This window comes from Silene latifolia, chromosome 3 (genome assembly GCF_048544455.1).
Source record: "Silene latifolia isolate original U9 population chromosome 3, ASM4854445v1, whole genome shotgun sequence".
Classification (NCBI taxonomy): Eukaryota; Viridiplantae; Streptophyta; class Magnoliopsida; order Caryophyllales; family Caryophyllaceae; genus Silene; species Silene latifolia.
Genome location: NC_133528.1, coordinates 136152878 through 136224681, shown reverse-complemented (window position 1 = coordinate 136224681; position 71804 = coordinate 136152878). Strand labels below are relative to the sequence as shown.

At 38.3% G+C, this 71804-nt stretch overlaps 6 protein-coding genes across 9 annotated transcripts; 4 read left to right on the top strand and 2 right to left on the bottom strand.

Moving 5' to 3' along the window:
• The first annotated feature begins 28864 nt into the window (after window positions 1-28864).
• LOC141646318 (uncharacterized) lies at window positions 28865-40731 on the top strand. Of its 4 annotated transcripts, XR_012545502.1 has the most exons (8): window positions 28865-29038; window positions 38504-38762; window positions 38848-38932; window positions 39014-39229; window positions 39324-39429; window positions 39512-39688; window positions 39980-40162; window positions 40249-40731. XR_012545502.1 is itself a non-coding variant. In XM_074454249.1 (5 exons), exons 2-5 carry the CDS (start codon window positions 39825-39827, stop codon window positions 40540-40542), a joined length of 471 nt encoding a protein of 156 aa, XP_074310350.1. In that variant the 5' UTR covers window positions 39618-39688; window positions 39770-39824; the 3' UTR covers window positions 40543-40731. The 4 variants fall into 4 exon arrangements, 1 of the variants encoding a protein (XP_074310350.1); XR_012545504.1 differs by having other exon boundaries at window positions 28876-29038; window positions 39980-40731; XR_012545503.1 differs by having other exon boundaries at window positions 28876-29046; window positions 39980-40731.
• LOC141649758 (uncharacterized) lies at window positions 32785-35146 on the bottom strand. The gene is made up of 2 exons (XM_074458438.1): window positions 34708-35146; window positions 32785-34145 (listed from the first exon to the last, which is right to left on the bottom strand). Exons 1-2 carry the CDS (start codon window positions 35144-35146, stop codon window positions 32785-32787), a joined length of 1800 nt encoding a protein of 599 aa, XP_074314539.1.
• Window positions 35309-36772, bottom strand: LOC141649757 (uncharacterized). The gene has a single exon (XM_074458437.1). It carries the CDS (start codon window positions 36770-36772, stop codon window positions 35309-35311), a length of 1464 nt encoding a protein of 487 aa, XP_074314538.1.
• A 1515-nt stretch (window positions 40732-42246) lies between the features above and the next one.
• LOC141649755 (uncharacterized) lies at window positions 42247-43108 on the top strand. The gene is made up of 4 exons (XM_074458436.1): window positions 42247-42267; window positions 42415-42682; window positions 42780-42864; window positions 42955-43108. Exons 1-4 carry the CDS (start codon window positions 42247-42249, stop codon window positions 43106-43108), a joined length of 528 nt encoding a protein of 175 aa, XP_074314537.1.
• A 2835-nt stretch (window positions 43109-45943) lies between these two features.
• Window positions 45944-53113, top strand: LOC141648112 (uncharacterized). The gene is made up of 10 exons (XM_074456578.1): window positions 45944-46396; window positions 47938-48003; window positions 49070-49250; window positions 49686-49882; window positions 50674-50724; window positions 50821-50912; window positions 51199-51317; window positions 51490-51584; window positions 51779-51883; window positions 52809-53113. Exons 1-10 carry the CDS (start codon window positions 46076-46078, stop codon window positions 52944-52946), a joined length of 1365 nt encoding a protein of 454 aa, XP_074312679.1. The 5' UTR covers window positions 45944-46075; the 3' UTR covers window positions 52947-53113.
• A 10781-nt stretch (window positions 53114-63894) lies between these two features.
• LOC141648111 (F-box/kelch-repeat protein At3g23880-like) lies at window positions 63895-65769 on the top strand. Its single transcript, XM_074456577.1, has one exon. It carries the CDS (start codon window positions 64155-64157, stop codon window positions 65340-65342), a length of 1188 nt encoding a protein of 395 aa, XP_074312678.1. The 5' UTR covers window positions 63895-64154; the 3' UTR covers window positions 65343-65769.
• The last annotated feature ends 6035 nt before the right edge of the window (window positions 65770-71804 follow it).

The window sequence follows — 71804 nt, the reverse complement described above, 5'->3', positions numbered from 1 at the left end:
CCTTGAATATGGAAAGGGAATATAATTTTCATAAGGACTCTTTCCAAATCCGGACTCCCTTGCCAATTCTCCTTGATCTCCCTGACTTCTCCCTAACTTCTCCCTGACACTTCTTTCTTTAACGCGGGCGCCTTCTGTGATGGGCTCCTAATCTTCCTTAAGCCCGTTCCCCTTTTCTCAAACCGCGGGCCTCCCTCCTCCTTATTACTTCTTTCATAATCTTCATTTTATTAAGTGGGCCTTCTCCATTATGCTATTTTTAGCCCAAACAATGATATTTATATTCATTTTGGCTTTATATCCTTCTAATAATGGCCAATGATCATTTGTTGAGGGCATATTGTGACCATGGGGTCACTTAGTGCATGCATTAAGCCACCACAAGTCATTGTGAAGAGGCTATGCATGTGATACGAATTATATTCGAAGGAATAAAACTCGTGTGGGTGCAGCGGAATTAACGAAACAGAACAAATTCTGGAAGTGTTCGATTTACGAATCTGTATGATTTGAACGGTCTCTGAAACTGTCTGATTGTGAATTTGAAAAAGGTAATTTTTATGTGTTTTTTTTATATTGTAACAAAACAAGAAAACAAAAGGGATATTTGACCGATCTAGACCTATAGATCGTTCAATGGTGATCAGTTTCGCAAGACCTATTGCTAGTTGATCGAGTTAATGTTTGAAAACGCGTCAAACAAGAACTAAGGTTGGATCGAGCGCATCAATCCGGATCAGCAATTTGCACACGGCAAAAATATTAACAACTTGGGTTTTTTTCTCAAAATCATTCACTAACATAAAAAGAAACAACCATACTTTATATAGCCTAATCACACGCCTATTGTAACCGAAAAGGCATCTAAAAGGTCTAAAATAAGTGCCACACTTATTAGACATTAAACTCTCTACTAATTAGACCTAAAGCCTCTTAATTACTAAGATTAATAGGCTATTAACTACTCTAGTTATTGCTGAAAAAGAAAACTAATCATTTGGAAATAATATTACTTCTATATAATAAAACTAATTTACTAGGATAGGACTTCTTTTAGGAAAGAAGTCTCGACATCACTTCCTTGGGCGCCAAGTAACTGCGTGATCTACTGCTTCTTCTGGGCATTCAACTGAACAGACACGGAGACTATTCATTACAACAACTTCTTGTATCATTTTCGTATCATCCTCTCGCTCTTTGAAAGGAATTGTCCTCAACTCATGATGCTTCAATCCTCCGGGATCAAATATGAACCTCATAAATTTAAATACAAAATCAATGACAAACATTAGCAATGAATTTGAAAATTTTGTTGAATCATCCTTTAGTTCATCATCCTCGATGTAGACTTGAAGCTCATCTATCTTGTTTGATTTCAAGGTGCTCTCGTGCCAATGACCCTTCAACCCTCCATGCATGAAATTATTAAAAACAAATTTCAATCCACAAATATTACCTTTATCTTCAAATTTCCCCATTAACACCAAAGTAAAGATATTAGCACTATTACGAATATCATCGTATAAGAACTTGTCTATATAGGATTCTAATAGAGATTTGTAATTACTTGTAAATTCATTGTTGGCAAACTTATGTTCAAGGAAAGAATCATAATTTTGGTTTTCTTCTTCTCTTGATGGAATCGCCCTATCCTCAACTACATCTTCATTCTCTTCATCAAAAATTGGCGGTAGGTTAGGATCAACTAACGATGTATCGTCAATATGAGATTCCTCCTCCAATGAAAATAATTCATCGTTGTAGAATTCCATCTCTCTTAACCCCATAGGACCGTCTTGTTTTAAGGAAATCAAGAGTCGAAGCTCTGATACCACTTATGATACAATTTGAGAGCGGAATAAGACCTGATTTGAACAGCTTTATGGACTGTCTGAAAGTAATTACGAATCTACTGTTTTTATGTGTTTTTTTATATGTAAATGAAACAAGAAACAAAGGATATTTGATATCGTTAGACCTATAACAATAATAATGAGATATTTACTTGAGTTAGACCAATAACTCAAACAATGGTGATCGAACTCAAGACCTATTGAGTTACGATCGAGTTAGACTCGAAACGCGTCGAAAACTAACGGATTTTTGGTATGTAAACTACATACTCAAAAACAACAAAAATACAAGTGTTTTATTTTCTTAATCTTTCATATATTTCTGAATTACCTTATTGTTGAAAGCTCATGGCCCTATATAGGCAGCCAAGGCTTGAAAAACTTAGCTAAGTGAGGAGTTGCCATTACTCCCTCACTAATTACAATCATAAAGCTAGTAAAATGAAAGGTCTAAAGTAATTACAAACTTATTAAATACATTATTAGCAATAAGTAAATAAAAGATGATCATTTTATTAGCTTCAAATGTGGCTGCCTTGGATCGTATGCCATCAGCTCCTTTTGGCCGTATTCGTACTCGTATCAGCATCCATTAGGTACCTCGGCATCTTGTACTCATTAATGTTATTGTGTTTTTAAAGTTGTACGCCAAGTTCATTGCAGTCATTTGCTGATGTTCATAAAGTTTGCAACCCAAATTACATTTAATTAATGTGCAAAGTTCATAAATAAAGTATAAAATCAGATACATTGCACAAAGTATGATTGTATTCTGATGTTTGTCTTCTTGCATTCAAAATATGCTTCATTGATCTTAAAAATATGCTTGTCTTTTGATACTTGTCTTCTGATATTCAAAACATGCTTGTCTTTTGATGATCGTCTTCTGATATTCAAAATATGTTTCATTGATCTTCAAAATATGCTGAAATGTCTTGTTTTCCTTCTAATGTTCAAGATGTCTTGCTTTTCTTCCTGATTCACTTACTGCACATGTTCTTCTGTGAGGTCAATAAAGAATGTACCTGTTGGTTCATTACTGCACCCAACTGGGTAATGCTGCCAACAGGCTCATTTATATCATTAACAACTGCATTAACAATACCATTAACATGTGCATTTACTGCATCAAATAAATCACTTATGCTAGAAGAATCTTCTACATTGTTCATGTATGTTATACACTCATTTACCAAATGAATGTCAGCAGTTAAATACTGAGGCAACATGTCTGCAGCTGCTAGTTTGGTCTTGTGCATGTGTGGCAATGGGTAATCATTTCCTCTTTTCCTTTTCACGACCTCTAACAGGCATGCCTGTAGTGTTATGAATACATAATTCAGTTTAATGACCTCTAGCTTTTCAAATTCCTTATTAACTTCAATAACAAATTTATTTAGCTTGTAAAAATTTGTTCTTTGCTGAAGTGATTGAATTGTTCTGAAAAACCCGAAATCCAAGACATTCAAGTTTGGTGAATTTGGTAGTTGACAACTTAACTCAATATTCCACCCATCCTGGTTTGCTGCAACAATGAACTCTGTATCTGAGTTTTTCATGTGTGGACGTGCATTATCTTGCTGTATGATAATGTGCTTGCTTTATTTTCAGGCCATCATTTTGCCTTAATTGCTGGAACTACAACTTTTATTTTCATGTCCTTGATCACTTGTTTATTAACAGATTCTATACATTTAGTTTCCAATGTGCCTGCAATTCATTTTCTTGAATTTCTCTTTGTTGGTACTTCAACAATGAATGGCCATGTGCCTATCTTACCATAAAAAAGAACTTCACCATTTGGACTATACTTTGGTCTAGCAACAGCACATATAAACATTACTTTTCCTGTAAAATTTTTTGACTGAGTACTTCTATAAGGTTTTTTTTTCTCCTTTAGATAAGTAAAACCTTCTACTAGGTTTTGTTAAATAAAACCATTTCTCATCCATGTGAATAACATTACTTTGATCATTGAATATCACTTGTTTACATACCTCATCATAGTGTAGTTGTGTGATAGGCTATCGCACACCTATACAAAAATAAATACCCTAGATACAAATGAATGTAATACGTAGGAGTCGAATCCACAGAGAGACGGGAGTTGTTAATTAGTTGTTATGGGGTGAATTCTATCAAGGTCGGTTATCGTATGATTGGTTGGTTGGATAATGGAGGAAACAGTAATGATAAAGAAATAGACTAGGGAGGTCGGGTCACACATGCAAATTATGTAAATGCTTAAATTAAACATAGGAGTTGATGAAACGTTAATTGTTTAGGCTTAGAGACACCCGGCCACCTCAGGATATTAGTGTCAACCATATACCGGGTCCTAGAAAAACTCTCGTTTATGACTAGGTCGTCCTACTACACATGCTTAGTCTAATCCGATTCCGTGCCTCTCGACTTATAGAATGAATTAACAAACTTAATCAATGAATAAGGCCTTTAAACAAAGATTAAATGTAGTGGTGCAAACATGTGATAGAAACAATTAGACAATATTATAACATCCTAATTTATCATGTTACAAATAATTTTTATGCATGACTTCCTTCATTCCCTAGACAAGATAGACTACTCTAGCATAATATAAATGTAAACTAAACTAATGACAATTAAAATGATAAACATAATGAAAATAGGAATATAATTACCTTGAAATGTAAATGGAAATGGAATTGAAAAACAATGCAAATATAAATAACTTGATATGTAAATTGTATATAACTTGAATTAAATTGTTTATAACAAAATGGAAATGCTAAGAGGAAACCTAATCTAACCTAAATTAAGAACTAAAATGAGTGTATAATGGTGGTGTAAGAAGTATGTAAGAAGTGTCCTTTGGTCCCGGATCAACACCCTTTATATAGGGGTAAAGGGAGAAACGTAAGCAATTAAGAGAGGGATAACCCCGATGGGGGTCGTGGTGATTTGGCTCCGTCTCCCTAATTCTTCTAGTTAATGCTTATGGAATCCAATGTTGATATTTAATGCCTTGTTTAATCATCCGATAATGATCATTTTGCATGGCATCCAATGTATCTTAGCATCCTATGCTTCCACCTAGTTGGGCTTGATTTCTTGGGCTTGACTTTGTATAAGACTTTATTTTGCATTTTCATTTTATTCCATATCTTTATGCATGTAAATCCATGTACTTCCTCAATGTTGGTCCAACTCATGCTCCACACTTAGCCTTGTATACTAGCTCTTGCAAATTTGTTAGAAATAAGCTCGTAAAAGCTCAAATTCCTACAAAATGTGACAAACCATGCAAAGACAACTAGAACACAATATTAGCTCATAAAACCACTAGATTAGTGCAAATAACAAATATATTAGAGCTAAAGTAGGGGGTCAAAATGTATATAAAATGAACTCATCATTGTGCAAGAGAGAAAAGCAACCTATCCAGTTTGTTTTTGTCATTCAACTGTGGCTTGATTTCATTTGTGTGAGACATTATTGTCTTATCTTCTACCCACCTTTTAATAGCCGATTGGATTACCCCTAAAGCTTTTGCAGTACTATGTTGAGTGGTCCTTTCTGTCAACGAAATACTGTTGAACTTATCAACGTCAAATACATTCCTTAGATGACATTTCTTGCCTTTGAGTTTGCTGTTTACATTCTCTGCTTGACCTGCTTCTATCTGCTTCTTTGCTATATTCCAAATACATGTAATGGTCTTCCTGCATACACTGAATTGCTTTGCCGCCTCTAACATTACACCCCTCTTGAGTTCTCCATTTATGGTTCTTAGTGATAAAATGGTACAAATTTGGCTCATTTCTAAGTTGGACATATTTTTATTTTTCATTTATTGATGTTGTGAAGATTTATTGTGATATAAATGAAGGTTTTTGACTGTTTAACAAGATTTAATGTGGTGGGAAAGTTATTTTTGGCTGTTTCTTCATGAATGATGTGTTTGGCTGCCACTATTCTATTTATAGCTGACATGAACTTTGCACAAAGTTTAAATTTCATAAACTTTCAATTTGGCGCAAATCTTGAAACATTTTCATTTTGGCTCCTTATTTGAATTTTGGTGCCAAATTTTAAGCAATGTAACTTGAGTATCCTTTAATTTGACACTTGCTTAATGATGTGCTCATTGATGTTGGATGTCTAACATGAAGGTTGCAGGCTGCCTTAAATGAATCTTCTGAAGTCCAAATCTAAACCTTTTTTTTTTCCAGCAGTATAATTTTAATAGCTGAAGGAAAAACAGAAATTTTAATTTTGTTAGATTTGACAGACATTTCTGGTTTGTAACTTTAAGTAATGTTGTTTATGTAATACTCGCCCTATTTAAGGACTGTTTGACCGACCATTTAACCACAAGAGACCGTAGGAGGGGATAGGCGAGAGGATAAAGGATCTATGTAATTAATTGTTTACTCGACCTAGTAGGGGCTACTCGGCCGAGTGGTGGTAGTACTCGGCCAAGTAGGGATTACTCGGCCGAGTATGAGAGTACTCTACCGAGTATAGCCGTTGTTGACGCGTTACTATAAAACGCAAGTTCGTAAGTCTTAATTCATTTTCGACAGTTCCCTTTCTCTCTAACCCCAATATATCTCTCTCTCACCTATCACCCACCTCTCTATACACTCTCATCTAGCCTAGACACTAATCAGGGATGGGGATTGGTTTATGGGTGGCTTATTCAAGTAAGGATGTCATTGTTGTCGACTTCGGTCTGCGTCTCAAGGTAAGTCGCCATTTTGTTGTTGTCTTTCAGTAGGTCTTTGGGGTAGTCTTATAATAGGATGTGGTGACCGTTTGTAGGTTTCGACTCGGAGTCTTGCTTGGCTAGTTGTTGGATACATTTGGATGAATTAGCGATAAGGTAGGGTTTCCCTACTCGGTTTACTGTTTAATTGTTATAAGATTGTATGGTAATTGTTGTACGATTTGATATTGTGATTATCTGCTGATTGTTGATTTGGAGTTGGGTGTTGGATTTGTGATGGTTGATGGTGATGTTCGCGAGGTGCGTCCTCGGCTGAGTGGAGTCACTTGCGGGAGTAGCTTCACGCCCTAGTTTCGCCTTCTGTGGAACCCGCCACAGGAGGGGATGTGCACATTAATGAACAGGGTTATCGCTCGTTGATGAGTGGGGGCATAGGTGAGAACTGCTCTGGTCCCCCACTGGCAGGGCTACACACTTTAGTGTGTAGTCAGTTACATGTTGTGATTGGGAGTTGGAGGTAGATGATGATCAGCTGTTTGTCTTTTCGTACTTGTCTTATTTTGGTTATGCAGTGAACTGACCCCGTGTTGTGTTTTCAAAACTGTGGTGATCCATTTGGGGATGGTGAGCAGTTGGTTTAGCAGGTGCAGTTGGTCTTGATGCTCGTGGGGCTTAGAAGGGAATCGAGTCACCACGCTACCGAAGTAAATGTCACATTCACTCACGCCCAGTAGTTTGATAGTGTGGACAGCGGGCCGCCCACGGGGGCGCTTGGTGAGAAACGGGGAACAAGCGTTTGCATTTTGTATGGAGTCGCCACCAATTTTTATGGGAAATTGGAACCGTTCGAATACCTCGTGTCATGCCAAGACACAAAGTAGTGACATGAACACTAAGCAATCGTTACCCTTAGCATTCTATGTCTAGAATGACTCTCGTGGATGCCAATGAACACGGGTGCTCACGGAGATCTGGAGTAAGGGGTGAGGGTACGTATTAGGAAGCTCTTTTGATCGAACACCTAATCCCGCCCGCCTCGATAGCGGCCTCTACTAATTATTAGGGAAGTTATTTATACTCGATATATCGTCGGCTATATGCATGCAATGCAACATCCAAGTTTTGATCCTAGCATGTGAAGATATAACTAAGTCGGTTGACACATAATTAGCATACAATTGGGTCGAAGTAGGATTTAATGCTCATTTACATGTGAAAACATACAAATGATAAAAGAAATACAATAATTATGAATTACAATAATAAAAATTACAATAATTACATTGAGATAGGCGATTTATGTCGAAAATACCTTTAAAACGGATAATTTGAGAAAAAGAAATAAAAGAATAAAATTAAAAAATTAACGAACGAAACAGAAAGTGATAATACGGATAATAGTTAGTTAATACGTAACTAATTAGACTATGTCAAGGCAGAAACGGAGTTCAGGGACGAACTCGGCCCGAGAACAGCGCAAGAGAGATCGCGCCCTGGGAAGAGGCGCGACGACGCGCGTCTGTTCCAAGGGTGAATTCTGGGCCGTGTGAAGCGGAATCTATAATCGTTAAGGTTAATTGTTAATTTTAAGGATCGATTGATATAATTACTCGGATGAAAGTGATTAATAGATTATTTAACACGTGAATTAGTCATAAAAACAGTAAACATGAATGAGACGGATGCAAACGGATTAATTACATGAAGGAGCGATGTTAATGAATGAGTCCTCTATTGAAATCAATTAACTAGGTTAGATATGACGATATAACAATGAATATACAATAAACAGATGAAAACTATATCAAAGACGAATTCCAGAAACCCAATATGAACAAATTGAATCTCTACAACCCGGGTTTGAATTTAATGACGAAAACCCGCAAATATCGGATTATTTAGGATTTCAGTCGGATTTAAAGACGGATTAAACATGTTAATGATGATAAATAATATACATGAATTAATTATGCTATCATGTGAAAGAATTAAAGAACAAACAAACGAAATCAAATAAGAACAACGAATTACAGAGGACGAAGAAGAAGAAAAGAAGCAGGAACTGTGGCAGCCTCACGAAGAGGCACGGCGAGAATGCGCTCCTTCAAGAGGCGCAGGCGATTCTTTGCGTCTTTTTCGACGACGTCTGTCTACTGGAAATCCGTAAAAAGAGATTTTGAAAGACGGTTTTAGAAATCGGTTTTAATCGGTGTTTTCGACATAAATCTTACATGAGTGATACGATAAAGTACAAAAATACAATAAATAAAAGAGGATTATACACCCTCAGACTTACATGTTGACGAAACGAGATGAACTAAGATATCGACTAGTGAATGCTCGACGCGAATGCAAAGAGAGTGCCCTCGTAAGAGGAAAACGATTGATTAATTAAGTTGATTATTGGTGTAGTTGGTCAAATTGGTCGGTCATGCAACGGAGAGGCTGGTACCCGGAAAGATCCGAGCTTACGTGGTTGGAAGTCCAAGCACGTAGGCGCCAATTAGTAAGAACGAAGTCTAGAATGCAAAGGGAGAAGAGAAGGGCGGACACTCGCGTGAGAAATATGAGGAACGAAAGCTCCTATTTATACTAATCACGTGAAGGAATAGGGTTTCGGAGACTCTTTGGAAGTGAAAAAGATACGTAAATCATGCAAAGAAGGGCCTGGGAAGAGGCGCAGCAGCCACTGCGTCCCTTGGAAGAGGCGCAGCGCCTGCTGCGTCTGTTCCCAGGAGGTTTCCTCCTGCTGAAGAAAGATTTCCGCGTTTGAGTTATGGTAGGACGGAAATAATTCGATTATCTTATGAATATTACGGGATATTGTTTGCCAAAAGATAAAATTTGTAAAATATGGAATAGAAATATCCGGAACATTCCAGAACATTCTGACTCGGGATTTAACAGTTATCAGAAAATGGAGACGGTTTTTGACCCGGACTCCGAATGTACTCTAATTACTGCCAAAACGACCGTATCTGGACGTAGATGACAACTAAGAGGTTGACATTAATATTTGAGCAAACACTTGACGATAATCTTACGAACTGTCACAAATCGTTCCGTGAATCAAACATGCGGCCCAATCATCACCGGGTGGTTTGCGGGAGGTGCAGAAACGAGGTATCTCTGAGCCCCACTTTGACTGAGGCTTGGACAAGGCGAAAGTCAAAGTATAGCCATCAGGTCAATCGAAGATTACAACCTGACGACTATGGCGACGCGAGGCGGCTCAAGGGGTCTGAACCAAGGACCTATCGTCGGGAACATTTTAGAGTCTGTCGACTATCGGGGAGGGTCGTTTAAAGTCCATTAGACTACGTAAGGAAGCTCGCCAGCCATAAGGAGAGATCATACCTGAGACTTAATCGAACTTCGCGGGAAACAAGAAATATTGAAAGCGGCGGACGTCGGTAGAAATCTGCTGGGGAATCCGCTTGCGTCGGTCTCAAGCGAACTCTGGCGAAACTTGAAGTTGAATCTGCTTGCGTCAGTCTCAAACAAATTCTTGCTGGTGAAATATTGTGACGACTAGGAACATCTTGATCGTCGTGGAAGAAATCTCGAATGAGCAGTACTGCGAAATACTACTGCGCTGGGGACAGACGACTAGGAACATCTTGATCGTCATGAAAGAATCTTGAGTGAGCGATCTTTACGCAAAATACTATCTGCGGATAAAATGATTTGAGCGATACTGCAAAATAATGCTGCGCTGGATAAAATGATCTTGGACAATACTGCAAAATACTGTTGCGCGGGATAAAATGCGGGTCGGAACGAAAGAAAATCGTCGAAACGGACCAAAAGAATATAATAGTATTGAAGAAGAGGCGCACCAAAGATGGGCCCACTAATAACGAACTCATAACGAATTTTTGAAAATTCGTATGGAGGGAACACAAGGAAGAGGCGCAGCAAGAACTGCGTCTCTTGGAAGAAGAGCGCGCGCGCCTGCTTGTCTTTTCCCCAATTTGGCTATTTCCGCGTAAAAACGCGAAATCAGACGGGTTATGTTTCATTATTTCGAAACACATTTCCTTCAATTTCTCTCTCAAATCTTCACCATTTCCGTCGAGGTTTGATTCAAAAGCTTGCATTAAACATGACTAATCGAGGTATGTGTCTTAATCTTGCATTAATCATTTACATTTGTCGAATTTTGAGCCGCGAGAATTAGGGTTTTCGACCCTTTTGATCGAAAATTTGGGGCTTTTCCCCCAAATGGATTTGCTTTGCCAAATTGATGCTAGAAATGGATAGTAGGCAATGTTAGGAACATAACCATGTGTTTGCTTCGAATTTTCATCGAGTTTCGAGCCCTTGAGCGAATTTTGAGACGGTTTTACAGCTGAACCGTAAATTGCTTCGAAAATAGCCTTAGGATTGCCCATTGGCGATGAAATTTGATATTTGGGATCCTTGGATGATGGGTAAACTTCCTGCCATCTCAAAATTTTGGTTTGTGACAACTTTTTCGGGGCGCCTTTCTAGGGCATAATCGCCGTTATAACGAAATGCTGCCGAATTTTCGGCTTGAACCCGGAACTAGGCTTTGACTTGGACTTGACTTGACCCAATTTGTCACATGAGTGATTGGGTTGGCGGGGATATGGCCAAAGATGGCATGGAAAGGGCGTTTTCAGGGCTTCGGAGGCTCGAAAACTCCTTAACAAAGGCTTGTCGTCATGTGACGCGGCCTAAATTTACTTTAATGTTGCAGGTGATGAGGCTTCTACTTCTGGGAGGACTCCCATGGAGGTAGACGTTGTTACGGTTGAGGAGGCTTTGGAGCAGGTCTTCACCGATGCGGTGATGGCTACTGGAGACAAGGCTCACGAGGAGGAGGCCGTCGAGGAGGAGGAGGCCCCGAGACGGGCCAATGTCAGGCGAGGAGGTCGTCAGCTGAGGGGAGCTCCTGCGTGGGCCGAGACCTGGGAGAGTAGGCACCTCGTGTGGGCTGCAGAGGGTCACCTGTCCTACAGGACGGTGAAGAGCTTGGTAAATAAGAATTCACTACTCATTACCTATTCTCTTTCATTCTTTTTGTCCAAACTTCTTGCAAATTTCATTCAAAACTAAAGATAGCTTTGTTTCAAATCATAATAGGAGGCCGGGAACATCAGGTCGTTCTCGGGTTACACGACAGCGATGGAGCACTACGAGCGGCTGTCGGCGGAGGAGAGGGCCATGATCGAGCGTGGAGCGTTTGGTCCTCTGGTTCAGGTCTGGAGGGATATCGTGAAGAGGAAGTTGCGGGCTAACCTTAGCCTGGTCCGCGCTTTCTTGGACCGATTCTGGGATACGACTTCCACGTTTCACCTGCCTTTTGGTGAGGTGGGAGTTACTCGGAGGATTACGGCATGATTTACAGTCCGCCGTGTGGGACCGAGGAGATGGTGTGGCCGGAGACCGCTATGAGGGCGGATTCGGCCGAGGCGAGGAGATTGATCGGTGGAACTTATCGCCGAAGGTCGCATTGCGATCTTGGGTTTGGCACCCGTACCTACGTACGAGACTACTTTGCGGGGAAGACCCGGAGTCGGTGACGATCGATGGGAGGGAGACCGCTCCTCCTCCTGTCTGGTGAGCAGAGAGCTCGTCTGTGGCTTTGGTGGTTCTTGTCTTCGATTTACCTCGGAGACAAGGGCGAGAGGCTATCGACGAAGCTTCTTCCCTTTCTTTCTGACCTGAGTTCCCTAGGACGCTGGGACTGGGTCGCTGCTGGTTTTGCGGTCCTCATCCGCTTTATGAGGGCCATGGTTCGTCCGGAGTTGATGGAGAATGGGACTTCTCCTGGCGCTGTCGGACCTGGACTACTGTTGGAGGTATGAACCTTCCTTTAGACCAAAGTAAATTCTTTTCTTTATCGAATTACGAAAGATCGTTATTGATTATTCTGTTTTATAGGCATGGGTGTATTCTTACTTCCCGAGTCTCGCGCCCAAGAGGACGGAGCCGTTGGAGAAGGCCTATCCCGTGGTGAGGGATTGGGTGATGTGCCGGACGAAGAGCAAGCGCTCTTCTCACAATGTCTACCGGCGGGATGTGAACGCCCTTCAGCTGAGCAGCGTGAGTATCCCACTCGTATTTATATTTCTTGTACTTTTGCTCTTAATTGATCATAGGAATGATCTTTGCCTTATCTTGTCGCAGTGGGTGCCCAGACCTTGGGCGGAGTACGCTGGAGCGCCTCCTTTTGTTGCTGAGGTCCTTCGACCTAGGAGCCCGAGTCGATTCTTTGTTGAGGACGTCGATGGGTCTGTGTGGTATCCGGGCGAGCGTTTGGCTCGTCGGTGCTCTCGGGGCGCGTTGACGGTTCCTATTGACCCTCCGAGGACTATGTTCGGGGAGCCTGCGAGGCCGAGAGGGAGGCGGACTTGGCGGTGCCGGTGGCGACGACCTTCTTCTCGCTCGGCGAGGACTACTCGGCGTTCCTTTACGGGAGGTTGGCGTACTGGCCAGTAGTGGTGAGTATCTTTTATTTTCTTGATTTGATTTCGGGAATTACGATGAAAGATCATCGATTAATGAGAGCTTTTTGTCTTTGCAGGAGGTCGAGGTGGCGGGCGTCGAGCCCCCAGTGTACCCCGAGACCCTTGAGTACACTGACGCGACTGGGAGGACGACGATCTCCGAGTTGCGTGACTTCGACGTAGCTGTGACGGATCTTTGGCCTAGACGATCGGCGCATCGATCTCGATTCGGAGGGTGAGCCTCCAGCTTATATACCTTTCGTGTAAGAACACATTTGATTAAACTTGTTCAATTTACTGAGAATTCTTTTTGAAATGCAGGTTGCGCCATCTCGGTTCGTGGCACTATGGAGGGTGGCCAACCGGCTACGAGCTACCGCCATCGAGGCACTCGTCGGTGGTCGAGGTCATCAGGTATGAACCTCATTTGATTTCTTTTGATTTTTTTGGTTTTCAGTTTTGTTTGAGTTGATTGACATGAGCCAATTTATTTCTGTCTACAGGTTGGTCGTGAGCTGGAGCGAGAGTTGACCCAGTCTCGGGAGGAGACGGCTCGCTTGTCGAGGGAGCTCGAGTTTCGGGATGCCGAGATTGCTGCTCTTACGGTGAGGGTTGCTGAGTTGGAAGGTGCCCAGCAGTAGTTCTGCGTAGCTTTGTAGGCTTGTACATCTGATTTTGAACATTTTTGGACTTGTTTGGGGCGCAAGCCCCCAGTTTGCCTGGACTTTGGACTTGATTCGGGCGCAAGCCCCGATTGCTTGTACATTTGTATATATGATGGCCTGAGTGCCTTTCTTTCTTGGGTTGTGTTGCTTGTACTGCGCAGTTAGTTCTTGAACAGGTTTGGTAGACAACGGTTTACGCCGTCATGCTGCCGAAATTCACATAGAAATCACGCCAAAGCATACATTTTATACACATATGGCCTTAATTAGCGCAGAAATGAGACTCAAAAGGACAAAAATGCAAAAAATGCAAAAATTTTGTCGGAAATGACCGGACGGTAGGGAGGGTTACCCCCTAAAAAAAGAAAAAAAGAGAAATCTACAAGTGTAGAAATGAAAATGTTGAAATGAAGACAAAAGAAAATTATTTCCTAAAAAGAAATTTACTTCCTAAAAAAAATGAAATAAATAAATGAATTAAAATAATAACAAAAGGAAGAATTAAGTGCGATGAAAATGGCGAATGTGTCGACGTCGCCTCGAAATGCGTGCCCGCGAATTTAGGAAACAGGAAACATGGTAAATTGCTCGTATTTACCAAAATAAAATCCCGTAGGAATAGGAAATTATTCGTTATAGAATTAGGAAAGATCCAAACGCGGAAATCGCAGAAAGTTAGTCTGGGGAAGAGGCGCAGCATGAGTTGCGTTGCTTTGAATAGGCGCAGCAGGAGCTGCGCCTGTTCCCAAGCTTGTCTCTTCTGGCGGATTTTTGGAAACAACAATTAGTATAAATAGAAGCGTCGATGGAGTTTTAAATCATATAACTCTTCCGTCTCTTCTCCGTTAATCCACATAAAAACTCCCAAAATAAATTTTCAAGAGAAAATTGTAATCATGAATACTTTGGAGATCCGCTTGAAGGAATGGACTAATGAATTCTCGAATATTGAGAAGCACGACATGGGTGCTCATAACCTTGGGTCTTTGTTGAGTTTGAAACTCATTAAGGTTGTAAAACCGTTCTTGGATGCTTGCCTTGACTATTGGGACCCAAATTATCATGTTTTTGCGTTCCCGGAGGTGATATTTGTTCCTTTTCCGGAAAATTGTTTTGCTATTGGTGGGTGGGACCCCGAGCATCTACCTGTCATTCCTTCCACTTCACAAGGGTATAAGACAAAATTCGAGAGACACGCTCGGATTAACTAGACTCGAGGTGGATCGCTTAGTTACCCCGAAAGGCGTGAGAATCTTTGGACTTTGTAGACCGATTCATCAACGCAGGTGACCCCACTTGTCTCTTATGTTGCTAGGAGGAGAGCATTTGGCTTTTGTTTGTTGCATGTGTATGTCTTCCATGGACACGTTGATGAAGATTTGCGAGGTGATCCCCGTCTTTTGGGTCTTATCGAGCAAATGGAGTCTGCGCAGAGCCCACTTGCTTGTGCTTAGGGAGATTATCTTGGGTTTGGATAATAGGAAATCCAACCGCGATCTTCCATTTTTGGGGAGTCCCGTTATCTTACAGGTAAAAGACACCTTTTCTTTTTTTTCTTTTTTTTTTTTTCTTTTTTTTTTTTTTTTTTTTTTTTTTTTCGTTTTTTTTCTTTTTTTTTTTCGTTTTTTTCTTCTTTTTTTTTTTGTTTGGTGTCTAATACCTTTTGGGTAGGTTTGGCTTATGGAACGCTCCGATTGCCGAGCCCCCCCGTTCATGCACTTTCCTATCATTCCCGTATGATTGCGATGAGGACGCGGTTGTTGTACATGGTGGACTTCACTCGGTCCGTGACTATTGGAAGAACAAGTCAAGAATGATGATGGCCCGTTGATTAGGTGGGTCGTCTGGTGGTGGCACCTCAAGTCTGTCACTGGAGTGTCTTCTTTGGATCCTACTAGGTCCGTGCGCATTCCGGGATTGGAGTTCATGGTATGCATCTTTCCGGAAAGATTGATGAGGCAAGTTGGGTTGAAGCAGACTATCCCGAGGCTTGGTACCGTTCCGCAGACTGCTGTAGCGCTTACCACCGAGAGCCGAAGAGAGTGGGCTATCAAGTGGGCCCAAAGGAACATGTGGTTCTTGAGCTTCTCCGCCAATGCTTTGTGGGTGTCGGATTCCTATCTGAGGTGGAGAAAGGCTGCAACTTCGGAAGAACGCGAGAGATCGAGGAAACGCGAGCTGTTGACTACAAGGTGCGCGAGGGAGAGAAAGAGAAGGAGAAGCATCGACGAAGGAGAAGAAGAAGAAGCTGGATTTCAGGTCATTCATCCTTCGAAGAAATCAAAGACTACTCCTGTTGCAGAGATGGTGGTTGACAAGAGTGGAAGGGTCAGGCCTCGAGAAAGACCGTTGGTGATTAGGTCTGAAGTGGTGCAGGAGCGCCCGGCTCGAGGTCGTGACAAGAAATATGACAAGAATGACAAGGGCAAGGGGAAGATGGAGGAATAGCCCGAGTCCTTATTTATTATTTGATTATTATTATTATTGTTGTAATAAAAAGGAGGGATTTTTAGAATCCTAGCCTATTCTATTTTTATTATATAACGTACTATTATTAGAAAGCGAATGGAATAAAAAAGGTTAAATGGTTATGAAACCGCTGTGATTTTCTTTTATTATTCTTGTCGAATTTCAAATGCAATGCAAATGTCCTTCTATTTACATTTTAGGTATATTGGGTTGAATCCGGTGAAGGATTACCTACGTATTCACTTAAAAAGCGAAATCAAACCCTTGCGCGTAGTTCGAGTAAATGTAAAAGAATAATTGTTCGAAGCAAGAGCTTGTAATGAACATAGAAAATAAGCATGAGCTTTTGCTTGTTCTCAAGGTGCGAATTTAGTTTATTTGATGATATGAGGATGACAATCTTGTCAAAATGCAAGAGCATAGTGACACTTAGCTTGTTTCAGCTTGGCCAGGGGCCGTTTATTTAGTGCCACAAGAGCGACACATGGGTTTACGCGAGGCGCGTTTTTGTCCTATTCTAGGCATAGTATCGTTTCAGTTGGTCAAGGTTTGTGGGGTTTGAAAACTCATTCCCATCTAGGTCTGTGATTCTAACCGCACCCCCTGGAAGTATGGATTTGACTAGGTATGGTCCGGCCCAATTAGGTTTGAATTTTCCCCTTGGGTCGACAGGTAAAAGAGCTCTAACCGATTTGAGTACTAAGTCTCCTTCTTTGATGTTTCTTGGCCTAACTCTTTTGTTGAAAGCTCGTTTGATACGGGCTTGATATGTTCGGACATTATGTAAGGCGCGTAGCCGACGTTCATCCAGGAGGATGAGTTCTTCATATCTATCCTTCTTCCAATCGGCTTCAGGGATTTGGCTTTCGAGTAGAATACGCAAGGATGGTATTTCTAGCTCGACTGGTTGTACGGCTTCCATGCCGTAGGTCAAATAGAAAGGAGTAGCCTCAGTGGGCGTCCTAACTGATGTACGATATCCCCATAAAGCAAAGGGTATCTTGCTTGGCCAATCTCTATAGTTGTCAGTCATTTTCTTGAGAATTGTGACAACGTTCTTGTTTGCCGCCTCTACCGCGCCGTTAGTCGTGTGGTCCGTAGGGCGAAGAGTGGTGATGCTTAATCTTGTATTTGGCTAGCAATTGCTCGGTTTCAGCTTGGAAGTGTGACCCATTATCGCTGATGATCTCATGTGGGCAACCATATCGACAGATGATGTTGTTTTGTATGAATTTTGCCACATTTTTAGCCGTAAGAGCAATGTAGGAAGCCGCTTCTACCCACTTGGTGAAATAGTCAATTGCTACTAGAATGAAACAGTGACCTCCTGTTCCGGCTGGGGTTATCTTCCCGATTATGTCAATTCCCCATGCGGAGAATGGCCAAGGAGATGTCATCGTGTATAGCAACGAAGGAGGGACATGTTGTACATTCCCGAAGATTTGGCAATTGTGGCAATGTCTCACGTATTTGATGCAATCGGATTCCATTGTGGTCCAATAATACCCTAAGCGTGTGATTTTCTTTGCCATCATGGGCCCACTCATGTGAGGACCGCATTCTCCGTCGTGGACTTCTTCCATCACCTTTCGTGCCTGTGAATGATCAAGGCAACGTAGGACTACACCAAGAGGTGTTCTTTTGTATAATTCTCCTTGCATCAGAATGTATTGGGAAGCTAATAGGCGTATAGCACGTTGTCCCTTTTTGTCCATATCCGGTGGATAGGTACCATTAAGCTTGAAATTCAGGATCGCTTGGAACCAGGGTTCCTGTGCGATTTCTTCTTCATCGGTGATTTGGTGGACATAAGCCGGTTCTGATCGTCGTTCGATACACAAAGGCATTTCCATCATATGATCTGGCATATTTATCAAAGATGCGAGTTTCGCAAGAGCGTCTGCAAATTGATTTTCCTCTCGAGGTAGGTGTAAGTAGGTTACGTGATCAAAGAATTGAGCCACTTGGTCTATCCTAGCTTGATAGGGTGCGAGGCTTTCGCTTCGGATTTTCCAGGATCCTGTAACTTGGTTGATGATCAGTGATGAATCTCCATGTACTCGGAGGTTTTTGATGCCTAAGCTTACTGCCGCTTGCAGTCCGATGAGACAAGCTTCATACTCTGCAGCGTTGTTTGTCACCTCGAAGTCGAGTTTGACAGCAATCGGTGTATGCTCACCTTCAGGAGAAATGAGCAACACTCCTATTCCGAATCCTCTTAAATTTGATGCTCCATCAAAGTATAGATCCCAAGAGTCTACGTCTGTTTGAAGTATGTCCTCGTCAGGAAATGACCAAGTGTCTATGGTTTGTGCGTCGTTGATAGGATTTTCCGCGAAGAATTCGGCGACGGCGCGACCTTTTATGACTTTTAGTGGCACATATTTGAGGTCGAATTCTGAGAGCATCAGGGTCCACCTTGCAAGACGTCCGTTGAGGACGGGTTTCTCGAAGAGGTATTTGACTGGATCCATTTTGGAATATATCTTGACGGAGTAGCTAAGCATGTAGTGACGTAGCTTCTTCGTTGCCCACACAAGAGCGAGGCATGTCTTTTCGAGTTGCGAGTATTTGCACTCATATTCCAAGAACTTCTTACTTAGATAGTAAATAGCTCTTTCTTCACTTCCTACGATTTGAGCCAAAGATAGCACCCATGGCGCTTTCGATTCTTGTGAGATACAAACCAAGAGGTTGATCTCGTTGTGGCGGCATGAGCACTGGTGGTTTAGCCAATATCTCCTTGATTCGGTCAAACGCCTTTTGACAATCATCATCCCACATGGTGTGGTCTGTTTTCTTGAGTTTCTTGAAGATAGGCTCGCAAATCATGGTAAGTTTCGATATGAATCGACTTATATATTGTACCTTTCCCAGGAATCCTCGACTTCTTTTTCTCTGTTTGAGGTTGTGGCATTTCGATCAGAGCTTTGATTTTTGAGGGATCTATTTCTATACCGCGTTGGTGACGACATATCCCGGGAGTTTTCCTGGATGTTACCCCAAATGTGCATTTCTGAGGATTGAGTCTCATGTTGTACTTTCGTAGCCTTGCGAAGAACTTGCGAAGGTTTGCAATATGTCCCTCTCTTTCCTTGGATTTGACGATCATGTCATCTACATATACCTCCACTTCTTTGTGCATCATGTCATGTAGGAGTGTAGTTGCGGTGCGTTGGTATGTAGCTCCGGCGTTGATCAATCCGAATGGCATTACTGTATAGCAATATGTTCCCCATTGGGTGACGAATGCGGTCTTGTGCATATCTTCCATGGCCATCTTGATTTGGTTATAACCCGCATATCCATCCATGAAGGATAGTAATGCGTGGTCTGCAGATGTGTCCACCAATATGTCAATGTGAGGTAGAGGGAAGTCATCTTTTGGACTCGCTTTGTTTAAGTCCCTAAAGTCAACACAAACACGGATTCTCCCATCCTTTTTGGGCACAGGTGCTATGTTGGCTACCCAGTCAGAGTACTCGGAAACTTTGATGAACCCGGCTTTGAATTGCTTATCAACTTCTTCCTTAATCTTTAGAGCCCATTCTGTTCTCATTCGTCAAGCTTCATTTCACGAGTTTGAAACCCGGCTTAATCGGAATCCTATGTTCGGCAATATCCCTGTCGATCCCTGGCATGTCTTTGTAGGACCAAGCGAAAACGTCTTTGAATTCATTTAGGAGGTCTATGAAATCGGCCCTTTCGGTAGAGCTCAAGGTAGTCCCTATCCTAAGTTCTTTGGGTTCTAATTCGGTTCCTACGTTGATGGGTTCGGTATCTTCTATTACTGGTCCCCCTTCCCCTTCCTGTAATATTTCTTTGGCTACGTAGGGAGGTATTTCGGTCAAGTCTGGGTCTTGGTCATCCTCGGTATCATCATAAACAATTGCACTCGAAAGAACACGAGAGTAAGCGAACCCGATTTATTCATATTAAAATTTGAGTAAAGTTGAAACAAAGAAGCCAACTGATCCATGGTCAGTGGCGGCAAAGGAACAGTAATTGGGGCATTCCCCGAACTACCGTGACTACTCGAGGCTAAGCTAGGAGAAACGAAGGGAGTGGGGATGACAACAGGAGTAGACTCTCTAATGACTTCTCTAGACTCCGACTCTGACTCCGACTCCGACTCCGACTCGAACTCGTCGTCTTCTGGTTCTCCTTTGAACATCTCTCCTTCTCCAGTAGTGAGCTTGAAGAGCCTTCCTTGGTTGTTGGTCCATTTGATAGATTTTCTCCATCCTTTCTGCTGCTTTGTGTCGATTTCTGTGATCAATGCGGTGGGGTTGAAGCGATCGTCTTGAAGTATCATAGTAATGATCTCATCCTGCGCGGCCCTAATGAATCGGTCTTCTCCAAACAATAGGCTAACAGCTTGTTCGTCGAAGCAAGGTGCTTGACGGGTTTTGACGGTAGGAACCGTTTCGGGAGGAATGAAGTAGCAATCATGAAAGATCTCGATTCCGGCTAACTTCCTCTCAAGATAATGCCAAGGTTCGGGAAATCCGTGAAAGAGTTCCGAACTTCCTTCTTGAACGAAGTACCCATTTAGAGTGGGGAGATATGGCCTCATTTGGACTCCCACGTGCTTGCGATTTTGGACTTGAGCGAGCATCTCGAGAACTTCTTCTTTTGTGAGTTTGTATCCTAGTCCAAGTGGTATCCTTGTCGAGTTGCCTTTCTTATATGGTGCGAAGGTGTTCTTCCGAATTGGGTTCAAAGGCATTCCAGGGAAGTATCCCTGAGATTTGAGTATGTGGTTGACCACCAAGTTGGAGTAGGGATTATAGTATAAGGGTGCCAACTCACTTTCTATGACATTCACACTTTGGAAGCCCCCAAGTTCGTATATGGGATCCGCAAGGACTTGATTGTTTGATTGCTTCTCGATTATTGCCTTGATGGGTGACGAAGTGATCGTCACAACTTTGCCATTTAGTGGGATTTTGATCTTTTGATGAAGGGTGGATGTTACCGCTTTGGAAGCGTGAATCCAAGGCCTTCCCAGAAGTATGTTGAATGAAGCTTCGATGTCCACTATTTGGAAGTTAACTTTTCGTTCGATTGGTCCCGTAGCTATGGTTAGGCTAGCAAGTCCAACCACTTTTCGTCGTGTACCGTCATATGCACGTACACCTTGATTTGTAGGAGTCCAATCCGACTCCTTCATGCCTAGTTTGTATGTCGTTTTGAGGGGTATGACGTTGATCATGAGCCATCATCTACCAAAGTCATTGGCACATTCTTCTTTAGACAAATGACAGTGATGTATAGAGCAAGGTTGTGACTAGCGCCAAAAGGTGGCAAGTCTTCATCTGACAAAGTAATAGGATTACTTAGCCTTGGTGATTCTTGGAAGACCAAGTTGACTACATCTTCAGAAGTGGAGTTATGTGCTACATTCAATTTGGCCAAAGCTTGCAGTAAAGCTTGGCGATGCGGAAATGAGTTTGCCACTAGTTGCCAGACTGAAAGATCAGCCTTGGTTTTTTGTAATTTCTTGAGCAAATGGTCAGTGGGGTCGTCTTCGTTGTCATTTGGTGTGATGACGTTGGTTGGACCGTTTTGAGTAGTACTTTGATATGGGCGACCCGAACGAGTTAGGTGATCCACATCTTGGTCTTCACCATTTTGGACTATTTCCTTGACCAAGGAGTTTTCAATGAGGTATTCGTCTTCATCATCATAGGCCCAAACCCCATTGATTGCAGCTAGTTCCTTCATTCTCATGATATCACTTTCTAGTCGTATGATTTGATCGACTAGTTTATCGACCACGGTGATTACTTCTTGCATAGTGGCATTTTGAGAGAAGATCAATGGTACACGTTCCTTAGGCATTGCATTGGGATGGCTCAAGGCTGTTACCATGTTTTCTAGTTCCCACACTTGTCTATCTACACTTCTTGCCCATGCGATGAAGTCGGAAATGGTAGGGGAGATAGTAGAGTAGAGCCTTTCTTTCTCAATTGCATGAATTTCATTTTCGGTGGGAGAAATGAGGTGTGAGCAATCTAAGGTAGATTCGTCACTTGTAATCACTAGAACTCCAAGAGGATTCTGAGTGTTGTTGGGCTTACCTCCTGGTGGAATTGGAAGTCGACCATCTTCGATCATATCTTGAAGCACGTGTTTCAACTTGTAGCATTTTTCTGTGTCGTGCCCTTTGCCCCTATGGTATTCACAGTAGGAGTTTTCATCCCAGAATTTGGACTTCTTTTCGGGTTCGGGAGTAGGTCCAATGGGTTGGAGTTTACCTTGTTTCATTAGCCTTTTTAGAGCGTTGGAGTACGTATCCCCGAGGTTTGTGAACTTCCTTGGTGGGCTAGTTTTCTTGGATGGCTCGAGAAGGTTAACTTCGTCGGTCTTGCTAGTAGAGCCGTAAGAACGACTTGTGGACCCTTTATATCCTCGACCTACCGTTTTGGACAAGAGTCCTTTACGGATGTCATCTTCAATTCGTGTCCCTAGTACGGTTAAGTCCTTGAAAGTCTTGATGTTTTGATATCTCAAGTGACTGGCATATATGGGTTTGAGATTATCCACGAACTTTTCCACGAGAGTAGCCTCATCCGGGCGTTCAACTAGTTGAGTACTAGTCTTCCTCCACCTACTTAGGAAGTCGGTGAATCCTTCTTTGTCATTTTGGGTAAGAACCTCTAGAGTACGCATGTTGACTTGGATCTCGGCATTATCCGCGTATTGTTTCGAGAACTCGATTGCGGCGTCTTCCCAAGTAGCGACCTTTTTGTGATCTAAAGTGTAGAACCATTGCTTTGGGATGGTGTCAAGAGATGAAGGAAAGATCCTTAAGAACATCTCGGGTTTGATGCCTTTGATAGACATGTAGTCCTTGAAGGCGCGGATGTGGTTCAAAGGGTTCTCATGTCCTTTAAACTTAGGGATATCCGTCATGCTAAAGTTAGTGGGCAATTTGGAATTGACGGCTTCATACTTGCGATTATTTTCCCTATAAATGTCATCCCCCTTAAGGTATATCAATTGCTCCTCTAGGTATTGGAGTCTCTTCTCAGCTGCGGTTGTCCCTAGGACAGGATTCTCATCTTTAGACTCGTCATCGGAAAATTGTATTACTTCACCTTTAAGGGGAGGCAACCTTCCCTCTACATCAAAGATACGGCCTTCGATAAGTTCAAGGCGGTCATAGGTTTGTTCTTGAGTGATTTGCATTTGGGTTATCGCGGCCAGGATTCGATCATTACTTTCTTGAATTTGCTGGAGGTTTGTTTCATTACTTGACCCAGGCATCTTGGAAACTGGATAAGAGATCGGCGACGAATCAAAACACGATCGACCATTCTATCACACTTGCTAAAAGAGGAAAAGCTTTGACTCGTGAAGTGGGTGTGTGCCACTTGTGTTGAGTGAGTTTTGAAGAAAGACAAGGTCTTTGAAAATGTGTGTCCTAGCCAACTGTAGTGTAGTTGTAGGAGTGGACTCGAAGTGAGGTTTTGAAATGGGCTTGTGGCCCGAATTTTGACTTGACAAACGGACAGAGTTTTGACCGGATTTTGCGCTAATTAAAGGCCTATTTTTTCGAAATTCTTGTTTGAAAATGAGGATTTTGATTTTTTGAAAATTCGTCATGGTTTTGTTTAGAAGTGGTGATCACGTAAGGTTTACACATTTATACAAGCATTATAACGGGATGCTGAGTGCATTTAAAAGGGTTTTGGTTTAAAGGGTGGGTTGCCATACCGAACCATCAAACCCGAAGTCTGTGGAGAGGCTCGTGCCAAACAAGAGTAAGGCCGATTCCTAGTCCATTTCCTCAAGTAGTGAAGGCCCTTGATACAAACAAGAGTAAGCATCATGGTATGGATGACGTCAATCGCTATCCATCCTTAGGCCCAAATAAGAATTAGGACCGTTTAGACGGGACGATTGGTCGAATGGGTTGGGTTGGGCCTAGGAAGGCCGAATAAAACGGTCTAGGAAGACCGAGTTATGAAAACCGACAATTGTCTTGTACAAATTTATTCCCTAACCTTGTTCAAGTTTCACCCTTGCTACACGTAAGTGTATTGTCCCCAGCGGAGTCGCCAAACTGTGGACAGCGGGCCACCCACGGGGGCGCTTGGTGAGAAACGGGGAACAAGCGTTTGCATTTTGTATGGAGTCGCCACCAATTTTTATGGGAAATTGGAACCGTTCGAATACCTCGTGTCATGCCAAGACACAAAGTAGTGACATGAACACTAAACAATCGTTACCCTTAGCATTCTATGTCTAGAATGACTCTCGTGGATGCCAATGAACACGGGTGCTCACGGAGATCTGGAGTAAGGGGTGAGGGTACGTATTAGGAAGCTCTTTTGATCGAACACCTAATCCCGCCCGCCTCGATAGCGGCCTCTACTAATGATTAGGGAAGTTATTTATACTCGATATATCGTCGGCTATATGCATGTAATGCAACATCCAAGTTTTGATCCTAGCATGTGAAGATATAACTAAGTCGGTTGACACATAATTAGCATACAATTGGGTCGAAGTAGGATTTAATGCTCATTTACATGTGAAAACATACAAATGATAAAAGAAATACAATAATTATGAATTACAATAATAAAAATTACAATAATTACATTGAGATAGGCGATTTATGTCGAAAATACCTTTAAAACGGATAATTTGAGAAAAATAAATAAAAGAATAAAATTAAAAAATTAACGAACGAAACAGAAAGTGATAATACGGATAATAGTTAGTTAATACGTAACTAATTAGACTATGTCAAGGCAGAAACGGAGTTCGGGACGAACTCGGCCCGAACAAAGCGCGCGGATCGCGCCCTGGAAGAGGTGCGGCAGAGCCGCGTCTTTCCAAGGGTGAATTCTCGGTCGTGAAGCGGAATCTAATCGAATCGTTAAGGTTAATTGTTAATTTTAAGGATCGATTGATATAATTACTCGGATGAAAATGATTAATAGATTATTTAACACGTGAATTAGTCATAAAAACAGTAAACATGAATGAGACGGATGCAAACGGATTAATTACATGAAGGAGCGATGTTAATGAATGAGTCCTCTATTGAAATCAATTAACTAGGTTAGATATGACGATATAACAATGAATATACAATAAACAGATGAAAACTATATCAAAGACGAATTCCAGAAACCCAATATGAACAAATTGAATCTCTACAACCCGGGTTTGAATTTAATGACGAAAACCCGCAAATATCGGATTATTTAGGATTTAAGTCGGATTTAAAGACGGATTAAAAATGTTAATGATGATAAATAATATACATGAATTAATTATGCTATCATGTGAAAGAATTAAAGAACAAACAAACGAAATCAAATAAGAACAACGAATTACGAGAGGATTTAAGAAGAAGAAAAGAAGCGAGAATCTGCGCGGCCTCACGAAGAGGCGCAGCGGAATGCGCTCCTTCAAGAGGCGCAGCGATTCTTTGCGTCTTTTCTCGACGTCTATCTACTGGAAATCCGTAAAAAGAGATTTTGAAAGACGGTTTTAGAAATCGGTTTTAATCGGTGTTTTCGACATAAATCTTACATGAGTGATACGATAAAGTACAAAAATACAATAAATAAAAGAGGATTATACACCCTCAGACTTACATGTTGACGAAACGACATGAACTAAGATATCGACTAGTGAATGCTCGACGTGAATGCAAAGAGAGTGCCCTCGTAAGAGGAAAACGATTGATTAATTAAGTTGATTATTGGTGTAGTTGGTCAAATTGGTCGGTCATGCAACGGAGAGGCTGGTACCCGGAAAGATCCGAGCTTACGTGGTCGGAAGTCCAAGCACGTAGGCGCCAATTAGTAAGAACGAAGTCTAGAATGCAAAGGGAGAAGAGAAGGGCGGACACTCGCGTGAGAAATATGAGGAACGAAAGCTCCTATTTATACCAATCACGTGAAGGAATAGGGTTTCGGAGACTCTTTGGAAGTGAAAAAGATACGTAAATCATGCAAAGAAGGGCCTGGGAAGAGGCGCAGCAGCCACTGCGTCCCTTGGAAGAGGCGCAGCGCCTGCTGCGTCTGTTCCCAGGAGGTTTCCTCCTGCTGAAGAAAGATTTCCGCGTTTGAGTTATGGTAGGACGGAAATAATTCGATTATCTTATGAATATTACGGGATATTGTTTGCCAAAAGATAAAATTTTTAAAATATGGAATAGAAATATCCGGAACATTCCAGAACATTCTGACTCGGGATTTAACAGTTATCAGAAAATGGAGACGGTTTTTGACCCGGACTCCGAATGTACTCTAATTACTGCCAAAACGACCGTATCTGGACGTAGATGACAACTAAGAGGTTGACATTAATATTTGAGCAAACACTTGACGATAATCTTACGAACTGTCACAAATCGTTCCGCGAATCAAACATGCGGCCCAATCATCACCGGGGGGTTTGCGGGAGGTGCAGAAACGAGGTATCTACAGATAGTTGCTCATGTTGTATCTTACTCCGCGGTGTAACCATGTAAAGTATAAATCTATTTTAATGTATATGTTCTACTATTGTTGATTTGGTCTACTTACCTTGGGAAACCGATATGGTAACACTTCCGTACATTGGGGTGGTTCTTGGTAAGGCGCCTTGATGTACGGGGGTGTTACAGTTTAGGTTTAGCAGAATTTGTAATTTAATTAGTACTAATGCTGTTTTATAATTTCACACATAAGTGTAGGGAACTTCAAACTCTTTTATGCTTAATATTTTGGAGGGAAATGTTAAGTTCATAGACATAATTAACCATCTATAATCATTCCCTCTCTCAAATCCCTTTGGTCCACCATGTACTATATTAATTCTTTACCCATTTCCCTTTCTTTTCGACAGACGAGATTGTATTTTGTTATCGAATGATTTACGATTTATGCATAGAAATAAAAGGTTAACAGAATGTAGAAGGAATAATATTATTTAAGGGTTTTTCTAAAGTGTGCCCTTAGGGCACATGATAATAAGTTAAGTAGGGAAAATTTTTCAAGATTATATGACTAATTATGGTAAATATGAGTTTCAACTTTAATTTACGATGATATATTCTCAACAGTATTTCCCTAATTAGATTACTATCATGTGCGCTAAGGACACATTTTAGCTCAAAAAAATTACAATAAAACTCAAAAACATTACATACAAACTTACTTAAATTTGAGTTTTGACGGAAAAAGAATTAAAATCTAACTTATAACTCTAATAAGCTCAGAAAAAATACACATATGTTCAAAAACAAATAAAATTTGAGGTAATAAATTCAGGAAAAAAACAAAAATGCTCAAAAACAAGTAAAATCCCCTATCTATAAAAGCTGAAGCCTTTCTAAGCTTCCTATTGGCTGCAGCATTTTTGGAAAAATTATACCCACGTTCAAGCCTAAATGTTTAATTTCCCTCTCTCCTCATTTGGTAATTTATTCTTCTATCTCTCCTCTATTATCACGTTTGTAGATTTATTTTAGGGAAACTATATAGTATATAAATGATATGATATGGATATATGATTACGTCGCCAAAAAATAAAATTAAATACAGTCTACATACAAAAATTACATATGCAGAAAACCGAGTTAATATTGAAATTAATTACAGTCAATATTGAAATTAATTACAGTCCATCAATAAATTACACATCCAAAATTATAAATTACAGTCCACTATTACATACCCAAAATTGAAATTTTAGCAACCAAATAACCAAACTAAATATAAAATTACAGTCCAAAAACAAAAATTACATATCCAAAAACCGAATATGAAAATTATTTACAGTCCAAATAAAATAAATTACATACCCAAATAATTCAAAAAAATATAAATAAGCAATCAATATTTATATATCCAAAAAATATGTAAATTACAAATACAATCTCTCAGGTTGGTGTATAAAACCATTGACCATTCATCATCGAGATTTGATGAACTAGGTAACGTTAACTAAAGCCCGCCTTAACCACCGACAATAGGGTGGCACAATAGTTAAGCTGCCAATAGCCATCATTAACCAAAAAAAAATGTACCTTTATAGTTGAAATAACTCAACGGACTATTCTTCCGTTTCCGGAACTCCGATAACGTTAGATGTACAAGAAACAAAAAATTACGTTATCCCAATTAAATTTAATATTTGTTTTTAATTTTTAATTCATATCAAAGTATGGACGAATTAAACAAAATAAAATCTAATTAAACATTGTAAGTCATAGTTTAATTTTCATAGTCCAAGTTAATAATAAAATTGATACTATTATTCTTGGAATTTAAAGGTTATTTTTAAATTTAATTCATATCATAGTATAGACGAATTAAACGAAATACAATTTAATTAAACATTGTAAGCCACGGTTCAATTTTCATAGTCAAGTTAATAAAATTGTTACTAATTAAACATTGTAACCCACTAACAATTAAATATAACAATAATCAACCCCACTAAAATGTATGCTGAAAAAAAGGGACATTTCAGTCAAACAAGACATCGGTTATGAAATAAATAAATGTAAATAAAACAATAATTACCCCACTAACAACAATACATGCTGAAAAAAAAGGCACATTTCAGTAAAACAAAACTTGAGTTATGCACAAAATCAGCCTCTAACTACATAAACAACGAGAAACAACACTAAATAACTTACAGTTACAAAAATAACCAGCCATTTTACAACTCACAACAATACCAACAATGCAAGAGCCACAACAAATAAGTGTATCAAAATTGATAAGAGGAACAACAGGAGTGTATGTGAAAGTAAGGGTAGTGCGAAAATGGAAAAAATAAGACTTTAGGAAAGCCTTTGTTGGAGAAGATTTTTCATTAGAACTAATATTGGTGGATGAAGAGGTAAGAAAGTTTACTTTATTTTACTAAATGTCCCATATATTTTTTTCCATAGAAATTTTAGTAATAAAGTATGCAACAAAATTATTCATTGTAAGGACATGTTATTCAAGCCACAGTAGGTGTTTTGGTAAATTTCTACCAATTTAGGGTTAAAGCGGTCTTAGAGTTAGGTCTATGTCGCGATTTGAATGATTGTCGTGTGTTATCCTGTATGAGCAATGTAAACAAAGAACACAAGCAATTTTGGCGACGCGGAAAACCCGATGTGGGAAACAACCGCGGGGGGAGACGGAATCCCACCAATATTTTCACTATAATTCGAGAGGAAATACAGTTCGTATGCTTGCTATCAATGCTAGGGTGTAGTTCTTGTATTTTTTGATGATCTTTCTTCTTTGCATTGAGGCTCTTTATATAGGGGAGCTCGTTAGCCTAGGGTTTCTTGCTTTCCCTCCAAGTTATCCCTAATTTGACATTGGGTAGGACTTTCCTTCTTCGGATCTCGTAAGATGTTGGACTCTCATAAGCTTCTCCCGCGTGGACCAAAGCCCATATCCTACGCTGCTTGCTGACGCTGGCACCCTGGCTCCCTGATATCCTGCATCCCGTGGCGCTCGCAGGCCTGCTGCCCCAAGTCAGCCCATAACCAGATTTTGGGCCTAACAGTTTGCCCCCAATTTTCTGCGAAAAGTGCAACCCTAATTATTTGAGCGGGAAATTGCAGTGTATCGTTGAGTGACTTCTCGCATACTCCATTTCAATTCACATTTCTGAAAACCCCAACTACCCCTTCCTATTTAATCTTATCCGCCCACCATTTTCTCTTTCATCATCATTTTGCCTCCTCAAAACCTTCAACTTTCCGTCTCCCCAAATCTCATCTTCGTCAACGTCCTTTTACTGCCAGCGCCGCCTTCCACCGTCCTCTCAGGTACTTTTACTTCTCTCTCCTCGTTTATCATGGCTAAGACCCGTTTAACATCATCTTCCTCCACCACCATCGACCTCGAAAACGATGACTTCCCTTCACAGGGAGTCCTCAAGAGACCGCATTCCGGCGACTCCCACCTAACCCAAGAGGATATACCTAGGATCAAAGCTTTGCTGGGGTTGGGCGACGATGTGGTGATCCTCATCCCCAAACCTGGCCAGAAAGCAGACGCCCTCCGAGCGGGGTGGATCTGCTTGTATACCTATCCCTTCGCCCTTGGCCTTAGATTTCCTTTTCTCCTGATGATTCAAGAGTTCATTCGTTTGAACTCCCTACCCATGGCCCAAATCACCCCTTATGCATGGAGAATCCTTTTGTCCACCGTTGTTATGAACAACAGCCTGGGCGCGGAGATTGGGTTATCAGATCTGGCCCATAGGTTTGAGTGTCGGTCACTGGGGGAAGAACAAGGAGCTCACAGCTACCTGTGCTAAGTTGAGGGAGCAGCTCCACGCGGCCCTAAAAGAGAAGGAGGCGGCTAAAGATCAGCTGGCTAGGACCCAGGAGGCCAACTGTGTTCTGACTGCCGGGTTGACTAAGGCAGAGGCCCGTGCTGAAGAGATGGCTAAGCTAGCCAAAAATGTGGGTGCCTACACTGCTTTTGAGGGACGGATCGACTGCATCCGTGCTTATACTGAGGGGAGGCACACGTCCTGAAACCTGGAGGAGGAGCTGGCAGAGTTTGCTCGTGCATTTCCCAATGGCATGGACCTGAGTGCCCTGTTCCCTCCTAAAGCTGAAGCTGCCAATCCGGAGCCTGAGTACACAGCCATGGATATTTCTAGAACCATATCTGGGACTGTCGAGGAAATCTTGGCTAGGGAGGCTGGTGATGGCGCCTCTACAACTCCTAAGGCTGTTCAGGCACCTGCAACGGAGAAGCAAACAGAGCACGGGGAGCAGAGCAATGGTCAGGAAGCGGTTATCGAGAGGATTGACCTCTCTTAAATTTTATTTCAAATTTTCTGGGGACTTGGCCCTGTGTGGCGCAAGTTTTGTAAAAAACTATTTTCTTCCTTGTTTTGGTACGTTTTGTGCCTGCCGGTGTGCAGGTTTTAAACTTTTAATGGCGCCTACTAAAGGTAGCAGGTGCCTGAACTTAAAGTGGCTCCGGGCCCAGGTTTTTAGGCCCTACTTTTGTTATACTTGCGTTTTTGCCACTGATTTCTGGAGTTTTGATTCCACATAGACATACCCAGGAAGCTGACCTGGCTCCAGGTGCACAGCTCCTGTTTCTGGCGACAGATTTTTTGATAACATATTTTACCCATGACGTAAAATATCTTATCACTAGGGTTGGCTGACTTAGAGCTTACCTCCATTGAATGTTTCTGACTAACAAGGAATGTTGCGTTCCTTGTGGTTCCAGACGTTTGAAATCCGTGCGTGCACCCATTGATCTACGTCATAGCTAGCTAAGGAATTACTGAGTTAACGTTAAGGTATGGGTGGTCTTAGTATGTCGAACCCTGCGCGCTACCTCGGCGTATGCTCTCCATGTGGCTTGACTTAAGATAAACGTCTTCGTAGCCTCACATGGCAGGGGCTGGATCCTCAAAGTGTGCCTCATCTGATAAGTAACCAACATTAGTACCAAAGCCTTTCTTCGTAGAAGCATTATAAAGTCCAAAGTAGTGCAAATTTCCTGGTGCTGTCTCATGGTGTTCCAGGGCAACACCTGGATCCAGGAAGCCACAGCCTGTACTACTTGGTTTAAAAATGACTCTTTCTGACTAAAAAAAAAAAAGAAAAACTAAAAGGAAACAAAGTTTGTGTAAAATACTAACACCTAAAGCATACACTAACCCCCACCCCCCCCCCCCCACCCCTTTTTTTTTAAAAAAACTTTTTTGGAAACTTTTTTTTTTTTTTTTTTTTTTTGCTTCACGGACTTTCGAAAGGTCCTTTGTACACTAAAGCTTTGGCACTTTGTCAGACAAAGTACCGTTTCAAGTGACGGATGTTCCAGGATTTATCCAGGATTTGACCGTGCATGGTCATCAACCTGTATGCCCCATTCTTGACAATGCTTTCGACCTGATATGGCCCTTCCCATTTGTAGGCAAATTTGCCTGCTTTGTGGTACTTGGTATTTTCGAATACCCTTCTGAGTACAAGGTCCCCCACTTCAAGGGTCCTTATCTTGACATTTTTGTTGTACGTCCTTGCGACAGATTGCTTATACGATGCCATACGTATGTAGGCACTTTCTCGTAGCTCATCAACTGTATCCAGTCTTCTGGTCATTTCGACTTTGTTCTGCTCTGTTGTCTGACAGCCGTATCTGTGCGTGGGTACCAGAACTTCCGAAGGTATCACTACCTCCGCTCCGTATACAAGGCTAAACGGAGTTTGACCTGTTGCCATTTTAGGTGTTGTTCTATCCGACCAGAGTACCAGTGGTAGTTCATCTGCCCATTTTCCCCCCAACTCTTCCAGCCGTTTCCTGAGGTTCTCCACAATGATTTTATTGCTGGACTCGGCTTGGCCGTTGGTTTGTGGATATCTGGGGGCTGATTTTCTTAGTGTTATGTTCCATCTTGCACAGAAGCCCTCGGTGTTGTCTGATATGAACTGGGACCCATTATCGCATATGATCTCGGATGGTATCCCAAATCTGCTTATGATGTTGCGCTTGATGAAAGAGATCACCTGTTGCTCCTTTACCTCCGTCATTGGTTCTGCTTCGATCCATTTTGAGAAGTAATCGGTCATAGCTAGCATATACACTTTGTTTCCTGGAGCCCTGGGCAGCTTACCTACTATGTCCATGCCCCACATCATAAATGGCCATGGAGAGATAATCGGATGCATTGGTTCTCATTGGCGGTGGATTGCTTTGAGCCGCCTTTTGACATGACTCGCAGTGTTTAGCATGATTCACTGCGTCACGCGCATGGTGGGCCGAAAATACCCTTGTCTTAAAATTTTGTTTGACAGACTTCGTCCTCCAAATAATATTCCCGCATTCTCCGCTGTGCACATCTTTCAGTACCGTTTCAGCTTCCTCTTTGCCTAAGCACCTGAGGCATGGTCCTGCCAATGATTTCCTGAAGAGAATATTATCAATCATGATGTATCTGGAAGCTTTTATCCTGAAACTTTGCGCTTCATTTCTGTCTTCGGGGAGTGTCCCATCCCTTAGCCAATTTAGGTATGGAACCCTCCAATCTGCATCCTGCGGTCCTACTGTGGAAACCAGTGTCCTGGCTCCTTGTGCACACTGCATGTGTACATCCTCTTTCATTGGTTTCTGATCTGGCTCTCCCTGGATGGCTGGGGTCAACACGTGAGTAATCGGTATGTTTGATAGTTCTGCGGGCTGGAAGGTGGATCCCAACGTGGCCAGAGCGTCTGCCTCCACGTTCTGCTCCCGCGGCACCTGAGTTATTTTGAATGTTCTGAATTTTGACTTTCGCTCTGTGGCTATTTTCAAGTAAGCTATCATCTTTGGATCACGCGCTACATACTCGTTGTTTACATGAGTTACCACAAGTAAGGAGTCACTGTATACCCTCAAGTTCCTCACCTTGAGCCCTGTCGCCATCTGCATCCCAAGTATAAGAGCTTCATACTCGGCTTCGTTGTTGGTTGCCTTGAACTCACACCTAATGGCTTGCACTATTATGTCTCCTTTAGGAGATCGAAGGACCAGACCTACGCCGGCCCCTCTTGCATTTGAGGCTCCATCAATGTACAAGGTCCAGATTTCACCATCCTGATTCCCTGTTATTGCCAGCATTCCTTCTTCTGCCTCCCTACGGGTGGCGGGGCAGAAGTCAGAGACGAAATCTGCTAGGGCTTGGGATTTTATCGCCGTTCTGGGTTCAAATCGCAAGTCATAGCCACTAAGATGTACTGACCACTTAGTCATTCTACCTGAAAGTTCAGGTTTCCTCATAATAGTCTTTAGCGGGTAATTGGTTATGACGTGGATGGTGTGAGATTCAAAGTACGGCCGCAGTTTATAAGAGGCAGTAACCAAAGCCAATGCTAATTTTTCAAAGGAAGTGTACCTGGTCTCTGCAGGGAGCAGAGACTTGCTAATGTAATACACAGGATGCTGCACTCCTTCCTGTTCTTTGACCAGGACTGCGCTTACGGCTGCTTTCGTGACTGACAGATACAAAAATAGTGGTTCCCCTTGCTCAGGTTTCGCGAGCAATGGTGGCGTGCTTAGGTAGCTTTTGAGTTCTGCGAATGCTTTTTCATGCTCTTTAGTCCATTCGAATTTTTGACTCTTCCTCAATATATCATAGAACAGTTTGCACCTATCCGAGGCCCTTGATATGAACCTATTTAGGGCCGCCACCTTCCCTGCTAGCCTCCTCGCACATCTTTTTGGCTTCGGGGTGATTCCAAATGAGTATTGCTCTTATCTGCTCTTTGCTTGCCTCAATTCCCCTCTGGGTCACCATATACCCTAGGAATTTTCCTGAAGATACCCCAAACGAGCACTTGGATGGATTAAGTTTCATTTTAAATTCCCTTAACGTCTGGAAGGTATCTGTCAAGTGCTCAATGTGCATTTCTGCTTTTTTAGACTTCACCACCATGTCGTCAATATATACTTCCATGGTCTTTCCTATTTGTTGCTTGAACATTTTATTTACCAACCGTTGATAGGTGGACCCGGCGTTCTTTAAGCCAAAGGGCATGACCTTGTAACAATATATGCCTCTCTCCGACATGAATGTTGTTTTCTCTTGATCTTGTAGATGCATCTTGATTTGGTTGTAACCACTCCAGGCATCGAGGAAAGTGAGTACCTCGTGTCCTGCAGTAGCGTCCACCATTGCATCGATATGTGGCAGTGGGAAGGGATCCTTGGGACAAGCTTCGTTTAGATCTGTGAAGTCTACGCACACCCTCCATTTGCCGTTCTTCTTGGGCACCACTACTACGTTAGAGAGCCACTCAGGGTAACTGACTTCTCTAATTTTATCTGCTGCCAGGAGACTGTCTACTTCTTTGTTAATGACCTCATTTCTTTCTGCCGCGAATTTTCTTCTCTTCTGCTGTACCGGGGTGCAGCTTGGGTTCACGCTTAATTTATGCGAAATAACGGATGGGTCTATGCCCACCATATCATTGTGGGACCAGGCGAAGCAGTCCATGTTGTTCTTGAGAAATTAAATCAGCCGGTTGCGCAGCTCTTCACTGCAAGTTGCCTCAATCAACACCGTCCTATCCGGGTGTTCCTCGTCCAGGTGTATCTGGTCCAGCTCCTCCGAGGGAGGTTCCTTGTATTCTGTCGAGGTGCCCTGGTCCTGTAATTGCTACGAGAGGAGCTTGGTTGTAGCCTTGAGGGCTTGGGTATAGCAGTTTCTGGATTCCTCTTGATCTCCTTTTACCGTAACCGTGCCCCATGGTGTTGGGAACTTGAGACACTGATGATATGTTGAACGCACTGCCTTCATCTGATGCAGCCACAGTCTTCCTAGTATCACGTTGTAGGTGGTTGGACCTTCGATGACTAGGTATCTCACTAGTTTATTAACTCCTTCAATATACGTTGGGATGGTTATCTCACCTACTGAATGCGCGGTCTCCCCACTGAATCCCACCAGGGGCACAGATTTCTTTATCAGGTTTTCTTTATCGAAACCCATGGTTTTGAGGGTTTCGAGCATGATAAGGTTCACAGAGCTCCCTGTATCCACCAATGTTTTTCGTACGGTGCAATTGCCAATGGATAACGTTATAGTTAGGGCATCGTCGTGCTGCTCTGCGCCGCTTTCCATGTCAGTTTCATCGAAAGTTACCGGGGGTAAATTGCTCTGGCTTACTCTGTACAAAGTTTCTGGATGACCCCCTTTGCTCCCGGTAGCTTTCCTCTTGGCAGCGGAATATGTCAAACCTGCCAGCTCAGATCCGCCTGTTATCACGTTAATAATCTTCGTGCATATGGGTGGAGCAGAAGGAAGCACCTGATTTGCTGCTTCTCTTCTATCCTGCTTGCCCCCACGTGATAACAGGTGGTCCAAGTTTCCCTTGTGTACCTGGAACTTCACTTCCCTTCGCAACTTGTAGCAATCTTCTGTTCTGTGACCTATGTCCGGGTGCCATTCGCATCTTTTGCTGCTGTCTCTGTCGTCGTTTGGTCGGTCCTGGGTGGGAGGTTTCGGCCACCTTGCCTGATCACCCAGGCTCCTCAGTGCTTTCAGCAGTCCTTCTATTCCGGTGTTGAATCCGTATTCAGATAGCTTAGGAGGATGCGGAGAATCGTCAATTTGCTGAGTTTTTTCTGCTATTCTGCTGACATTGGGTCTGCTGTACGGCTTAGCTCTGTCGTCTTTCTTTTCTGGTGCGAATTTTCTGCTTGTCTTGTCGAAGTTTGTTATACCCTTTCTAGCCTGTATATCTTCTTCCAACCTTAACGCTGCAGTAGCTCTCTGCTGGACTTCCTCGAATCTCTCACAAGGATACATCGTTAATTCTTTGTAGAGGTTTGAATCCTTATCCAAGCCCTGCCTGAAGGCGTTGATGGCAGTGGACATATCACAGCCTCGTATTGAGACTTTTTCCGCATTGAACCTAGTGACGTAGTCTTTGATTGACTCACCTATCTCCTGTACGATCCTGTATAGATCACTTGGCTGCTTGGGCGTCCTCCGGCTGCTGGAGAACTGTTGGTTGAAAGCGTTGACCAGATCGGCGAATGATCTTATGGTCCCGTTAGGCAAGCCAACGAACCATTGTAATGCTGCTCCGGTTAAGGTTGAACCGAATCCTTTACACATACATGCCTCCTATGAGGCTCCCGTGGCGGTAGTAACCATCATCTTCTGCTTGAATTGACTGATATGATCACAGGGGTCTGTGGTTCCATCGAAGAGGGTCATCGTTGGGACGCTAAATCCTTTTGGTAAGGCCACTGTAGCTATATCGTCGAATGAATGGTGAGTCGATAGCTTTCTCGGTGCAGCCATCTCCATAGGCGAGGCATTCACGGGACCCTCCGGAGGAGGCTCCGTAGTTCCCGGCTGCTTTGTTTCTATGTATGTCTCTCTCCCGGTGGGTCGCAGATGCCCCTGTGACTGACGTTCTGCTCCTCGTGCGAAGTTCTGCTGTTCCAGGGCTTCTGTTTGACGTCCCTGCGATGTCGCTGCCGCCGGAGTGCCTTCCCAGGTATATTCAACTTGATTCGTAACTGGCATCCTGGTTATTGGGACCGCAACTGTAGCCCTGCTTTTTTGCTGTCCCACCGCGCCTAATGTGGGTGTAAGCTCTTGGCGTGCTGGTTCCTCGTCTGGTGTTAATGCCCCCAATCCTGTTGGGATCAGGCCTCCTTTTGGCTGTGGTGTTCCATTGATGTTTAACCTGAGTGCTACTTAGCGTGGTAATACCCGTGTCTGCCTTCGATCCCCGCTTTCTTCTGGCGGCCCTCCGGATCTATCTTCTTGCATCAAAGGGGTCGAACTAGCGGCCTGGTTCCTTAACTCGTTGATCTGCGCTCGGAGGAGATTGTTGTCCTCTTCCATCTGGGATCTCATGCTTCTATTCTCGCTCTGCATAGTCCTGATGGTCCTGGCTAACGTGTCCAACCCGCTTATCATGATGCTGGTGGGACTCGGAGGAGCCTGAATCTGTTGCCTGGGTTGTGCTCCTCTTTCTGACTTAATGACTCCCTGCTGTCCCTGAGCGACTCCTGGATCTTTAGTCTGAGCCCTTCCCGAAGATGGGCTTGCTGCTACCTGGGAACTCTGACTTTGCTTGGCTGCTGGTATCTGAGCAGCAGTGGTGATTTTACCCGAAGTTGTACGCGATGCCGCTGCTGCCGAGGGAGATGGTATCTGTGTTGCTGATGAAGGGGGCGGCACCTGTGTTGCTGGTGCACTGCCGATGTTGCCTGAGGTTGTTTCTTTGTGTCCGGACATGTTTTGACTGTTGAGTAGACTGACTAACGAAGACGACCACTATGCCCCACGGTGGGCGCCAAACTGTTTTGGTAAATTTCTACCAATTTAGGGTTAAAGCGGTCTTAGAGTTAGGTCTATGTCGCGATTTGAATGATTGTCGTGTGTTATCCTGTATGAGCAATGTAAACAAAGAACACAAGCAATTTTGGTGACGCGGAAAACCCGATGTGGGAAACAACCGCGGGGGGAGACGGAATCCCACCAATATTTTCACTATAATTCGAGAGGAAATACAGTTCGTATGCTTGCTATCAATGCTAGGGTGTAGTTCTTGTATTTTCTGATGATCTTTCTTCTTTGCATTGAGGCTCTTTATATAGGGGAGCTCGTTGGCCTAGGGTTTCTTGCTTTCCCTCCAAGTTATCCCTAATTTGACATTGGGTAGGACTTTCCTTCTTCGGATCTCGTAAGATGTTGGACTCTCATAAGCTTCTCCCGCGTGGACCAAAGCCCATATCCTACGCTGCTTGCTGACGCTGGCACCCTGGCTCCCTGATATCCTGCATCCCGTGGCGCTCGCATGCCTGCTGCCCCAAGTCAGCCCATATCCAGATTTTGGGCCTAACAGTAGGTAAAGCTCTTATACAAAGTTTTGAAGACAAAATAATCGAGGGTTACACTTGCAAAATTGGTAGACTTCAAACATTCCAAAACAGAGGCTACGATATTGCTACTGCCCATAAATGTCGTTTGAGGTTTGGATCCACAACAACAATCGAAAGAATTCAAGCATTAATAGCCAAAAGTGCTTTCAAGTTTGTGTCTTTTCAAGATATAATTGACAACAACTTGGATGGAAGAATGCTAATAGGTACTCTACTACATTTGTAACAATTATTTACCAATTATTTTCAAATTTGTATCAATCATTAACAAAATTGTTTCATCTTTTTTAGATGTGATAGCTGAAGTGGATGCATATGACATGGTTTCAAACATTGACAACTTGGAGAGAACATATTTGGTGTTGGAAGATCTAAAGTAATATTTCTACTTCAAAAAAATCTATGCAAGCATTATATTACTTATCAAGCATACCTTAACTAATAGAAATTTTTGTAGTGGGGACAAATTACGCTTTTGGCTATGGGGACCATATGTCGAAGATGCGAAAAGAATATCATCAGAAATCAAATACAAGAAAGAAAAACCAATTGTGGTTTTGCAGTGTGTGCCAAGGGTACCCCATGAAGGTGAAATCAAATTATCGACAACGGACAATGCCTCAAAGATATTGATCAATTCTAACATTCCACAAGCCCACGAGTTTAGGGCAAGGTAATTCAAGTCTTTATACTAAGGAACAATTGTCCAAAATACCAAGTACAACATTAATTCTTATTGATATTAAAATTGTTAAACTAATATGCAGAAACGCAAACAAGCCACCAAGGACAAGAAACATAGTTCACGTCAAGACAAAGGACATACTTGCTGGAAACATAAAGACTATTGATGAACTTAAGAATATTTAAAAGGTAAGCTTCTTAATTTTAGACAAACCCATAAAGTACGTACGTACAACATTTAAAGTTTACTTCAACTTTGTCGAAATTTCAGGTTGGAACTTATGTGATAGTGGCTTACATCACTAAAATTGATAAAAAATTCAAATGGTATTACAATGGATGCAAAGTATGCACATGTAGGGCTGGAAAAAAAGGCTGATGGACTATGATATTGCTCACAAGAAGAATGTGTTGCACATGAAATTGGAAACCACTATAGATTAACAAGGTGAGCAAACATTAGTATGTTGTAGTTTGAAAAAAATTCGTAAAAGTAAATGTTAAAAGAGTGCTAACGGGAATAAAGCAGATTCCAAGCAAAATTCTACATTGAAGATGCATATGGAGGAAAAGCTTTCATAAAGATGTTTGACAAATTGATCAAAATGAAAGTTAACAAGAGTGTTATGCAATGCATTGAGAAATTGAAGGAGGTTAGAACTAAATAAAGTGGTTCAATATTGCACACCATCTAACAATCAAAACAAAAAATAATAAACAAACACCATAATTTTTGCAGGCTGAAAATGAGCATGGAATTCCAACAGAAATCAAAGAGTTTCAACATAAGGAATATGTCTTCAAGGTGGAAGTAGATAATAGATTCAACTTACAGTTAAATTCCAAGTGCTACAATGTTATTGATTTTTCGGATAATGAAAACCATATAAAGCATTGGAAATCAGAGTATAAGAAGATACAAGTAAGGAAACACTATATACATTGAGTTGACTAAATGGTTTATCTTTCTTTTTTTGAATACTAAATAATTTGATTTTTTCTAATCAGGATATAACCTCCATTATCGATATGTCAGCAATTTCAGCAGAAACAACAGTGGTAAAGTTGTAATATTAAGGAATAAAAGTAATTTAACATTTTGAAACTAATAAATTTAATAACAAAAATGGGCAGGAAAACTTAACTCCTGGTGGCGGCAGCTCATCAAGCAGCGAAACTGTTCCAATGAAGAAAAAGTATGCAGATATAAGCATTGGAGAAGAAACAACAGCAGTGAACAATGCTGAAAATAAGGATTCTGCATCAAAAAAGATGAAATCGATCAAAATAGAGAAAGAATGAAGCTTAAAGTCAACTTTAGTTTTTTATTCCCTAAGTCTGTGTAGTTAGACAGACACAAATGCAATTGAAGTAAAACATCTATCCTTATTTTAGCAAGTTATTGTAGTGATGATTCAAACATCATAATAGATGCTTTAATGTCTCTCATGTTGTAAATTTATCAATTAGAGTAAATCAAATTTCAGCTTCAAATTTGTCAATTTTAATTTATTGTTAAATATGACATACCAATGCAATGAAAACATAAAAGACTAACTTATACGAAACAAATAGGCAAATAGGTCCAACTTAGTCGATGATACTTCAGATTGATACTTAGGATGAAACAATAGAAAAAAAAAAACATAAAATTATACGAAATAAATAGCAGCCACATACACTACCTAATTCAATATTATTATACGAAACAAATGGGAAAATAGGTCCAAGTACAAATTAATGTCAGCCACATACACTACCAACTTCAATAGTATTTTAATATTCTTTAATTTTAAAATTATAATTTACTTAAAAAATATTATTTAAAAACAAAAAAATCATCCCTAATTAAAAAATCTGGAAATAAATTTTATACTTATTGTTTACACAAAAAAGACAACAATATAATAGTATAACATAACTTCAATAATATTTTAATATTCTTTAATTTTAAAATAATTATTAAATTATTTTATACTTATACTTATTGTTTACACAATCAAATTAAAACGATTGAAAAAGACAACAATATAATTATTAAATAAAACTAAAAATAATGGGAAATACTACGTCCATAAACTATCCCACTAAACACTTCCTCCACTACCACCCATAAAATACTCAAACTATTAAGGTATTAACTCGCATAATAATAATAAATTTTATTAATCCTTAATTTATTTTAATAAACAATTACGGAACAATTCAGACTTTTGGGATAAAAATAAGGAAATTAAGTTATTAAACTATTAAAACCATAACTACAATTCAGTCATCCTACACTACCCACATCTTTTTATTCCACCACCCACTACTACATAACCATTAAAGAAATTAATTATTAAATAAAAATTAAAATAATTGGAAACACTACCTCCATAAACTATCCCACTAAACACTTCCTCCACTATCACCCACATAAGAGCAAGTCCAATGGTAAGCAACAATCAACTAGCTTGGCAAATTCATAAGCTACAGCCATTCTAAGCTAGTAAACAATTTCAATGGTTAAGTTAACTTTAATACTAGCTTGATGGGACCCACATATCAAATTATTTATTGGAATAATTTTTCTGTTGGTTGATTGATAGTTGTGGGGTCATATAAGCAAGTAGCTTAATGAAGCAACAAGCTTAACTCAAGCCAATCTTCATGACCTTCTCCAATGGTGTAGCAACTAACTTGTAATTTTAAGAAATTACAAGCAAGTCCCTAAGCTTCACCATTTGACTTGCTCTAATACTGAAACTATTAAGTAGTAACTCCTATAAATACCATAAACAAACAAAAATTTTACATTCACAAAATCCAATCCTTAATACACAAAATCCAAGGGTAAAAAATCAGAAAACATAAATTGCAAACATGTTAGAAAAACCAACAAAAAGACTAATTTGCGATATGCGAGCGGGAATTTGACACTCCTATATTGAAGCAAGGGTGGTACATCTATGGAAAATAGAAAACTACAACAATCCGGGAAAGGAAGATTACCATAGCATTGAAATGATTTTGGTTGATGAAAATGTAAGTAACTGCGTCAATTAATATATTATTTCAACAACTTTTTATTATTGCATTTTTGATTATTAAGTGTTACATAAATTTATTATTTCAACAACTTTTTATTATTGCATATTTTATTATTAAGTGTTACATAAATATGTGTTACAGGGAGGTGTTATTCAAGCAACTATTGGGAAATGTTTAGTTAAGAGGTTTGAAGACGTTATCAAGGACGATTACTCTTACAAAATTACAAAATTCCAATCCGTAACCAACTTAGGAGATAACATAGTTGTACCACATACATGTCGACTACGATTTTCATATTTAACAACAGCGGAGGAGATAGAAATTGAATCAATGCCTACTTATGGATTCAAGTTTGTTAGTTTCAAGGATGTCATTGAAAACAATTTGGATGGACGAGATCTAATAGGTAACTACTTTTCAATATTTAGTCTTACTAAATACGCCTTAACATTTTAAAGAACCTTAAATTTAGTTACTTTAATTGTTACCTTTCGTCTAAATAGATGTTATTGGCAACGTGGTTGAATGCAATGAAATTATGCAAAAAAGTGACTTCCACAAAACAAAGGTTGATATTGGAGATCCAAGGTAAGTAATACCTTTAAAAATATAAGATTAAATGTGAAAATCGTCAATACATACAATCTGACAAATAAAATTATTTCTACAAATTTACAGCCAAGAACAACTACCATTGTGGCTATGGGGGCCTTATGTTGTGGAAGCAAGTAAAATGTCAAGGTCAAAATACTTCTTAGTAGAAACACCAATTGTTGCTTTGCAATGTGTGCAAAGGATTGTCACAAGAGGTTTGGTGTTCTTTTTAAAATGATTTAAATTTCTCTACATGCACACTACTAACACTTTCTCTAATCTATAAATATTATCTACATATTTGTTAAAACATGCAGACGGAGAAATAACATTAACTACAAAGACAAATACTTCCAAGATCTATATAAATACAAATATTGAAGAAGTTGAAAAATTAAGAACAAGGTTAATATAATTACATTTTTAATTTATGGTTTAAAATTCTAATTATAGATTAAAATTCTCATCGTATGATCCTCTTACTATAAAAGTTGAAGCCTTCTTTGCATTTCTATTGGTCCCTTGATTTCAGGGATTAAGTATTGCTTTTTTTTTTGTAGGGACCACCACCTTCTTTGAAGGTATTTAACTAGTCTCTCTCCAATAATTTCAGATTTTAAATTTGCTTTACATTTTATTGACACAATTTATTTAACCCAATACAATACCAATTTACAAATGAAAAAAAAATTGTACGAGTAGTACTTTTAATTTTTGTAGTTTATAAAAAAAATCAATTTTGATAAGAGAAAAAATATTATGAAAAATAAAAATAAAAAACAAGTTTTTTATAAAAAAACTATAAAAAAAATTATATGAGTATAAACGATTCATAAATGAATCATCGAGAAAAAAAATAAAGGATCACATTGGTTTTGCGACCAACATGGCTACATTAATCAAAATCAAAAACCCACAAAAACCAAAATCGGAAAACACAAGTAAATAAGAAAAACAATAAATCAAAATGAGTAGCACCAGAAAAAAACTCTCTAAAAAAAATCCTAACCTTCATCATATTATACAGAGGGCTCCCATCGATTATCAATCGATTGATGGTAAGCCCCAAAATTGTTTCAAATTTCAATCAATAATATGCATATCTATCTTTTATTCAATAAAAGTCTCCCTTTTGGTGAGAATCGTTTTTTCCATCCCTTATTTCGGGGTTTTCCATTTATTCATGGAGTTAGTTTGATCAATAACATAGTCAAGAGTAGTTCGTTGATGGTTTGCAGCGTGTTCTTTCAAATGGTAAAAGTGATTTGTCAACGATCTTGGAACCAGTCAGAGGTAAATTTTATCTCATAAATCAAACAAAGGATCCCCTTAAAAGCTACATGAAGATAGCGATAATAGGATGAGCCGAATTGTCAGATGCTGTTTTGAGATCCCTAGTTTTTAAGAAAATTATTTTTCTTTGGTTTCCATTAGATTTGTTTTCGATTATAATTATTCATTGTAAGTGCCGTATGGTGTTCTATTAATGAATTATTTTTTCTCAAAAAAAAAAAGAGTAGCAGAGAAAATCTAACTCACCCTATGAATAAAATTTAATTCTGAAAGTGATGGATCGAAAACAATTTAATTAATTTAGGAATTTAGTCGAAACCAAGATGAATTGCCCTTACAATCACAAATTAATTAATTATAGTATAATGGAGGAGCACAAATGGATGAGTGAAGAGATCAAAAGAGCAAAACGGTGAAATGGATGGTGATAATTTTGGTTTAGCATAGATTTAAATTATGTGATGATCATAAATTTGATAATGATTAATGATGATGGCTTAAATCTGAGATGGGGTACAAAAGAAGGTATATTTGAAGATGACAAATTTTGACGAATATTTAGGATTTTTCTTTGTTAGGAAGATTATAAAGTACTTTTGATATATTCATACGTTGGACGAAATTAGAGTACTTGATAAAATTTGGGTCAAAGGGTGTAAGCTTTTTTGGGCCAATTTAAACAAGTATTTAGGAATTCATTTGGGCCAATTTAAACAAGTATTTATATTAGTTCGGGTTAGGTCATTTCGGGTTACGAGTTTGTTTCAGGGTTTTTGGTCTGGTCTGTTTCGAGTCAAGCGGGTCGAGTTGTTTCGGGTCATAACATTTTCGGGTCAATGATTAAGAGAGAAAAAGACATTTCAAGTCTTTCGGGTCAGTAATGTTGAGTGGTTTCGGGTCGGGTCTGTTACAGGTCCATGAAAGGTCGGGTCATTTTAGGGTCGGGTCAATTCGGGTTTCGGGTGCGACAGTTCGGGATGATTTCGGGTCTCGGGTCAGGCATGGGTTGATTTTGCCAAGTCTAAATTAGTGAGTAATAAGCTCTACAACCCAATTTCATCTAATAAAGAAGAGATCATCTACCAATATTTGTAACTTAACTTTTATTTAATGATATTTATTAATTAATATTTTAAATTTTACAATGAAATGAGAGATCGTCTACCAATATTTGTAACTTGACTTTTATTTAATGATATTTATTAATTAATATTTTAAATTTTACAATCAAATGAGAGATTATCTACCAATATTTGTAACTTGACTTTTATTTAATGATATTTATTAATTAATATTTTAAATTTTACAATTATGTGTACTTTTATTTTCACCATTTAAATATTTCGTTAGGTAATTAACACTATATCCAATTCCGTGCAATTCTACACGGGTATAAAATTAGTCTGAAGATCCCATATAGGTTCCTTTTTCTCCAGTAGGTGGATTATACATCTGATGTATTACCATCAATTCAATAGTTTCTGAGCATTTTAATAAAAATTTTGAGTTTTATTTTAAAAATTATGAGTTTTACTATAAAGTTTCTGAGTTTATTCACTTAAACATTAAACTCTAAAAAATTACAATAAAACTAAAAAACATTACATATAAATTTAGTAAAATTTGAGTTTTGAAGGAAAAAAATTAAAATCTAACTTATAAATTTTAATAAGCTCAAAAAGAATATACATATGCTCAAAAACAAATAAAGTTTAAGGTAATAAGCTCAAAAAATATACATATATGCTCAAAAACAAAAAGGTTAGAGGCAATATCTCAGGTTCCTTTTTCTCCTAAAATATCCCATACTCTGTATTAAGTACCACCGAGTACTACCCAAGACCGCAATATCATCCCTTAACTCTCGTCCCCAATTCTTCTTCTCCAGGCTTCCCTATCCGACCCCAGAAAAATGGCATCATCTATGTCAATAGACATAGCCACCACCTTATTCACCATTGCTAGAAGACACAACCATTTTAGACCAACATCTCACCATTTCTCTACTAATACCCGTTTCTCTCAAACTCTTCTTTCTTCCTCTCTTTCACTCTCTCATAAACCCTTTAAATATTTTCCAAAAACCCTTCAAACATTTACCACACTTGCTTCTTCTTCTTCATCTTCTTCTACTGCTGAAGTTGAAACTAATGATGATGATATTGTTACCAAAATTCCTCCTGATAATAGGGTTCCTGCTACTATTATCACCGGATTCCTCGGTTCTGGGAAGGTATTCTTTTCTCACTGTATAGCGCTTTTTATTTCATTGGTTTAGTGTCCGATGACGAAGAATTTCTCTTCTTTGACTGTTTGGGTTTAGAAAGGTACAAGCGTTTGTGGGTTTGTGCATTTGAATAAGAAGAATAGGCTAATTGAGGCTTATGTAAATTTGTGTTATTACCACTAATAATATAGTTTGTGGGTGATTAGACAAGTTGATTAATCATGGGTTTTTCGATTGTTATAGATTAGAAGTTACCAGCCTAAGAATAGGATAATTTGATTTGATGTTTATTTATATATGTAGTATTCCTAATGATATACTCCGTAGTTTTATGCACTATACTGATGTATATGAAGATGTATAAACAAATGAACGAGACACCCTACAATGGAATAGGTAAACAAATGATCGGGACTGAGGGAGTATGTAGTATTGGTAATGATATAGTTTTATGCACTATACCGATGTATGTGAAGATGTAAATGAAATTACGAACTTGTAGCTAGAAGCCTGGAAATGTTTATGCAAGATGGAGTTTTTCATTTGCATTGGGCGAAAAGGCGCAATCTTTAAGGCCTTGTTTGGATAGGAAAAAAGGAGGGAAAGGAAAGGGAGGGGGAAGGAGGGAAGAGAAAGGAAGGGGAGGGGAGGGAAGGGAGAATGGAGGAGATGATTTTCCCTCCAAATCTTGCCTATGTTGGTGGGGAAATAATTTGCCTTGTAGGAGGGAAATAGAGGGATCCATTTTCCCTCCCCTCCAAATCCCTCTACCTTCATCTTGCTAACCAAACAATGGATTTCTCATCCTTTCAATTCCCTCACCTCCCTTTCCCTCCAAATCCCTCAATCCAAACACACCCTAAGGGTTTTATTTGAGTTATAATTGAGAGTATTTGTTTATGTACATTAGTATTGGTGGTATGCTTGATTTTAGTTTCTCGTATAATTGTCCATTGAACAGTAACTACAAATTTTTGTATGCAAGAAAGGGATTTTTTTTAGCTTGAATTGGGTGTAAAGGTACCAGCTTTTCAGAAACTAATACTTTGAGCAAAACCAACCTTGTTACTACGAGTTGAGATCATTTACATTTTATGTTGTAAATATTGAGGGTGGCGATTTTACATTTGATATAGTGATGAAGTGAACTGATCTTCATATCAAACTTGGTAAAAGTTAGTAGTCCACTGTAGTTTCTCTTTCTTATGCTGCTGTGTTGAACTGTTAACTAGACAGGTTGAAAAAAAAATCGAATCTTTGAGATGAATTGAGTGGGAAGGGTAAATCTTTTTTTGTTTAAGATAATTTTCAACAAAAATGAACCTACTACTGATAAGTTGAGAGTTGAGACTAGTATTGATCATTCATATCGATGATAATTATTTTCTTTAAGAGATGGGGCTTCATCCTTTACGATGCCAAGAGCTTCTTCTCAATCTCTGCAATGTTAATATTTGCAATGTTAGACCTATGTTATTGATATGTTTATCCATCACATAGGCCTGGTAACTGACTTGAAAAAATATTTATCATATTGTTTTCAACAGACAACACTGCTGAACCATATATTGACTGCGGATCATGGGAAGCGAATCGCAGTAATTGAAAATGAGGTACAATTTTAATCTTACATTACCTTGTGTCTATTGAACTGATGATAAATGCGCGAGTCATCTCTGTCCTAATGTGGTCTTTTCTCTCTACTCTTGTTTGCTGTATGAAAGCCATTGAAGATTATTGAGAACTTTATATCTAGGTCTTCTGTAGTTTTTGTATGAGAAACATCTCCAAAAATAGAAAAATAGATGTGAAGTGACTAAAGGGGAGTTTGGTTGAGGGTCTAGAGGAAAAGGAAAGGGAATCACACCCCTCCATTCCCTTTGTTGTAGTTTGTTTCACTACTTTTTCCATTCCCTTTCCCCTCTTCATTCCTCTCCATTACCCCAAATCCCTCTAATTTCATTCCCACATCCCCCAAGGGTATGGGATTCTCTTTCCCTAACCCACCCCACTTCACCGAAGTACTACAATAACACCACTACCACCGCCAACTATCACTAACACTGCTGCCACCTCCTCTCTACCACCGTCGTCGTCTACCACCATTGTCAGCGCCTCCCTCTCTGACGATTATCCCCTTCACCACTTTCTTGCAACCCTACCCCATTCTCGACCACCACCTCCCCCACTCTCGAAACCTCTTCTCCCACCCCCCAAAACACCAGATCTAGTGTTTTTGGGGTGGGAGAAGAGGTTTCGGGGGTGGATGATGTGGTGGCCGACAGTTGTTAAGATGGAGTGATGACTGATGAGGGAATGATGAGAGCCGGTTGGGGATGGGAGAAGGAAGCGGCCCGCCGGCGACTGTAGAGGAGGAGCTGCGCCGGCGACTAAAGCACAGAGGGACCACCTTGGTTGTGGTTGATGTAGGTGGTTTGGGTTTTCCTGATAGGTTAATCAAATTTGTGAAGGGTGGTCGTTTGGGTTTTAAGATGGGTTAACATTTTTCATTATGTTTCAAACCAAACAAGTGTTTTAATCAAAGGGAATTCAATTCCTTTCTCTTTGTTTCCCTTTCCTATTCCCCATGGTGAACCAAACGCCCCCTTAGTTTTGGCTTATCAAGTATTATGTGTTTTGATTTGTTTCTCATAGCGGGCCATCCTCTTTTTATCGCAGTTCGGTGAAGTAGACATCGACGGTTCTTTGGTTGCTGCTAAAACCACTGGAGCTGAAGATATTGTCATGCTTAATAATGGGTGCTTATGCTGTACTGTGAGAGGTGATCTGGTGAGGATGATTTCGGAATTGGTTAGCAGGAAGAAAGGGAAATTCGATCATATTGTGATTGAGACAACTGGTATGATTAACTTTTAGTTCTATGCACAGATGAATAATTTGATATATTGTGATTAATTAGTGATTTTCAGATGATGCTTTATTTTGAATCAACTTATATCCATATATCTATTTTCAAATGAAGCCAGAGATTCACCAGTTTGGCTTTGGAGTATGACGGATTAAAACAAATCACTCACTAAATTTCATGCATCGTATACTAACAAGCAGGGACAGTAAATAGGATTCTCGACATAATTCAATTACAGTCACTCTGTAGCAACCTCTTTGTGTCTTACATCCAGTGCTTACATACCCCATCATATTGGGGTAATGTTGTTGGATGATATAATGTTCTTATGCACTAATAAATGTTTTTTCATGTTTTGCATTGTGTCGAGCTGGTACGTTCTTATTTATGTAATGACGTGTATACTTATTCCATATCTTCATACAGGTTTAGCAAATCCTGCGCCTATCATTCAGACATTCTATGCAGAAGATTCAGTTTTTGACGTCGTAAAGTTGGATGGTGTCGTCACGTTGGTAGATGCTAAACATGTTGAACTACACCTGAATGAGGTTAAACCAAAAGGAGTTGTGAATGAAGCTGTAGAGCAAATTGCTTATGCTGATCGTATAATAGTGAATAAGGTACTTTGCCTTCTGGAAAATATTCTTCATTCTCATCTTTTAGATAACTAGAGTTCCATGTTAGCTAATTTAACTGCATGCTGCATGTTTATATACTTGATGACATATGACACTTGCGATATAATTATGACACTTGCGATATAATTTTAGGTATGCGCAGAATCTCACTTGACCAAACTTTTATCTTTGGATCGTTGCTCGCCTCTTAGCGGTCAGCATCATTTCTAAATAAGATTAGAGTAATGTATAATCAAGTGACCGTTGTCCTTTTTTATATCTTTAATAGTTTGGCTCATAACTCATAAGTGTTTCCCAATCATTAGTTTTAAGACATGCACCTATTGCAGCTGTCCGAGAGTTAACGTAGAACATATTTTGCACCGCTAATATGCAGTTTTTGGCTCTGCATATAGCGAAACCTGATCATTATCCTTTCTCTACATGCAAGATTATAAATAAAGAACACTATCTCTGGTGAATCAGTTTCCTCGTCCACTTGAACCATGCCAATAGTGGAGGCAGCCTTTGTATGCCGAACAAGACCTTAGTTTTCTTCATGTAACATAGAGTGTGTATAACGTAATTAATTGCTTTGTTCTGCCGACTGCCTGTGGAGTCACTTGTTATTAATCATCCTCGAATGTAACTTAATATTTGCTGTGGAACACATAGTTATTTTCCTTTTGATAGTGTTTCATATAGAGGACATTTTTTTCTATCAGTACATTTTTTTTAAGTTAGATGATTGTGTTTATTTATTTTTTTCATTCAGATGTCTTTTATCCTTGCAGACTGATCTCGTGAGTGCCTCACAAGTTAATTCTCTTATCCAACGAATAAGGGTAATTCTGTCCACTAGTTTCTCATTTGGTTTACCTCTTTGTCTCTTCTTTCTATGTTGGTTCTCAGTTCAACCTCGGATGTTTTAATTTATGCAGAAAATTAACCGCATGGCGAATTTGACACAAGCACAATTTGGAAATGTCGATCTGGATTATGTTCTCGGAATTGGAGGCTTTGACTTAGAGAGGTGATATTACTTATTCTGAAAAACTGTCAACTCCTTTGAGGGCACTAGCTCTCCGGGCATAGTATTGAAGCATATGAATATCTTTTGTGGTTTTGATTTTTGAATGTTGGATACGAATGCGAGAATGTTCTCTATTTGGCCCATCGGAATGTGTTAAGATGGGAATATAGAATATATAAATACATACATAAAAGGATATGTTTCGCCTCTTTCGGTAAAAAAAACAGTTTTAATGGAAAGTTGGGTTTTTGGCATCTTAAATCTGAAACTATTGCATCATCAACAGGATAGAGAGTGCAGTCACAGAAGAAGTTCCAAAGGAAGACCATGGTGGCCATGACCATGATCATCATCATGACCACGACCATCACCATGAACATAAACATGAGCATGAACACGAGCACGGTGAGTATATAACTTTTTGGATCAATTTCAATTCCTATATCCGTTCCTGCTTGTTATATTCCATACTGGATTGTTTATGTTGTTATGTAGTTGCTTCTTTTCTGTGTAATACGAAATTTATGTTGTAGTTATGCTTAGCATGAATGTGAGACCGTTTTGTTACTTGCGACAGGGCATCATCATGATCACCATTCGCATGATCACACTCATGATCCTGGTGTTTCTTCGGTTAGCATTGTTTGTGAAGGGAGCCTAGACCTCGATAAGGTTGGTATTGTAGATTTTTGAACTTGGTTAATCTTCATACGTTTAAATCTTCCAATTCTAAGAAAGGCCATCTGCATTTTAGTTGCCTGATCGTCTTTCATCAGTTCTATGCAAGTTTAATTTTGTCAAAAACATTACGTATTTAGTTAAAAGTTAAAACCCAAAGTAATATCACACTACTGCTGTACTTTCAGGCCAACATGTGGTTGGGTACTTTGCTACTAGAAAGAAGTGAAGACATATATCGGATGAAGGGTCTTCTATCTGTTCAGGGTATGGACGAACGATTTGTATTTCAGGTATGGAGCCTTTCCACTTCTTGTGCACTCCGATGTCTGAAATACCACATCGCTTAAAAAGTCTGTAGTACATATGTTACATACTTACATGTTAGCCCTCGTTAAACCTATAAAAGTGTTTTGCCGATTTGCTGCACACTATTTTATTTTTTAAACATATATTCCTGCAAAAATGGTATGCCTTGTGTTCCTGAAGTGTCACTTTCGTTTCGCCCCTTGCGCATAACACTGGTCCTGTGCCTCACACGTTTTAAAGCTTAGGAGAGCAAGTGGGTAATTGGCTAGGTAGAAGAGGAATGATGAGGGTTAATTCACTTAATTGTGCGGGCCATGGGATTTATGTTGTACTTAAATTCAAATTACAACTCCAAACAATTGAAGGGAGTAGGATGTAACTGTTGAAACCTATTACTCTTTCATTCTTGGACCGTGTCCCACTTTTGTGTCCCATTTTGTGTCCCACTCCATACACATCCTGACAAATCACTTGTCAACAAATAAAAAATACACAATAAATGTGGTAATGTGTTGATGTGTCAAAATGTGTATGGAATGGGACACGAAATGAGACAGAGGATCCGCACTGATGTTATACTGCTAGTTTCGGCTATCTTGATCATGGCTCAGGCTCAAGGCCGGTCATCATCATCACTGGAGGGTAAATCGTTCAGAATCTAATCCTCGGTGGCAAAATAAGAAATATAATGCTACCTTGGAATTCCCATGGTCTCCTTCTAAGGAGATTTTTCTTTTTTCTTTTTTTTTTCCCTCTTAAATTGAAGTTTGCCGGTGATTTATCCCAAGTTCTGGTTGTCTTGTTTGGCTATGGTATCTATTGAGCTTGTTGGCAGTTTGCACTTCATATATCTCATGTAACATTTGCTACATATAGGGAGTTTAAGACATTCTTGATTCACATGTGCAGGGAGTTCATGACATATTCCAAGGTTCGCCAGACCGGCCATGGGGAGCTGATGAGCCTAGAACCAACAAGCTTGTATTCATAGGGAAGAACTTGGATGCTCAGGAACTTGAAAAGGGATTTAAAGCTTGTTTACTATGAGTCTATATGATGATATCGTTTTATATAGAGAAGTGTACAATAGTGACTTTTACAGCACATTAAAGCTACCATTTAGAGTTTTGAGATCATCTGTTGGAAGCTAGACTAATTGCTATTACAAGTGATGGTACTGATGATAACAAGTTTTTGGTAAGACGGTCTCACAACAATTCTTATATCCTACACCCATGTGTAGGATACTCCATACTCCCTCCAACTCCCCCACTCCCCACTCCCCACTCCCCACTCATCCTCAACTTCCTCTTTTATTATTTTTATTTTGTTTTAAAACAAAAAATTATTTTCCACTTTTAAGAAAATTACCGCGGTCATATTAAGTTTAAGTGTTACGTAGTGTTACTTTCACAATATCACTATTATATTCATTTTAAGTTTAGTGAATATGACAACGTTGTTTAATGAATATTTGCTTTATAGTACGATATTCATTATATGACACTATCATATTCATTTTCAGTTTAGTGAATATGTTAGTGTAGTTTGATGAATATGTGTATTATTTATTGTGATATTCATCGCATGGTTCTATTATATTCACTTTCAGTTTAGTGAATATGACTTTTTTTGTTCAAATATATTGAACAATAATCATGAACACTTTAATCCATATCAAAATCGCATAATACAAAATAATTTAAAGGAATAAAAATAATTATGTGATATGGTATGAATATGTCAATTTTGTGATGTGAATATGTGAGAAAAAATAAAAATAAAAAATAAAATATATCAAATATGATCTCTATTTGTAGAGAAATAAAAATTATGAATAATGATATATTTTTTATTATTTTCTAATTTATTATATTTAAGATTTATTTATTATAAATTTTTTTTTTAAAAAGAGAGTACCATGCACCATACTCCTGGGTGCATGGTATAATTTACCGTCTCCCAATAGATGAATGCACTTTCTATTTTCTCGGTTGAGTATTCGGTTTATCCACTTCAAATGATTTGGTGTTAAATAAAATGACTTGTGAGGCTGTGACCATGAACGCAATTTATTTTATACTTTTATAGTTTTAGGGACTTGCTAAATTCCGCACACAATTTTCTAAATTCCGCACATTTTTACGCATTATTCCGAGTCTACCCCTTTCATTTCCTACCCCCACCAAGAGAGAGAAAACAAAACCCCTAAAAAATACTGAAATTTGCCACCCAAATTTGCCCCGATGGACCACCACCCTCCCTCACCCCCAAATATTTCCACCCACCAACCGCTCCTCCAACTGCCCCACCAACCGATCGGCAACGGTGAACGATGAAGGTCGACGGCGACGTATTATTCCGAGTAAGGTCGGCGATGGAGAAGAGATAAGGCGTTTGGTTAAACGACGGCGTTCATGTGTCGATCACAGGGCAGGGGTCGGCGGCGTGGGTAGGGTGGTCGGCGCTGGGTGAGGGGGTCGAGGCTGGGGGAAGGGTGGCCGGAGCAAGGGGGAGAGGAGAGTGGGCAGGGGTGGGATTGTGATTGGGATTGGGCATTTTTAATTTTTTTTTTTTTTTTTTTTTTTTTGTATAATTTTTGTTGTTTTTAAGATAAGGGTACTAATGGAAAAAAATGGAAAAATGTGTAGGATATAGCAAAACCGTGTGTAGTATTTAGTAATTACGTATACTTTTATGTATACATCATTTTCCACAAAATACTGTTTACATGCCATTAAATTGTCAAAAGAATATTTTACTGTCGATATTTTTTTGTACAATTCTACAGTTCTACTTGTCCAAACTAACCAAGGAGTTTATGGATCGATATTCCTATTTCTTATTGTTTTCTTTTCGTGTTTTTGAAGCAAAATCTTTTGATGATCACTGATCAGAGTTGGGTACTTGGATTCACGATTACAAATCCGATGTTCCCCCGGCCCAGACATAAAATAAAACAACCTTAAATTCCTAAAACAGAAGTTTCCTTCAAATATACTCCATCATCAATCAATCAATCAATCAATCAATCAATCAATCAATACTATATATTAAATCCAGAAACCAAGGGACTTCAATGTAATTAAAGAAAGTTATACAAATTAATTATACTATATAGTTTTAAATCACTAGCACCGTGTGATAGACCCGATTAAGGGATCTCAATGCAAATATTATATAATTTGGGTTAAAATTAACTTATATAGAAACTTGGTAATTTTCCTAAACATTTGTAAGAGACTAAAACATGGTGAATTTCCTTAAAATAAAATAATTAATTAAGATGATCAATTTCCTTAAAATAAAATAATTAATTAAGATGATCAATTTCAAGGAGACTAAAAGAAATAAGATGTTTGATAGTTTTCCTAAATATTTATAGAAGACTAGAAGATGGTCAATTTTCTTCAAATAAAATAACTAATTAGTATAAACATGCACACTTATCAATACTATATATTAATTCCAGAAACCAAGGGACTTCAATGTAATTAAAGAAATATATACAAATTAATTATACTATATAGTTTTAAATCGATAGCACCGTGTGATGGACCTGATAAAGGGACCTCAATGTAAATATTATATAGTTTTGGTTAAAAGTATAATATAAAGATGCCTTGATGAATATTATTTATGGAAATTACATTAAATTAAAGTAATTAAATTTAGAAAACACAAGAATTGAAGAATATAGTGATTTTCCTTAAAATTAACATGCCCCACTTATGGAATTAATTAGTATCATCATAAAATTATACATTAAATTAAATGTAGTAAAAGTAATAGCAGCAGCAACGAGATTAATAAAATTAACGGTATTAATGTGGGAGTAGTGACAGTTATAATAATTATAGTGGGAGTAGCGAAAGTAACTACGAGTGTAGTGAAAGTAACAGTGGTAACAATGAGAAAAAGTATGAACAATTAAATAACCAATCGACTCAAGGAAATATTTTATTTATTTAAATATAGGCCGAATAAAATTAACGGGAATAATGAATTTAACAGGAAAAAAATAGAGGAATTAGTAAAAGAAACAATAGTAACCACGGTGTAGTGAACGTAATGATATTAAGAAAGAATGTCGTGAAAGCAATAATATTAATAGCGGGGTAATGAACGTGTCTCATAATTTGAAAATAAATTTTACATTTCATCATAATAACAAGATATGCCGTAGAAAAATATATTACAAATAGTAAACGTGTGAGTTAGACAATTTCAACATAGTTTATTTCATTGAAAATAAAATTTAACGGTAAATATAGGTAGCCCGGGCGAAGCCGGGCACCAAACCTAGTGGTATTAATTATTATCATCATAAAATTATATATTAAATTTAAAATCTATGCAATTTTATTAAACTTTATAGTTTATTAGATGTATAGAGATGTTAATTATTTAACATACAAAAATATAATATAAGTAGGTTATAAATAATTCAAGTTAGATTCCATAATAATATAATACTAGTTTGAATGTCCGTGCGTTGCAACGGGGTAATTAACTTATTTATAATGCAAAAAAAATGTTATAAGGGTTTAATGTTTACATTCTATGTCTAATGATTTGTTTACATATTATTAAATATCTCTTTAAAAAAAATCCAAGATTAATATATACGTGGGTTAACTCTTATTTATAATCATATAATCAGCCCACCTTATACTAATCTTTCGATGTGGGACAATTCTACTATTTATAAGTAATATATTCACCAAACTTGGGTTATTTTTCTGATGTGGGACAATTCTACTATTTATACGTAGTATATCATCAAACCTGCTTTGATTTTCAATGTGTGACAAATAACATACACAGAATTACACCATCTTTTTTGCACTTAGTTCGACATTCAACCAGATCCCGAATACCGAATACGGACAATTGCTACTCATTATATCTAATAGTTATATTTAAATTTAATAATATGATCAAGTACTCTCCATTAATATTTGTCGTTGTTTTTCTTCATTTTTTTTATCATAGTTGAGATACGGAAATTTTCCGTAGTACCCCTTAATTTTGTCAGAGTTTCCATGTTACCCCTACTTTTAAGAATCTGCCTATGGTATCCTTGAGGTTCCATTTTTTTGCCCATGATACCCCCTAATGTAAAGGCTGTTAAATGGACGCTAAGTTTGATGGCGTGACAATAAAATAACAATTAAAAAATAATACCCCCTTTATTGTTTTATTGGTACCGATATATATCTCTCTCTTCTAAATGAAAATTTAATTAACTATATCATTATAATATTAGAAATTTCTCATGGTAACCTTGAACTTTGATAGATTACACATGGTACCCCTAATTTTAAGTTTCTACAAATAGTACCCTTGTGTTCACCTTTTTCTTTCCCAGAATACCATTTGACAACTTCCGTCATAACGTCATTACTCCTATGACTTTTGACGCCTTTTTCTTTTGTTATCTATTACACAAACACTTCATCATCTAATTCTTAAATCCATATTTTATTTAATAAACTACATTTAATACATAAATAACAAAACACAAATAGCATGACATGCTCAATTACTCATAGGAGTAACAGCGTTATGAAAAAAGTGAACACAAGGGTATTATATGTACAAACATAAAATTAGGGGTATTATGTGTAATCTAACAAAATTCGAGAGTACCATGAAAAATTTTCGTTATAATATTGACCATTTTATCGATCTTTCTCACACCTAAAAAAATGTTACAACTTTAAAAATTTAACATTTAATTCAAGATTATGTTTAAAGTCTCTTATATAATAAGTATACTTTGAGAGATTCAATATATTTGGGGTGATACCTAAGTTCCAAGGATAAATCCTATTTATAATCATGGGATCACCCCACCTTATGATAATCTTATGATATGAGACAATTCAACTATTTATACATAGTGTATATTTATCAAATCTACATTATTTTTCAATGTGCGACGAATAACATATTTAAAAGTACACCATATTTTTTGAACCTAATTCGACATCCAACCCGATTTAATAATAAGCAAATACTATATTATCTATTAATATTCATACGTTTGTTTTTTATTTTTTTTATCATAATTAAAATATGTGCAAATGATATGATCCTATACTCTAATGATAGAATTTTTTTTAACACAATTCTAATTATATTATTTAAACGTAGTATATTTACCACACCTACATTATTTTTTTCAATGTGGGACATATAAAATATATAGGTAGAAAATATAATGATATAAACTTTTAAGAGCTCTCCAAGACAATACTTAAGAGACTCAAAAGATTTTGGGTTGATGCCTAAGTTCCAAGTATGCCACCTATTTATAATTATAGAATAACTCACCTTATACTAATCTTTCGATGTGGGACAATTCTACTATTTATATGTAGTATATTCACCACACCTATTTATTTTCCAATGTGGGACAAAACATACTAAAAAGTACACAATTTTACATATTAAGAGCTACACCATCTTTAATATGTCCAAATAATATGAAATTTATACTCTACTGATAGCATTTTTTTACCACAAAGCTAATTATATTATTTTCATAATTTTTTTAACGATATTTTTTTGACAAATGAAATGTAAAAGAATTGGAAATATTTAAGAGCTACACGGCCTACACCATCTTTAATATGTCCAAATAATATGAAATTTATACTCTAATGATAACATTTTTTACCACAAAGCTAATTATATTATTTTCATAATTTTTTTAACGATATTTTTTTGACAAATGAAATGTAAAAGAATTGGAAATATCACTTGAATATTATTTAGGAAATATACATATTATAATAATTAAAAGATTCTCCACTTTATTTTTACATCAGAAATTATACTTTCCTAAATTTATTTTTGATGATGTGGAAGCTCTCAAATCGCTCGAAAAAACTCTCTTTTATATATATATATATATATATATATATATAGATTGCATAATTCTTTTGATTTGATTTAATGCATATATGTAATATATATTTATATAAATATATAATCCTCTAAAAATTGCATGCTTAAGTAGTAAAAGTAATTTCATAAGTAAAAAAAATAATTGTAGTAACATTGGATATAGTTATATGATAGTAATCACTCATTTGAATAGTAAAAGTAACAATATTAACTGCGAGATTAGTGAAAGTGGTAGAAATAAGGGGAGTAGTGGAATAATCAATATTAATGCGACAATAGTGAAAGTAACAATAAATTACGGCGGGAATAGTGAAATTATCAATATTAATGCGACAGTAACAATAATTACGGCAGGAGTAGTGAAAGTAACAATGATTACGGGCAAGTAGTAAAATGTTATTATTATTGTTTCATTAATAAGAGTAAAATATTAATAGCTTGAGTAGTGAATTTGTCTCAAAATTTATTTCATCGTAATTTTAGGATATGTCATAGGAAAATATATTAATGATAAATTTATGGGTTATGCAATTTTAAGTAATTTTATTTAATGAAAAAAATAATTTAATGGTAAGTTGAGGTAGCCCGGGTGAAGCCGGGCACCAATACTAGTATAGATTAAATCCAGAAACCAAGGTATTTCAATGTAATTAAAGAAAGTTATACAAATTAATTATACTATATAGTTTTAAATCACTAGCACCGTGTCATGGACCCGATTAAGGGATCTCAATGCAAATATTATATAGTTTGGGCTGAAATTAAATTATATAGAAGCTTGGTAATTTTCCTACACATTTGTAAGAGATTAAAATATGGTCAATTTCCTTAAAATAAAATAATTAATTAAGATGGTCAATTTCAAGAAGACTAAAAGAAAGAAGACGCTTGGTAATTTTCCTAAATATTTATAGAATACTAGAAAATGGTCAATTTCCTTAAAATAAAATAATTAATTAGTATAAACATGCACACTTATGGTATTAATTATTATCATCATAAAATTATATATTAAATTTAAAATTTATGCAATTTTATTAAACTTTATAGTTTATTAGATGTATAGATATGTTAATTATTTAACTTCCAAAAATATAATATAAGTAGGTTATAAATAATTAAAGTTAGATTCCATGATATATAATATTGCATAATTCTTTCGATTTGATTTAATGCATATATGTAATACGGAGTATATTTATAAATATATAATCCTCTTAAAATATTAATAGCGGGAGTAGTGAATTTGTCTCAAAATTTATTTAATCGTAGTTTTAGAATATGTCATAGAAAAATATATTAATGATAAATTTATGGGTTATGCAACTTTAAGTAATTTTATTTAATGAAAAAAAATTAATGGTAAGTAGAGGTAGCCCAGGCGAAGCCGGGCACCAATACTAGTACTATATATTAATTCCAGAAACCAAGGGACTTCAATGTAATTAAAGAAATCTATACAAATTAATTATACTATATAGTTTTAAATCGATAGCACCGAGTGATGGACCTGATAAAGGGACCTCAATGTAAATATTATATAGTTTTGGTTAAAAGTATAATATAAATATGTCTTGATGAAGAATATTTTTGGAAATTACACTAAATTAAGGTAATTAAATTTAGAAAACACAAGAATATAGTGATTTTCCTTAAAATTAACATGCTCCATTTATGGAATTAATTAGTATCATCATAGAATTATACATTAAATTAAATGTAATAAAAGTAATAGTAGCAGCAACAAGATTAATGAAATTAACGGTATTAATGTGGGAGTAGTGACAGTTATAATAATGATAGTGGAAGTAGTGAAAGTAACTACGAATGTAGTGAAAGTAACGGTGGTAACAATGAGAACAAATATGAACAATTAAATTACCAATCGACTCAAGAAAATATTTTATTTATTTAAATATAGGCCGGATAAAATTAACGGGAATTACGAATTTAACAAAAAAAATAGAGGAATTAGTAAAAGAAACAATAGTAACCACGGGAGTAGTGAACGTAATGATATTAAGAATGAATATCGTGAAAGTAATAATATTAATAGCGGGATAGTGAACGTGTCTCATAATTTGAAAATAAATTTTACATTCATCATAATTACAAGATATGCCGTAGAAAAATATATTACAAATAGTAAACGTGTGAGTTAGACAACTCTAACATAGTTTATTTCATCGAAAATAAAATTTAACGGTAAATAGAGGTAGCCCGGGCGAAGCCGGGCACCAAACCTAGTATTTAGGAAATCCTAAAACCCTAAACCCTACAAACCCTTAAATACCTGTCTGCTCTTCTGTAAAAAATTTCACCCAAACTTACCTCTGTTTTAACAGTTTAACTCAAAGCAATAAGTCTAGTAATGGAGACACAGAAGCTTGCTAAAAGCAGCTCTTCAATGGCGAAGACTTATTATGTCTCCTCTATGGTTGAAAAAGCTACGTTTCAGATTGTTAATGAGTTACAAACCATTGTTGCTTTTTGTTGCCTAATTGCTCTATGCTCCGTAATGCTTTTACCTTTTCTTATATAATTCGTAATTTTCCTGTTACTCCTTTCGTCCCCAGTGAGTAATTTACGTTTACGTTATTTTTTAAAAGAAATTTATAGAAAACGTAAACTATTGAGGGGGAATAGAGGGAGTACATGACATTGTGTTACTCTTTAAAAGCGAGATAAGGAGAGTCGGATATATATTTTGTTATAAGTTCACTATGGTTTTGTATGCATGGTTTTTTTATTGCATGCTATGCTAATTTCTGCAAGGTTCAAACTTAGAATTATTTGTTCCACAAAGGTTTTGGTTAAGTTATAATTTGACAATTTGTGTGAAATTATTCCTGATTTTCTACTAAACTACGGAGTGAAATTAAGTTATAATTTGACAATTTGCTTAAGATGATATGCTGTAAACCTCGATCATGTTCTTATTATTTTTTTGGGTTTATGTTTGGATTTGACCTTGCAGACCCTCAAAGTGGAAGCTCTTCTAAAGAACAAGTGGTAACGTAACCCCACTCATTCCTAGTTGTTTTTTTCGGCTACGGAGCTCTTTGTGTGGCGCGTGTAATGCACCCACACATAGGCCTCCGCGTCGCTGTGGATATTTGATTGACTCATTATCATCCAAAATTGGCAGGCTATTTCTGTGTGATGAATACAAGGTGAAAGAAGGTGAAGGTGAGACCAAGGATTCCAATGATTCTGACAATAATGATGATGATGAAGATGGTGCTAGTGATGATGACGGGGAAGAGGAGGCTGGTGATGATGACAGAGAGCCGAAAGGAGACAGAAATGATGAGACGTCCTCCTCAGGCGAAGACTCCTTTGATGAGGATGACTCCGATGATAATGATGACAGTGATACTAATGATGGTGATGAAGAGGATTCTGAAGACGATGATGAGGATTCTGAAGATGAAGATGATGATGAAGAAGACGAGGAGGATGAGGAAGAAGAAGACCAGCAGCCACCATTAAAAAAGAAGAAGCTATAAGCAATTACTACTATATACTCGTATATATTACGGAGTAGTAACTATTACTTTTTTCTTGCGAGGAAAATATAATTATCAACTTGACTAATTTTTTTTGTTTTTGAAAACCCCCAAAGAGGGATTAATACTTCTCATTCAAATCAGCCTCAACAAACGCGATATGTATGGGTAGCATGAGTGAAGCAAAAATGGCAACAACACCAAGCATCCTTTTACCCGGTTTTGGTCCTTCACCAAAATCGAGGTCCAACTTCAATTCCGTCTAAGAACACATGCCATTTTCCGGCCTAAGACTCTTCTATGATGAGCTTAGAGCCTTTTTGCCTAGGATAATTAATCTTGAAAAGGTTTAAATCAGATGCAAAAGACAGCACCAAACCGAGTGGTCACAATGAATACGGTTTTGGAGTATGTGCTAAACATCGCTTTCAAGCTTTCTTCTTTTGTCCAAGCAAGCTCTAAAGTACTTTTTGCTGCAACTTTGGGTCTTATACTCCTTATGGAAGAGCCCCACCAGCTGCCCAAGAAGTCCTTATAAGATAAATAAGAAGAGCATGCCAAAGAAGCTTGTACTATTGCCAACAATCCTCTTTATGTTAGTTGTCTTGTAGTTTTACTTTTTCTGATTTGTGTAAGGTCATTGGGGCCGTTTTATTGTCCTCTTAGAAGACTCTTTTGAGCCCTTAGATGTTACTTTAGATGTAGGGCTAGGATTGCAACAAGGACTCTATTTAAGGGGCTCTTTTCTCTTTGTAAAAATCAGATTTGAGTAAATTAAAATATGAGTTTGAAACTGAAGTTTTCAATCAATTTTCTTCTTGCTTAGTGCAGAAAACCCCTCATTACTTAGTGTTTGAGGCGGGATTAAGCTCTTGCTTCGTGATCTTGAGTTTAATTCCAAGGCTTAAACCTGCTTCGTGATCTAGTTTAAGTCATATTCCGGTTACTTGTTCTTATTTCGTGTCAAAACAGTCCCAAAGTTTCTGTTTTCTTTGCTTTGAGTCCTTGTGGAGAATGTTATTTGAATGTATACTTCATAAGCATTTAAGTTACAATCTTATTTCCATTGCTTTCTTTCAAAGTTATCAAGCTAATTAGGATCTTATATTCGTTCAAAACAGGCTGTTTCGTGCCTTGCTTTGGTTGAATCGTTTATTAGCTTCTAAATCTGTCCTTATATAGTTTGTTGGTCCTTAAAACAGTCCATCTAAGTGTCCAAATCGAGTCCTTTGTTGAGTCTAATTCTGTCCAAATTAGTTCTTGTTTTCGAGTCTTATTTGTCCAAAAATCGAGTCCTAAGAATTTTACTCCAATGAGCAAGCTCATGAGCAACGCTATTAAACTTACAACTTACATACCTTACATACAACCATACACAACCGAAAATTGGTACTAAGCATAAGTATTTCTTCGAGTATAAAAAAGAATTCATTACGGCCTTGTTAATGAAGTTGTTATCTCATGTATTTTTATTTTTTCCGAACTTGGTTTTTCTACCATGTTCGATTGTTAATTAACCGACACCGTGCCAAGTAATATACTCGAGAGAATGTGCATTCTAATTAGTCCGGGTGTACGATGACATCGTGCCAACTAAAAAATCTTAAAAAAAAAATCTTTAGCCTTTGATTAAATTATTCTCTAATCAACCAATAATAACTTGAGAAATGGGTTGATCCAAAATCCCCTTTAATCAATCAACTCCATTTCAATCATCTTCCTCACATTCTTTCCTTTCTCACAAATCTAGGTGTACTGCAGCTGCAATCAACCTCTAACCCACCATCAATTTCATCAAATTCCCAAATTTCAGACAATAATACCTAAAAAGATGACAACTTTGGGAAATGGGCATGATGAATTTGATAGATCAATGAAGAAAAGAAGATTAGAAATCAATACCCATCAAACCCTAATTGCATCTCTTCCAGAACACTTGATAATTGAGCATATTTTACCTAGACTTCCGGTAAAATCCCTAATTTCTTTCAAAATTGTTTGTAAATTATGGCTTTCAATCATTTCTAGCTCTGAATTTGCACAATCTCATCTCAAATTTTCATCTTTATGCCCTCAATTTGCTATTCTTAGTGAAGATCATAGTTCAGATGATCATTATAAGTTGTTCTTGTTGCCTTATTATAATAATATTAATGTTGGAGAATTGATTAGATTGGATTTGGATAATAATAATTGGGTTTTTACAAATTTAGATATTGTGGGAACTTGTAATGGGTTATTTTGCTTGTATCTAGAAGAAGAAACTAAGTATGGTAATTTTTATGTATGGAACCCGGTTACGCGACAATGCCGGGAAATTAAGAACCCTGATGGTGAAGCTTTTGCTTTGGATTATGGGTTTGGTTATGCATCGTCGATTGATGACTATAAGATTGTAGCTTTGTTTTCGCCGAGAAAACATGGGTTTGGTGATTTATATGTGTTTTCATTGAGGACTGGGGTATGGAAAAGAATTGATGGTCTTGATGGGTTTTATGCAGCATTGTCGTTAGATGATGGGACGGTTGTGATCAATGATACTCTTTATTGGCCTCTTAAGAATCTTAAGGATTGGCAGAAAGCTAAGTGCATTGTTGGGTTTGATTTAATTGATGAAAAATTGAAAGAAATTCCGTGGATGAAGTGGTTTAGTCAATACAATAGAGCGGATTTCTTCGGATTGAAAGGGTGTTTGTCATTGCATTGTCATGGTGAACAAGGTTCCGATGTTTGGGTGCTAAAGCAGTATGGTGATTGGAATTCATGGGTGAAAATGTTCTCTGTGAATCTTGGAGGGATGGTTTTTCTCAACTTCACTGACACCGGGAAATGTTTGGTTCAAACTGCGGAGGAACTTAAGGTAATTGATCCAAGTCGGGATCCTCCGGAAGAACTTCAAGGGGGTACTCATTTTTCTGGTCAAATTACTGGAACCGGAGTTTATGTTGAGAGTTTTATCTCGCCTTTTGTCCTGATCCCAGACAGTAAACCAGGATCAAGTAATCTAGGCAGGTCGTGAATCCGTTATAAGAAAAATTCCTGATATGAGACTTGATAACTGAGTCTTGTGAACCAACCATTTGCTGTTTTATGTTGACCCGAAGAGGAAAAGAAAGAGATCTTATACAAGGTGGTTTTGACTGATTTCTGGAAGAGAAATAGCGATCGTCATCCGGAAACAAACTCTTCTCACTTGTGTAAGGACTACCTACACCTGACCTCCCTTATACTGTAAGAGGCAGGATACATTCAGGCATTCAGCCATTCAGGTACCGATTTTATCCTGCTGATGGCGATCTCTTCTGCTATGATGATGGCATTCTGGAGCTGTATAATTTTTTTGGTGTTAATTCTGGAGCTGTATACTGGTTGATGCTTCTTGTAAGTTTTTCCCGCAAACTGCTCTTGTATTTTACTTGCTCGTATATAATATTTTTCCGTCGCAATTATTTGGTTACGTTTGATTAAAATGTTCTTACAAAGAACTTAAAAAACACAAATACAATTGACTTAGACAGAGTCTGAGTTTAAATACAAATAATCATTAAGCGGGATTGAGAAAACTTCTTTTAAGGATGTTCTAGTCACTTGCAACAGTTGCAAGTGGTAGTATTAATACATGTACGATATCTCACGTACATGTATTTGTGATTTTTGAAATGGAAAGCTCATGCCTCATGGTTATGATTGAGCAAAATGTCCGATGAACCAAACCAACTTAATATTTGCGTCAACCAAACCAACTTAATATTTGCGTCGAATCCGATCCTATATTTTAGATATCTGTTCGGACCCGATTTTTGCATGGGATGGCGTGTTTGCGGGTGGACGGGTGAACCTTACTAACTTGGTTGTGCTGGGAGGGGGTTTGACTCTAACTGATTTTTCATAATACAATGTAAAATTATATGTCAACGCCCTTGACCGTAAAATTATTTGTCAGCCCCCTTGACTCAATGATTGAGTCTTTAGTATTCACCTACAAAATCAATAGTTTAAACCTCAACCCCCTTTATTATTTACTCCAAAATTCGCCACCTTAAAATATACTCGTACATTAACACACGAAAACAACACCGGATTTTCTTCATAACAAATTAACAAGTACTCCATAGTAGAGTTGTAGTACACTAGTAGAGTATGTCGGTATATAACTATATATACAAAGAGAAGATTACATCTCAATCTCTATGCTATGCTTTTTCATCATACAACATATTACAAATGTGTTTACAAAAGTCATTGGGGGATGACATCCATGACTAGACTTGTCAAAAGGGTAGGGCGGGCCGGGTTGTGGGTTATGGTTATGGTCAGAATAACAACAACAACAACATCAGAGCCTTAATCCCAAAATGATTTGGGGTCGGCTGACATGAATCATCCTTTCGAACCGTCAATGGGTGAACGCACGCCTCAAAATGCGAATAAAAAAGGGAAGATGAAAAACAAAAGGAAGAACGAAAATGTAATGGAAAGTCAAGGTGAACTTAGGAGTTTTAAAATCGAATTCCGTCTTTCTTTTATAAAAACTTAAAATTTAAATCGAGAGAAAAGATTAAAACGATTTTTAAAAACCGAAATAGAGTTAAGGATCCGGAATGAACCAGGTAAAATCTATAAGAAAGATAAAATCTATAAGAAAGTGGTTTGTAAAAAAGTGTAATAAAGGAGAGAAGAATAAAATCTGTCAAAAAACATCAAATACTAAAAATCCACGTGTATTCTTTCCCTCCATTGTGCCCTCTCCGTCACCATACTCTCCTCAAGCCCCAAAACTCTCATATCGTGCTCTATCACTCTCAACCATGTCTGTCTCGGTCTTCCTCTGCCTCTAGGGACCTTTTCTGTTCTCCAAGTCTCTAGCCTCCTAATCAAAAGCGTCCATAGGTCTCCTTCTCACATGGCCAAACCATCTTAGTCGGTTTTCCATCATCTTGTCCTCTATTGGCGCCACTTTTACCTTTTCCCTAATCACCTCATTCCTTAACCGATCTTTCCTTGTATGTCCGCACATCCACCTCAACATGCGCATCTCCGTCACACTCATCTTTTGAATGTGACAATGCTTCACTGACCAAAGACTCGAGTCGTAAAGTAGAAGCGAGCCTAATTGCCGTGCGATAAAATTTTCCCTTTAATCTTTGGGGCATATCTTTATCGCATAGAAACCCTGAAGCACTCTTCCATTTCAACCATCCCGCTTTAATTCTGTGAGCCACATCTCCGTCTAGCTCCTCGTCTTTTTGAATAATAGATCCTAGATATCTGAAGAAATCCGAACCCTCAACAACATTCCCATCGAAAATAATACTCCCCGCCTCTGTCGATCTCAATCCCGCCACCTTAGTGAACTGACACCTCAAGTACTCAGTCTTACTCCTGCTCGAACCCACGAGTCTCTAAAGTCTGCCTCCACAATTCCAACTTTCTCTCCACCCCCTCTTTTGTCACATCAATCAACACAATATCATCAGCAAACATCATACACCAAGGGATGTCGTCCTGAATATCCCTTGTCAACTCATCCATAACTATAGCAAAGAGAAAAGGACTAAGTGCGGAACCTTGATGCACCCCGATGGTAATAGGAAATTCTTCCGTTCGCCCAACATTAGTGCGAACACTTGCACTAGCCCCCTCATACATGTCCTTTATGAGGTCAATTCCAACTTTCTCTCCACCCCCTCGTTATGGTCAGAATACGGGTCAAAAATTAGTTTCTAATGCCCTTTTTCTACCATTATTAAAATTGAAAAACTGTTAAAAAAATTAAAATATATTTAATATTAATATTTTAATCATATTAAATGGTTACATTAATTATTTTGAACCACCGGGTGAGCTTATCACTATGGTTCTTTTAATTTCCGTTGGATTAGGGGTGTACAGATGATCTCGATCATACATATTTCCTAAAACGACAAAATCACAAAGATGTTTCACTTTTCTTATTTGTCTATCATTTGTGGTTATAATAACTTGTGACCCGACTAGGGATGTTAATGAGCCGAGCCCGAGCTTGACCTTGCTCGGCTTGTGCTCATAAAAGAAAAGTCAAGCTCGAGCCGATTTCGAGCTTAACCGAGCTTGAAAAAATTGTGCTCGTTATCAAGCTTGCGAGCTTTAACGCGAGCTCGAGCTAAACTCGAGCCTATATATAACGGTTGAATTTTCGTTTTTTCTCTCTCGATATTTTCAATAACAAGGCTCGAAAATTTTATATATAAATATTGAAAATCAATGAGACATTTTTTATATGTGTGATACAAATATATAATCATGACAAAATATTTTTATAAAATATGAGTAATATCTTACCTAATTACACAAGTTCGAGCTGCTCACGAGCTTTTCGAGCAGAGCCAACATTAGCTCGGCTTGACTCGTTAAGCTCTCGAGCCGAACCCGAGCCCGAGCTTTGACTGAGCCAACTGTCTTGTCTCATTAACAGCCCTAGACCCGACATTCTCTCTCTTACTTTGTCATTATTTTTTATGTTACTCAGAAGAGTTAGAAATCGAAGTCCTAACCACTGAGAACACTTACCAAGCCACTTATCTATCACCTTATCCATGGTTTTTTTTTCTCTTTATTTTAATTTGAGTGGTAGTGAGTTCTTATACTTACCTGATGACGCCTTCACTATCTTTCTTTTAATTTCCGTGGGATTACGGGTGTGTAACTTGATCTGAAACACATGTACGGATTACAAGTTTACAATTTTTTTTTCCTTCCTGTAACGTCAAAGATCGAAAGGCGAATTCATTGATAGCAAAGACATTATGATGTGTGACTGTTTGCAAAGAGAATAACAACACAAACAAACGACTTTGGATTATTATCTTAACAACAAGTACAATACATATACAAAGAGAATAGAACATCTCAGTCCATAATGCTTTATTTTTTGACTGCATTTACTTAAACAATTGTTCTCTCTTGCGACAGGCACGACAATCAAAACACACATAGAAACCAAAAGAATAGAAGATAAGACATCCATGACCAAAGATCGAAATCTTTGTCATCAAGCTCTCCTTCTACCCTTTTGGCTTCCTTTTACAATACAAACATTAAAAGAAAATAAAACATATATAAAATGAACGAGGTCTCTCATAATGAAACCGTAATCGTTCATATATAATATGATGATATATATTGCAGCAACATTATTTTGGGTTGGAGTAATACTTGTGTAGTTGTTGATTTAACAACTTCGCCCAAAATTAGGTTGACATTTAAAACCGGATAGAGTTAAGTCGCAACTACAGGGTGAACAACAATAGTAAGCAGGGCCGCAAGGTTGGAATAAGCCGACGCAAGTTAGAGATTTTCCGTCCATGCCAATGCCCATTTCTTGCAGCATTATGTTCGACAGTGGTTCGAATTGTCGGACACTCATGATCACCCCAGGCATGGTGCAAAGCATTACTAGAGCAACCATCAACATTATGTTAGCCAACTTCATGCTTTTTTTTTCTTTTATTTTACTTTTGCTGTTTTTGTATTATGCTTGGGGTTGTGTTTTTCCTAGTGCCATGTACATATGCTATTTATAGCAAATTTAAGAACACACGAGTCACTATTTTTTTTGGATATCTTTGAGTGATTATTGTCATCTCATTTACTATTGCCATTTGCCAATAGTGGTTGGAGAGTGGTTGGAGTAGGGGTGTTAAATGAGCCGAGCCGAGCCGAGCCGAGCCCGAGTTTGGCCTTGTTTGGCATGTGCTTAAGAACCAAAATCGAGCTCGAATCGATCTCGAGCTTATCCGAACTTGAAAAAAATGTGCTCGTTGTAAAGCTTGCGAGCTTTAACGCAAGCTCGAGCCACGCGTTAGTTTAGTTGAACTAATTTCTTGTTCTGCTAGCTATGAGTCGAGTCGGTTTCTGTTTGTAAAATTTCGGGTTTTTTCGGTTATCAGATAGCCTTCGGTCGGATCCGATCTAGTAAGCGTCAGTTCATCAAATGTTTGGGTTCTGTCAAGTTGGTTTTCAGGCAGTTCGGGTCAGATCGGCTTTTGTCACCTGGTAAGCAGGTAAGGCATGTATTATCTATCATTCAATTTTTATAGGGGCTTGTAGGGTAGTGGATTCACGTTTTTTTGGTAGTTTGAGTAATTATCATCTCATTTATTATTGCAAAAATTATTGAGACAAAATTTATAGAATTGGTTGGAGGGTCTGATCGTACTTGTGATCATATTGACCCATGGTTGGACCATGTTATTTATAGCATTTCGAGTCCCATACTCCCATCTGTTATTGGGGTAGCCTTCGGGTGGGGTCATTTCAGTTCCGGTTCATCAACATTTTGGGTTATGTTGAGTCGGTTTTCAGGTAGCTTGAGTCGATTAAACGGATTGGATCAGGTTTTGCCACTTCTATTGGTAAGACCATGAAGTATCATACAATTTTTATAGGGGCCTGTAGAGTCGACGAGTATAGGACATTGGAGTCACGTTTTTCTTATAGTAGTTTTGAGGGATTATCATCTCATTTATTATTGTAAGTACAATTGGATGTCAAAATTTAAAGAATTGCTTCGAGGGTTTGATTCTCAGGATGTCGGGGCATGTGCTGCTGCTCACATTTTTACTATACTTAACTTTGCTATTGCTAAGGGAGTGAGAACCCAAATAGTATCGGGTGCCACTAATTTCTTGTAAAATTGGTTTTGATTTCAATAAAAGTTGGCATTTAAAAAATAATGATGCTGATGGTGGCCACGACGTTGATGATGATGTTGGAGAGTTAATTAGATTGGATTTGAACAACAATAATTGGGTTCTTACAAATTTTGATATTGTGGGTTCATGTAATGGGTTATTTTGCTTGTATCTTGAAGAACAAACTGAGTATGGATTATGGGACTATGCCGGGAAATTAAGAACACTGACGGTGAAGCTTTTGCTTTGGATTATGGGTTTGATTATGCATCGTTGATTGATGACTATAAGATTGTAGCTTTGTTTTCGCCGAGAAAACATGGGTTTGGTGATTTGTATGTGTGTTCATTGAGGACTGGGGAATGGAAAAGAATTGATGGTCTTGATGGGTTTTATGCAGCATTGTCGTTAGATGATGGGACGGTTGTGATCAATGATACGCTTTATTGGCCTCTTAAGAATCTTAAGGATTGGCAGAAGGCTAAGTGCATTGTTAGGTTTGATTTAATTGATGAAGAATTGAAAGAAATTCCATGGATGAAGTGGTTTAGTGAATACAATAGGGCAGATTTCTTCGGGATGAAAGGGTGTGTGTCATTGCATTGTCATGGTGAACAAGGTTCCAATGTTTGGGTGTTAAAGCAGTATGGTGATTGGAATTCATGGGAGAAAATGTTCTCTGTGAATCTTGGAGGCATGGTTTTCCTTAACTTCACTGACACCGGAAAATGTTTGGTTCAAACTCCGGAGGAACTTAAGGTAATTGATCCAAGTCAGGATCCTCCGGAAGAATTTCAAGGGGGTACTCA

Excerpts from the sequence above, each read along its gene's own strand:
- LOC141649758 (XM_074458438.1), bottom strand. The coding sequence starts at position 35,146 with ATGGACTGCTTCGCCTGGTCCCACAATGATATGGTGGGCATAGACCCA. Across the intron at positions 34,146-34,707 it reads AACATTCATGTCGGAGAGAG|TCACGAAAGCAGCCGTAAGC; the intron begins GCATATATTGTT and ends TGTATCTGTCAG.
- LOC141649757 (XM_074458437.1), bottom strand. The coding sequence starts at position 36,772 with ATGTGTAAAGGATTCGGTTCAACCTTAACCGGAGCAGCATTACAATGG.
- LOC141646318 (XM_074454249.1), top strand. The coding sequence starts at position 39,825 with ATGTTTGACAAATTGATCAAAATGAAAGTTAACAAGAGTGTTATGCAA. Across the intron at positions 39,894-39,979 it reads GCATTGAGAAATTGAAGGAG|GCTGAAAATGAGCATGGAAT; the intron begins GTTAGAACTAAA and ends TAATTTTTGCAG. Across the intron at positions 40,300-40,374 it reads TTTCAGCAGAAACAACAGTG|GAAAACTTAACTCCTGGTGG; the intron begins GTAAAGTTGTAA and ends AAAAATGGGCAG.
- LOC141649755 (XM_074458436.1), top strand. The coding sequence starts at position 42,247 with ATGATTTTGGTTGATGAAAAT. Across the intron at positions 42,268-42,414 it reads TGATTTTGGTTGATGAAAAT|GGAGGTGTTATTCAAGCAAC; the intron begins GTAAGTAACTGC and ends TATGTGTTACAG. Across the intron at positions 42,865-42,954 it reads GTTGATATTGGAGATCCAAG|CCAAGAACAACTACCATTGT; the intron begins GTAAGTAATACC and ends ACAAATTTACAG.
- LOC141648112 (XM_074456578.1), top strand. The coding sequence starts at position 46,076 with ATGGCATCATCTATGTCAATAGACATAGCCACCACCTTATTCACCATT. Across the intron at positions 50,725-50,820 it reads CTCTTATCCAACGAATAAGG|AAAATTAACCGCATGGCGAA; the intron begins GTAATTCTGTCC and ends TAATTTATGCAG. Across the intron at positions 50,913-51,198 it reads GGAGGCTTTGACTTAGAGAG|GATAGAGAGTGCAGTCACAG; the intron begins GTGATATTACTT and ends CATCATCAACAG.
- LOC141648111 (XM_074456577.1), top strand. The coding sequence starts at position 64,155 with ATGACAACTTTGGGAAATGGGCATGATGAATTTGATAGATCAATGAAG.